Source organism: Cajanus cajan, chromosome 7, assembly GCF_000230855.2.
Source record: "Cajanus cajan strain Asha chromosome 7, NIPB_CcT2T_4, whole genome shotgun sequence".
Classification (NCBI taxonomy): domain Eukaryota; kingdom Viridiplantae; phylum Streptophyta; class Magnoliopsida; order Fabales; family Fabaceae; genus Cajanus; species Cajanus cajan.
Window position 1 is genome coordinate 58,503,264 of NC_138523.1, and position 60,707 is coordinate 58,563,970.

The 60,707-nt window shown below is 29.3% G+C and overlaps 2 protein-coding genes across 2 annotated transcripts; both read right to left on the reverse strand.

The window, feature by feature from the left end:
- Positions 1-9,299: 9,299 nt before the first annotated feature.
- LOC109816913 (3-ketoacyl-CoA synthase 6) lies at positions 9,300-11,206 on the reverse strand. The gene has a single exon (XM_020382070.3). The coding sequence runs from the start codon at positions 11,133-11,135 to the stop codon at positions 9,645-9,647; it is 1,491 nt and encodes a 496-aa protein (XP_020237659.1). The 5' UTR covers positions 11,136-11,206; the 3' UTR covers positions 9,300-9,644.
- Positions 11,207-20,710: 9,504 nt separating this feature from the next.
- Positions 20,711-47,302, reverse strand: LOC145950106 (uncharacterized). The gene is made up of 4 exons (XM_083061037.1): positions 45,082-47,302; positions 26,341-26,640; positions 21,952-26,220; positions 20,711-21,008 (listed from the first exon to the last, which is right to left on the reverse strand). The coding sequence occupies exons 1-3, from the start codon at positions 47,300-47,302 to the stop codon at positions 22,460-22,462; spliced, it is 6,282 nt and encodes a 2,093-aa protein (XP_082917163.1). The 3' UTR covers positions 20,711-21,008; positions 21,952-22,459.
- Positions 47,303-60,707: the final 13,405 nt, after the last annotated feature.

A 60,707-nucleotide genomic window follows, 5' to 3' on the forward strand; every position in this document is an offset into this window, starting at 1 on the left:
TTTAAATTTAAAATACTCAAAATAAATTTATTTTAAATTAAAAATATATTTAAACCTTCTAAATAAATATCATACTAAGTTAAAAGTCAAGCCAAGTTAGGCATGTTCAAAAGATAATTTATGCATATACTATCCTTAAAACACATTTCATCCGGATATTAACTTCAATATCTGATGTTACTCTCTCTCTTCTTTTCAGACGAATATCAGATGTTATTGGTTATATGTTTTTCTCCAAAGTTATTCATCCTTAACATTATTGTTTTATTACTTAAATAATTCATTACTTAATTTATCATCAATGATTATCAGGGGGAAAAGCTAAGAAAAGGGTTAGAATTATCCATTGCATTACAATCATTGGAATTCCGAGGAATGTCGTTCAGAAAGGCTGGATAAAGGAGTATCTTGGACCTTATTAAAACTAGACATTGGTATTGGATCTTGACAAAAATAGGTCGAATTTTCGTTTTTTAGATTTGTTGTACACGTCTTTTCGAATATATATTTTGACTTTATTTATATTTTAGTATATTTGAATCCGGAAGAATTGATTTTAAAAAAATAATTTGCAATATGATATTTTAAAAGTAACTTAAGAAAACAATGACTTTATCTGATTGAAAAAATATAATTATATTTAGAATGTTAATGAGATATAATTTGTGAATTAATTATGATTTTTTTAATCATCAAAATTTATGTTCAAAAACATAAAAGCCAATAAGATGCAACATCTAAATTAACCCATTTTATAAAATAAATTGATGATATTTTTTTTACTCACATGTATTCATCCTTTTTAGAAAGCAGTCTTATTTGAAACACACTCAAATATTAAATGTAGTTACATTTTTCAGAAGTTTTCAAACATCAATTTTTTTCTTCTTCTTAAAATCAATCCTAGATCCTTAAACCCTAATCAATTCACCAAGTTGTGAAAGGTCAATTTCTTTTTGTTAAACTCGACCCTTTTAATAATGGTAAATAAATAAACAAATGAATAAAATACTAAAAATAAGTGAAATTAAATAAACTTAAGATTAATAATTAATTATTATACGAATAGATTGCTTATCACTTACTTTAATTGATTATATTATCTATATTTTTTTCGTTTTTTTAATTATTACTACTGATATTTTATTATCACAAAACATGGCTCATGCAGGGTAAACAACTAAGCCCAAAAAATCCTTAGAATGAAAAAACGAGAAGCAAAACCGTGGGGCTCAACCTAGTTGTGGTCCAATATACTGCAATGACCCACAATTAAAACCTCGAGGGCATGAAGTGGCCCAACTTATTTATATCCGTTTTAATTAATGTAAAAGTAGTCCAGGCCCAAAATCATTCAAAATCAGGTGTTTCTTTTTGCATCATTTTTTTTCTAAATACACCCTTCCTATATTTTTTTTTTGTCAATTTTTATGCTTCTAAAAATACCACTCCATGTGGTCAAAAAAATAAATGCCCCACTATACATAGTTGGATGTTATTAACAGATGTCGCAACTTTCCGTAACATTAGGCCGAACTAAATTCCATGATGTTATGGCCTTATGGGTGTTCATTGCATTTTCATAAGATGGAGATAGTTTTTATTTATTTTTTTATTTTATTTCTTTACATCTTTCATAGGAATTTAAATGGTTAATATGAATAAAGTGAGAGGACCTAAGTCATGTCTAAAACTATTTTTTAGGGGATCTAAAGTTATTGGTGTTCTCATTCGCTGAATTTTGATTGGCTCATAGCCTTACACAATACAAATTCAAGCCAATTTGCATTATAGGTTCATGGAATACATATTATACAGAGTCAATACCATAATGGTATCATAAACTAAAAACTGTAACCATTTAGTGTGTGTTCAGATATTAATTTGAAATCACGTTTAATGAAAAAATACACGAGTGTAATTTTTTTTTTCAACTTCAGTTAAGTTGAACTCAAATGGTTCCTAAATACATTTTTAATGTGCAAACAATATTTATAAAAGATATATTAGCTTAACAACCATAAAAATTTGTGATGATGGAAAGCATTAACAGAGGATGGCATCTCTTAATGCCTTAGTTTTGGGCATTAGGTACTGATTCACTTTCCGAAACATAAACCGTGCTCTCTTTTTAAACAGAATTCCATTTTCTACAAAAAAAGAGTCTAAATTAAAGTTTAAAGCATCAGAATTACTTTAATTTGAATGATCACTGAAATAACTTTATCTCATTGTCAATCTATTTGCCATAAGCACATTGATGAAGTTCTAGATAAGATTATTAATATCATGATCATAACTTATTCAGTCATTAATCAAGCTTAAAACAAGCATATATATGAATATTTCAAGCTTAAAACATTTTTCTAGATGGGAAAATATCAAGGCATTTTTTGGGTCAAAGGATGCTGGATTTAACTATGGTTAAAATATAAATGGATCGTATAATTTAATCATACGATGCATTATACTTTATTGTGCTAATAAATTATTAGATCGACATTAGTAGCAAATTAAATATCATCTCAGCCTCACTAAATGGAAATTATAGAGACACAACTCTCACTTTAATTTCCTTGTCATTCTTAACATGTATTCTAAGTACCAAGGCAATCTTCACAGCAAAACGCACCATGGTTGAAAAAAAAAAAGGGTAAATAATTAAATATCATTTTGTAAGGTGATCCTAACTTCAACTTCAGCAACACACCATCTCTCACTTACAACAATTTAATCTAATTGTTTAGGGTAAGACTTTCCTCCGTGATATAATGGTAAAAGTTCCTCCCAGTATCTGATAATAAGATCATTTACAAATAAAGTAAATTGATAATTATTTTCCTCTTCTGCAGCCTTTGCTTTTCCTCTTATAGCTAGTAACTCTGGACGCTTTTTTTCTAACAAATTATTTGGACCATAGCAGTAATAATGATGAGTTGATGACAAAAAAGTTGATCACATATAGAACTCCTTAGTCCATTACTTTATTTTGACGTGATTATTAATCAACCATTAGTTGTGACTGTTAAACATTCTTTACCTATCTGTTAGTTTACACGAAAATCTATGCAACTTTCTAGCTTTGTGATCGAAGACCTTAAATAACTACACCAGCTTTCATTATATTAACATCTCAACCATATATTACTGCATTCTCTAATAAAAACGCCTATTGACCCTTATTAGGAGTACTTTATATATCTCAACCATTTAAGTATAAATGCGTGGTAAAGTTTCTTCTGCATGTCTTGTATAAAATAACTTTTTTAAGAAAATATTTTTTTAAGTCATATAATTTTATTCACTTTACTTTTTAATTTTGTAACTTTAAATATTTTTTTTAGTCCTCAAATTTATATAATTTAAGATAAATCCATATTGTTAATTAACGAAGATCTACTTTAAAAAATAATTTTAATAAAATAAATTTGACATCAAACATTTAAAGTTAAATTAAATTTCATGTTATAAATAAGAAAGAGATAATGTTACAAAAATACATAAACTAAAAGAATTAAAAAATAATAAGTATAAAAACTTGAAAGATTTATCTTAAAAATGATTAAAAAAGATAAACATAAAAATTATAATTAAAGATTTATTTCAAGTTATAAAAATTAAAAGATAAAATAAATAAAATGATAGGATTAAAAAAATTTAATCTGAAACTTTTATTTGACATGTACTCTCTGTGTGCACATAAATAATAAGGTGTGATATATTAAAGGCCCTCGCTGGCCTCTTTATGAATAACATTTACTTGGCTGAAAAAGACTTAAGGATGCAGTCTGCCATACTTTACAATAAGTGCAAAGCGAAGGGTTAGCCACAGGGAAAGTCCTGAGAAAATTATCTATGATTCACAAAATGCCATATCCGTTGGTTTAGAGTCCTGACAAAGGGTACGTCTAAATAATAACCCCTATAGAAGTAAAAGGTAGTATTGAATTTCAATTTCAACAACCAAATCTAACTTGCCTTAGAAAACCCAACTGGCGAATGGCGATGCACCCAGGAAATCACCATAAAATTAATGATCTGCTAGACCCACATGGCTTATTTAAAACATATATATTAATATGAGCTAGCTATCAGAGAGAGCCATGTCATTTCCATGCATCTGAAAGCCATATCAGTTATATATACTTTTATATTTCCTTTAACTCCTCTGCATGTTGCAAGCTCTATAACTGCGTTGGACCAGCACACTGCACAACGCTCATGAAAGAATGGTCAAACTACGTCTATCTAACCATCGATCCTTTATCTGATTTTGGTGCACAATAAACTTCTGCTCATGCTTTCATTGTGATTTTGGTGAACCACCTTGAATCATTGGTAGCTACTTCAGATGAACCAATTTGTACTTATGCAAGTTCATTTTCAAGATCTTATTAGTACACATCATTGAATCTGACATAGGTAAATTATTTTACTATTCAAGTTCTAGAATTTAAAACTATGGGATCTAGAAGTATTTGAGTATCCAAGAAGAAAGAACAATTCCCTCAAGGGTCCGATCGTCTTCATATATCAGTTCACTACAAGGAATTTCTGATTTATCAATTGTCTGTTGCTAAGCTTTTCCTGTATTTTATCGATGTTAAGTTTAAGAAAGAGTTGAAGAATGATAGTTTATAGTTTTTATTTTCCATCGGTTAATCGACATTAAGATTTACGTAAATCTTTTATTCTCGACAAAACATTTTATGAGAATAAATTTGAGCCTCGTTTCAAAATTTCATCCGTAAAGCAATTATCACTCACAAAATTTGTCTGAGGATTTTCATGCTCTCCGAATAAAATAAGCAAGTCACATTAATTTTATTTTTTTTAAGTGAGTCAATATATATCACCTCAATTTTAAATAATTTACTTAATTCTCACTCTTTTTATCTAAAAATTGCTTAAGTCACAAATATATTTGTTCCCTTTTCAATTTATGATATTTTTTCTCCTACATACACATACACAAGAGTTAAACAATTTACAAGGAATAATTAGTTATTTAGATAATTTCTTTTATTTTTTAAGTAACTTAAAATTACATGTAAAATATCAAATTAATATTATATTGTTAAACAATGCATAAGGAATTCTAATAGAAGATTTTATTGAGAAGAAACCAATAAATTTATGAATATGATTCACGTAATCTCAAACCTGACAATTAAAAATAAATATTTCATTTTAATATCTTAAAGTTAATAATTAGGGATAGATGTGATTTTTGTTGGTTAAATATTATTTTAATATAAATAAGAATTAAATTTAAAAGTATCATGTTAATCCCATATCATAGAACATTATTTATAACCATGAGATAAAAAAACTTGATTAGATGAATTTCACTTTAATATATGGATATCTATTTTCGGTTATTAATGAATTTTCGGTTCTCTTTGTGTTTGTATTATCTATATCTAATGCTTCTTGAAACATGGGTTATTAGATGTAATGTTGATTCCTCATGCATTATTGTCTCTTATATAATTTGGATCCGAACAAATAATTCTATCAAAATTGCGGACAGAATATAATAAGGATCAAGTTAAACATGTGTAAAAGGTTTTTCAAATTTAATTTTAGTCCCTATAAAAAATTAATAGGTTTTCAATTTATATATTTACTAAAAAAATATGATTTTAATTAGTCCCTCATCAACGACTTAGAAACATGCATTTCTTCTAAAACATAAGAACTAAATATGTATTGTTTTTTATATAAAAATTGGAAAAACATTTTATCCAAAAATTTATGTATATTACATCAACAATATTACATTAACCTAATTCTGTGCCATACATTATCAAATTTTAATTAAATTAAGTTAAATTTGAATCCAAACAAATAATTATATCAAAATTGTAGTATGTATAGAGTAAGGACTAGGTTAAACATGTCCTAACCTGTCCTACAAATAGTCCTAATTCGGAGGAATAACTATTTTAGTTTGGTTTATTCGTTACTATATAAAACAAATTAAAGGTACAGCTACTGGATTCCTTTGATTACGTACTAGTAGTTTTCATCGAAACGAAACCAACAGTGCGTGTAATTGGAAGATTTTGCATTATAAACATTAGCTAATGATGGAAACAAAACTCAAGTAATAAATAATACCGTAATTATATCCTTAGGATATGACAAAATTTCTAGGTAGTATATAAAATAGTGGAAGAAGAATTAATATATATTAAAAGAATGAAAGGGTACAATGTACCATGTAAACGTTAATTAGAGATTGATTAGACGAGTCTATACCAGCGATTGACATGCAAATATTTTTAACTTATAGAACCCAAAATTTTAATTACACTGTTCTTGTTTTTTTCTTATCAGAACAAAATATAATGACACTAACAAAATTCGAACAAATGTTGTATGTATCATCCTAATTAACCCTCCATACTGCTCTATTATGCCTAATCAGGTTAACAATATGCCCATCACAAAATCATTGTCATAAGTCATAACTCAATTAAATTTGTAAATTCTGTTTCACTTTTTACCTACTCCAACAAACACTTAATTTCAGATGAATGAACTGTCATTTATTTACATTCATGAATTCCCCAGAAAAAGAAAGAGAAAGAGGATAAAGGAAATTAAGAAGTGGCATAATAATTTGTGCTGATTGTACATTCCAGATCGATGTAACTCAAGTCGAGCTATAAATTAATTTGTCATGATGAATCAATAGACAATAGGGGAGTGTTTATGAATGTACGTAGCTGAATCTATACACAGCCATGGTTGAATTTATATGTGGTTGCAAAGTCATGTATTCCGTGAAAGGGAAAAAAAAATGCTAACCCACAAAAACGGCATTAATGGACAGGATCGAGCAATGATTTTGATGGGATGGCCTTTGGTTTGTATTGGCGATGCCCCTCAGAATAATGAGACCTGCCAGTTCATATCCATAATGGCGTCAGTCACATTCTAGAAGACTAGAACTAACAATGTTGTATTAATTTCAATCATGTTTGTTTTGCCTTTCTTCTATTTTTGTTAGCCGACTTGGTAGCCGTTTCCCATCTTTTATGAATCTTCAAAAGTTTGGTAGCTAGGTCGATCCATCTCGTTTAGTTCACTTTTCACCGTCTCTAATTTCTAAGCAATACGCAACTTACCCGGATTTCCTTATCTCCATGATAGTTAACTTCTTGCCCCCACAAAGAATAAATATAAGCCAGAACAGTCAAAGAGATGCCTACTTAATAAAAAAAAAAAAAAAAAAAAAAAAAAGATAACTGATCTAGGGGTCATTGAGTATTACAATAATGCAATGTCTTGCTTTTTAATTAATTTGTCCTTACAGAAAAATGATAAGATAATTAAATAGCTAATCCAATCGTGTCATTGATTTTAAATGTACGGTCATGTTAAGAATTAAAGAATAATCCAATGGATAAATGAATTATACTATTCAATAAATTCATATAACACTTTTCATGAAAATAATGCCATTTTATATCGGTTGCAAGCATGAAATGTCGCCGTAGAAAATATGAATCGGATAAATGAGATGTCACCATAACCAAACACAATAGGAGGAGAGCTAGTCGTTAAAAATGAGAGTCAAATGTCACAAATGATGGTCGAAGTTGTAGAGGAAAGCTCTTGATAATGTTAGAATGAAAAAGAAATGAAAAAAAAAGATATTAAGGTTAAATAAAAAATATTATTCTACATTGATTAAGTAGTAATCGATATAATAATATTCATTAAAATGCAAAAATATCACCTTATATTGTTTTACATTGATCGATAAAACTATTTAACAATTGATGTAAAATCTTATTTGAAATAATATGTATTTTTTACTCCTGATGTCATTTCAATCATCTTTATATTAAATACATCATAAAAAAATTTATTATTACCGATAATTATTTAATGATAATAAATAATTTTTTTTATTTTATTATTTAATAAACATATTAATGACTAATATATAAAGCTCACTAAAAACGTTTATACATCATACTAAAAATTTACTATTAGCAACAATTATTTATTAAGAAAAATTTTAGTCTCACATCGACTTGAAACAAGATAATTAAAAAATATATAAATAAATGATAACTCTCACTTTACAAGTTTGTTTTGTGGGGTTGAGTTAGACTCATAACTTACTATTCTAAGTTGGTATAAGATGTTCCTAAACTTGAGGGAACCGACTATTAATAAGATAATTAAAAAAATAAGAAAATTAAAATCTCACATCAACTAGAAATAAGAAAATAAAAAAGAATATATAAATAGAAGACAACACTCATTTTACAAGTTTCACATCGACTAAAAATAAGAGAATAAAAAAGAATATATAATTAAAATAAAAAAGAATATATATAAAGATTTAACAGTGACATGCGGTAAAAAATTTATATTAAATGTTACTAAAAATCTATTTTGTTGTAATCACTTAACTCTCTCCGCTTCTTATTTCTTTCTTTTGCAATATAATACTTTGAACAAAATTTACTTATACAAACAATTTCTGTTTGACGATCACAGTGATAGATGTCTAAATAATGTTCTCAAAATGCATTCGGTTTCTCTTCAATGTTAACTATTCACCGTCAAAATCTGCAGCCAAATAAGAATATAAAAGAGCTTTTTTTGTGAGAATTAGGTTGAAGTGGCTGTAGCAGCTGAGATTCTGTTGCTGCTTCCGCTAGCGTGTCCAGCGAAATAATAAAATATTCAACAGAAATACTTTCGATATTTGCCATTTTGTGCGGATTTATATTACTCATATATGTGCCACTGCTAGCTGGAGTCCCATCACTTGGATTTCATTTTCACGTAAACTCATAAAGAAATGTTTCGTGTGATTTTCCCCATCTTTACCTTCCTTCGGCCCAAAATACTCGTAATTGAAAAATAGTGTTCATATGATCATATCCTCCAATAACCAATGAATCATGGACCCCGTCAACAAACCCCAGTTACAAACAGTGACAAAAACCAGAGAGTAAAGCAAGGGAACCATCACAATTTAATGCATGCACACTACCAAACGCCAGAGCAATTGAAAACCACCACATCAAAGAAAAGGATAACCTGCCAACTGCACATCCGAATGATATAATTTTATGATTGGTAATGGTAGGTATCACTAATCAATAGCAGGCGCCAACCCATTATTTTAGCGCACAATCAGAAACCAATTATTATTATACGGTTTCTTTAATGTAAGTGTAAGTTAACATTCCTCAAACACAACCTGACAAACAATCTTACTGCTAAATGCATTTTGGCCATGCTAATGAAACTTTAATTCTCGCAGCTGACAACAAAGCAAACTACTTCTTACATTTCAAGTCCTAATTACAAGCTTCCAATAGTGTAAGCAAAATACAAACTTGAAACTGAAACTGTGTTTCCCTTACATGTTGCACATTCATAAATAAATACATAGAACACCGGTTGGCGATCTCTACGCAAATTCTCAACAGGCCCATGTAATTGTTTGGAAAATAAACAGAAAAAAAACAAAAATATATATGAAAAGTGGCATATAATATGATAACCAATATGACTGACAAATGAGAATTGTGGTAGGGGTACAGCATATTGAGAAGGATCATTACTGAAACCAATAATAATTTGTTTCCCTTTGTTCAATTCTCGTCCTAGAGCTTAACGATCTCAGGAATATGAACGGGGTAACGATCAATGCAATCAGTCCAAGGCCCATCAACCGGTGTCTTAATGCTTCTGTTGCACTTCCAGACAGCACTGTTGCATTTAAAGCCACTCCCAAACGCTATCTGCCACACCCTGTCCCCTCTCTTCATCCTCCCCTTGGACTCAATGTAGTTGAGCTCATACCAAAGAGAAGAAGAGGAAGTGTTCCCAAACCTGTGCAGGGTCATCCTCGAGGCCTCAACATGCTCCGCAGAAAGCTGAAGATTCTTCTGCAACTCGTCAATCACAGCACGGCCTCCAGCATGGATGCAGAAGTGCTCAAAGGCTTGTTTGAAGTCAGGAATATAAGGCTTCCATTTGGGGTTGAAGATTTTCCTACCAATAAGAGTGAGAAGGAACAGCAACTGCTCCGAAGCGGGAAGCACGAGAGGACCCATGGTAGTTATGTTGGACTTGAGAGCCTCACCTGCAATCGCCATGAGATCCTTCTGAAGCGAAATCCCTACTTTGCCTTCTTTGTCTTCTTCCTCAAACACGCAACGGTATGCTTTGTCGTCGCCTCCTTTGTGAGTTCGAACGACGTGGACCAACCTATACTTGGCTCTCCTACGTTCAGACCTACGGTTGGATAACAAAATAGCAGCACCCCCCATTCGGAACAAACAATTGGGAAGAAGCATGGCTCTCTCGTTTCCTTGGTAGTAGTTGGGAGTTATAATCTCGGTGCTGACAACGACGGCGTTTGAGTTAGGGTGGACTTGGAGAAGGTCACGTGCCAAGTCAATGGATATCAAGCCAGCGCTGCAACCCATGCCAGAGAGGTTAAAGCTCTTGATGTTGCTCCGCAGCTTGTACTTGTTAATCACCATAGCAGAGAGAGAAGGAGTGGGAGAGAAGAGGCTGCAATTGACAATAAGAATGTCTATGTCCTTAGGCTTGAGGCCGGTCTTGTCGAACAAGGAATCCATGGCGGAGAAGATGACGAGCTCAGCCTCTCCCCTGGCGGCTTCCATGGTGGGTTTGGGAGGGATGTAGTGAATGGCGGGGGGGAGACAGGTCTCTTCCCCGAGGCCAGAGCGTTCGAGAATCCTCATCTGAAACTCGACGCTCTTGGGGTTGTTCTTGAGGATGAGCCTGGAGTGTTCCATGAAGGTTGCGAAGGGGACGCGGCACGTGACGGGTGGCTTGAAGCAGGCGTAGTCGACGAGGTAGATGGTGCGAGGCTTTGACATGAAGTAGACGGTGGCTATGAAGATTATGAGGAAGGCTGAGCATAGGATTTGGAGGAGGTCAAAGTGGAGAGAGTTCCAGAGGTTGAGGATCTCGTCAGGGCCCAAGCGAAGAACCTCTATGAAGACACCTATCATGATGGGTATGAGAGTGAGGGTGAGAATGTGGTTCACTAGGTATTGGTAGCCAAGTTTGACATACTTGAGCTTGACGGAGTTGGAGAAATCCGGCAACATTGGAGGCATGTGTTTATGGATAGAGAAAGAGAAAGAGAAAGAGAAAGAAGAATTGGTGAGTGAGTGACAATAAGTGAGGGTAGGGGATGGTGAGATTATAAAGGCGAAGGGACCTAGAGTGTGAAGGGGGCAGATGAGAGGATTTAATGAAAGACTTCACGTCACTCAACGCTCACTTAACTTGCTATTAATTTCCATAACTCCACCCTTGGACATCTAACTAAACTATAACACCCTTACACCTGTAAATCCTTTTTCTCATTTGCTCATTCTCTTTACCCATTACTTTTTCCATCATTAAAATAGGGTTAGGGAGACACCCTGGTTTACATAACTCGTATTAAAACTGCACCTCCTCACTCCTCATGAGGGGAACAAAACTAACGAATAACCATGTGTACGTCCCAACGCCGAAAGTTTAATTAAACATCACTTTGGTTACATTTTAATAGGTTCACATGTAGTTACCACCAACCTTCAAATTACACTTTCCTTTTCACGGAAGCAAATATACACTTTTTTTTTTTTGGATAATGCTGTTTCAAAAATTTATATTCGTAAGAGATCGATGTCACATCCATCATAGATATATATAGAAATATATGTGAGGATAATCACCAACTTATATATTAATTTTCTAAAATTTAAGTAGATCTAAATTCATTCTTTTTAAGGTGATAATATTAAAATTTATCTTAATAATTGGTGTTGGGTTTATTATGTTACTTGTTATTGCATATCACATTCAAAATATTTTAATCCTCAAGAACAATTTTAATCTTCCACATATTATAATTATGTAATTTTGATCTTTTAAATTTTAATTGAATAATTTTAATTATTTAAGTATCATAATTATACAATTTTAGCATCTCTAATAAATTTTTTAATAATTTTAAAATTATAATATATATATAATATTTTTAAATTATACAATTCTTTACCTATATTATAATTTTTACTCATGTATCAAATGATACATATTTATTATTATGAAATAAATAAAATTTATATATATGATTAGTTTAATTTTAGATAATTTAATAAATATAAATTAGTAAATATCAATATATTTTTTAAAAAATAAAAATATATTAGAAAACATTTAATTAAAAATATTAAGACATTATATCACCCCATTAGCTTCACATCAATAAAACTTGTTAGATTTCCAATAGAAAAAAAATAAACTAAAATCATATAATTACGATATTTAAAAGACTAAAATTATTCAATTAAAAAATGAAAAATCAAAATCACATAATTACAATATTCAAAAAAATTTAAATTATTTGATTAAAATTTGAAAGACTAAAATCACTCCATTATAATATTTAATTGACTAAAAACGCATTTAATCATAGCATGAATGCCTTGAAGTAAAACAACAACATGATAACTAAATATTAAAAGTAATATAATGGATAAAATAAACATCGTAATATAAAAGTGACTAAAATTAATACCAAAAATAAATGAACCTCGTGTTAAGAAGAGAAAAAAGGGAAACATAGATAATAAAACTTTGCGGAAGTTAAAAAGAGGTAAAAAAAATTAATAAACATCTTAAGAATAAAAAGAAAATAAAATATAATAAACTAGAAGCTAGCATAAAAAAAAAACTATTTAAAGTAGTGTCTAAAAAATGCCACAAGTTACTAAAATAAACTCATTAAACAAACTTTCCAACTAGAAATAATAACTAAAAATCATTTGATCGAAAATATTTCTCAAATATACACAAAATAATATTGTTAATTTTTTTTAAATACTCTTTTATTATTGTTAGATATTTTTTTACATGAATCTTATATATATATATATATATATATATATATATATATATATATATATATATATATATATATAAAGGTTTAGGTTGATCTAACAATATTTACATAAAATTTAACTAATAGTACAAAGAGAGTATATTTATATTACAAGAAAAAAAAAATTATTTAGTGATTTATTTATAAATAATTTTAAATTTTACTATGATTAATTATTTTATATATTTGTATTAAAAAATTATATTGCATAAAAACAATTAAAAATATCTAGGTCAGTTGGTTGAATAAAGTGTGTGAATATTATAAACCTCCTTAGTATCATGTGTCATTTTCATAGGAAAAAAAAATTGCATACAAACGAAATATTATTAAAAGAAATTTACTCACAATATGCTTTTATTTTAAACATGAGTCATCTTTTAGTACAATAAAATGTGTTGTTATAATTTACTTTTACATCTTTATCCCTAACTCTCATTATTTATTGTAAAAAAAAATAAAGAAAAAAAAATCAACTACTGGCCCTAAAATAATCTTCGAGATTTTTTTAATTATAGCCTCTCTGTGGAATGATTGCCTTTGATTCATATATTATACATACTATTTTAAACATGCTATATATACGTTAAAGATTATATATTTAATTTCCACTCTCGATTAACATCAACATGTGGCTATAGTCCATTTCAAGGACAAAAGCATAGCATTGACTATTCAAAAGTTGTCAACAGTAAAGCATTGACTATTTGTTCATTTAATAATTATAACGTGTATTGTATTTTACCGATTTAATGCCCTTGTTTTTATTTTTTATTTTTAATTTGTGGAACATATGAATAGCAACCATGGCTTTGAGTCCAAAGAGAAAAAGGCGAGTTTGTGTTAAAAGATTTCACATGTTAATATTGATGAGGTTAAAACAGTGTATATAAATAAGGATAAATAACTTTTATAAGCTCGATTTGTGAAATTAAGTTAACCTCAAAATTCATATTATTCTAAGAGATATCTCCAAAGTGGAGAATATATATATATAAATATACTTTTATTAAATATTATCACCGCTCAATAATTTTATATTAAATGTGAATTTTGTAAATCTAACCGTTAGATTGAAAGTTCATATCTCTTAGATCATATATGCAAAATTTTATAAATTTTATATTAATTCAAGATGATTTGATACTTCATTTTTATAAAACAAAATTGACGTAATATATTTATTTTAAAATACACTAAAATATGAACACTTTGATTACCTTCAAGTTGTTGTTCAATTTTAACAAAATTTGATATACATGTATAAAGTGATATGAACTTTCAATCTAACGGTTAGATTTACAAAATTCACAATTAATATAAAGTTATTAAGCAGTGTAATACTTAGTAAAAATTACACCGGTATAATTACAACCCCTATATATATATAAGGTTAAAGTAAATCTTCTATTTTAATATGTATAATTTTTTCTTTTTTATTAAAGATTATAAGCATCTTTTACCAGAGATAGTCTTATTAAAGTAGAGTAAAATCATTAAAAATAATAAAATTCTATTATATTTAATATTTAACATAACTACATATCAATAACTTAAATTTGATTAAGAGTTTTAGGTTCATAGTTGATTTTGTTGCAAAGTTGAATGATATTTATAGTTGATTAAATTGTTTAATTGTTAGGTATGTAATGATGATATGTGTCTCAGTTGAGATACATAAATATCAGCAGAAAGTAAAGTTATTTTAAAAATTAAAATATCTCATTATGTAAATATAAGTTATGATGCTTTAAGAACTCAGGTTGAGAATCCATCAGTAAGTAAGTTGGGTTCTGAATGGTAGTTGTTTTAAGTTATCTCTTCTAGGTTTTATGTGAAATTTGCATGGGGATTAGGTCGAATCATACATGTATAAAGTGATCAAGTGAGTAAAGTATGAAGTCGAATGATAAAATCCTTAACTAACTGCTGGAAAGATGCATAGTATTTGGAGAGTAGTTGGCAGACTAATCTCACATAAGACTTATATATGTATGCTAAGATCATGGTAGGCTCACGGTCAAATTAGTTTACCTTAACAATTCTACTAAACTTTCCTAGTTTAAGTGACAAAATTTGATAAATTATATTAAGTTGTTTACCAAACATTGAGAGAGGCTTATTGTTGTATCTACTTGTTTGGTTTGTGATAGGTCAGTCATAGTGATTTAGTAAAGTTGAGCCACTTAAACAATTGATATCTGTTGTAGAGATCTCCATAAGTAAATATGTATGATGACACATTAATTGTTTAAAGTTACTAATGTTGAGCATGTTGTTGGTATTGTAAGTTGTTGTGTTGTTTTTATGTTATTGGTCAATTGATAAGTTAATGTTATGTCATGAACTAGCTCTAAAGTTGTCAAGTTGGCTACATGTATAAGTTGTATATTTATATTGTTATATTAATTTTTTCATAAGCTTATCCTTTCTTTCCATATTGCTGGATTGTGATGATCATATTTGGTATGATAGAATTAGTGTGACACCCTTACTACCCCAACACATATATCGTAATAATATAAATAAACTAAGGAAATAAAATTTTCCACATAGGTAAAAGGGTTCACATAAAAACTTTTAGAAACATTCTTCAATATCTAAAATAGTCTGAAAATGAAAGTTGAAAAATAAAACATAAGAAGTTACAAAATGTTTTCAAATTAATAGGTTCAACTCCATATACAAATACAATTCATGTCCTAGAAATCCTCTGCCCCGATGTCACAATATCAGAGCATACACATAAATTAACTGTTGACATTCTAGATGTCACTCATAGCCCGGATCTTCCTCACCTAAAACATCCACAAGTTATACGGTGAGAAAAGAAAACATCTATATATATAGCACATAAGAAAACACAACATATTACCTCATTATAGCTTAATATTCATAAATATTTCAACATGTCATATTTCAATCAATCATGCATCGTCATCACGTCATAATTCTCAATCACACCATTCATCACAAATCTTGCACTTCACATTATGTCAAGGTCACGCTACCCAAATAACAATCCAAGGCCGTGCCCACCCCTGATATAACACTGTGCCAAGGTCACGATTCCCCTGTAGCATATCTAGCCCAGGGTCGTGCTCACCCCCGACATGTTATTCAAGGTCACGATACCCACGTAACAATCCAGAGCCGTACTCACCCCAGATATAATACTGTGCCAAGGTCACGTTACCCCTAACCTAGGGTCGTGCTCACCCCTGACATGTTAACCAAGGTCACGATACTCATGTAACATACCCGGGTCGTGCTCACCCCTGATATAACACTGTGCCAAGGTCACGATACCCATGTAAAAATCTCGGGCCGTGCTCACCCCTGGTCATAGGTGTGAAGAACCACAATCACATCTCATTCACATTCCACACAACATCTCATAGTTCAATTCCATACACGCATCAGATAAGTCCAACATAATGAGTTTCATACATCTCAAGCAATTCCCATCTAAGTCATCAATTTCATCAAGTAATATAGCAATAACAATCATAAGTTAATATGATAATCAATGGAATTATCAATTTAATACAATCTTAACATAAATAGTAAAACCCCCAATTGTTCCAAAACCTAGCTCACAGACACTTTTCTACAATTTCGTTCTCTCTCCCAGATCATCATTCTTACAAATTATTGGCATATTTATAATCCTCGTCATATACAAAATCTGATGGGATCATCAATTCCTCAAACAGAAATCATCCAATTTTTCACAACCTAACTTACAGGCACTGTTCTATAATTTCGCTCTCTCTCCCAGAGCATCATTTTTACCAATTAATCATATATCCATATTCCTAAATAGATACAGAATCAAATAAGACTAATAATTCTTTAAACAGAAATAATTATAAAATTAATCATAATCTTAAGGGTTCTTCCTCTACCCAATTCCCTCATGTAACTCTACATATAAATAATTCTTTTTTCCCCCGTACTTGGATAAACAGCAGTTGAACTAAAACAGGAGTCTCTTGGTCTCCTCCTCTAAATGTCCCTTGGTCTTCATAGAGAAGAAGAGGAAAAGAAGAGAGAACAACAGAGAATAAGAAGAGAGAATGAGAAATGTGTGAAAATGAGAGGTGAAGGGCGCTATTTATAGGATTTCAGGCTCACCTACCGGAACGGCCCGTTCCAAAAGTGGGATGGCCTTTCTGGACCCTTCGAAACTACGCAAAATTCTCAACTGGAACGACCCGTTCCAAAACCAGAACGGCCCATTCTCAATCCCAGCAGAACGGCCCGTTCTCCCACCCGAACGGCCCGTTCTCCAAACCAGAACGGCCCGTTTTGCTTATCCAATTTTGGGCATTTTTCTTATTCCAGAACGGCCCGTTTCACTTTTGAAATGGCCCGTTCCGGGAAATCAATTGGGCCTCTGGCCCAGCAATTTTGGGCTGTTACAATTAGCTTGGTGCCTTGGGTGTTGGTGGATGGTCACGCTGAAGGTGACCTATTTTGCATACACCACTTTGATGCAGTAATGGTTGTGTATAAACGTTTGACTGATGATAGGGTTATATTTTCAATATTGTATATATTACATGTATTTTACATATATGTACAAGGTATGTATGTAACACCTTAAGGAGCTTTATGTTTTTAAATTTTTATGTACCATATACTTATATATGCTACATAAATGTATAGGTAATTGTCACATGATAACCTTAGTATAGATGAGTAGTTTATGTTTTTTGTTGTGCTAGTAACAAATTGAAGATCCTAAGTTAGTGGAGACAAATTTTTTTAAATAAAAATTAATAATAACCATCATCATATATGAAAAGAACAAAACATAAATGTCAAAAATAGTCATCAGCGAATTTAATAAATAAATTTAGGAGTGTAAAATATAATATTTTAAAAATACTAATAATATAGTGAGAGATGCATCTACCCACCCTCACTATAATTTAAGTTCATCACTATGTTGCATAGCACTATATTATATTAAGTATAAAGACTTGTCGGATTATGACAAAAAAATAATCTTCCTTGATATTTTAAGATGTATAGATAAAAGAAAATTAAAAATTTAAAAAAATAAATGATATAATAATAAGAAAATAAACTGATCAAAAAAGTTAAGTTTACTATTACAATTACTCAAGTATATATTATAGAAAGTGTGGAAATATTAATCGTTATATTTTTGTCAACAACTTTTGTTTTGATTGGTGCTAGAATGTTAAGCGAGCCAAGTAGGAATGTATAGGAAATGCATCATCCAAAAAAGATTAATCAACTAGTCTTAATCTCTTTATACTTGCATATACACTTAAAACTTGTTTGTATTTAATTTGCCAGACGTCAGATTTTAGTTCTCCTTCTCCAACATTAGGTGTTATGTATGATATTATGCATTAAATGATAAACCCTTTTTATGCCGTTTATTTTGGGACAAAGTCTCTAAATATTTTTAAAAGTAAAATATATAATAATATGAGTCATTATTTAAAGTTAATTAATGGTGATTATTAAAATTATTTATTATTTTTTAATAATTAAAGATATAATCATCACAAATTGTAAAGATGCAAAACAATTAAAAAGAAAATATTCCTCTCTCTCTATATATATATAAGTATAGATATACTATTGTAATATTGAAAATCTCATTTTCATAAATATTATACGTAAACATATTATTTTTATGAATACATTTGTTCAAAGTTATTAGTTTTTTTTTTTAAATTATTTACTTAAAAATTAGTTAAAAAAAAAGTGAAATGAAAAACTAAGGAAAAGTAGTTATTAGAAAAGGTAATTTTTATTTCCATGGAAATATAAAATATTTCATCTATCATGAAAATGAGAAGCATGTAAAACTTTACATCTTCTACAACCAATATGAAACTATTTTTTTTAATTGTTTTCTCTATTAAATTTGGATAATGCTCCATTTTTTCTCGATGATCTGTGGTCTATTTAGCACTGTCTCACCGTAGCATTGATTCTCTAATTAGAGTTAAATTTCTCAATCTTGCCCCATTCTCCATAGTTGCACTGATTAGTGTCTGATATACATCTCATTCATTCTATCGTTAACTCTTTAATTAAATTGAATTTTACCATGAAACAACATTATAAGCTTTTTGAGTTTCCTTCAAAAATTTAACTCCACTCACTTAATATTGTATTCTCTCGTTGTTCTTGATTTGTGAATATAAATTTTTTTAAAGAAAAAGTTTTACATCCTTAAAAATAAAATATACATGAGAATATTTTTTTAAAAACTTCTAACAAAAAAATGAGAATGAATATACTGATTTTCATATATCTGAGAATACCCACACAAAAAAATATTGAAACAAACTCCCCCCTTACTCTCCTTTTTCTCAACTTTTTCTCATTTGTGCTAGCTAGCATGTTGACATGCAGAGTTTCAAGGAAAATGATGGAATATTTGTTGGTCAAGTTGGTGTAGAACACAGCTGAATGCCTCTGTCTTATTCCACCAGGTTTTTTAACAACCGATCTATCTTAAACTAGCTAGACGCACGAAATAAAATAATTATTATTCAGCTTCTCATATATATGATAGCTAACGGTGGGTGAATCCTAAAAAGAATAAGGAAAAGTTATTAAATGATCTAAAAAATTTATATGTTAAGTAGATAGTCGCAAATTTTTCAACATTTGAGAACAACCATGAATATTTACAAACAAGATAAAAATTAGATTTAAAATATTTTTAAAAAAATACTATAACTCCCCTCAAAAAAAAAATACTATAACTATAATTTTTATTTATTCTGTCAAATATTTTAAAAATAATAGTTTCAAAGTCAAAATATAAATAATTATTAAGGTTAACTTAGCTATTATAAGGAATGGATTGGAATAGTTAAAAATGATAGGACATAGGTTTATCATCATTGTAATCATCTTTGTAATTTTCTCATCTTTATTAAAAAAAGTCAAAACATAAATTATTCAACAATTACTTTAATTACACAATTATACAAATTAAGATTCTTCAATTTAAAAATTAAATAAATATTAAACATTTTATCAAGTTTAAACAAAATTATATAAAACAAAGTAATTTAATCTCATAAGTCATAAGTCCAAAAAAAAAATCAAAATAAACTAATATTTCAATTTCTTATAAGTCTAATAAAACTATTAAAAGTCAATAACGAAAACTTAAACAAAACTACAAGAATTTAAATACAATTACAAAATTCAATTACTTAAATAAATACATTTAAGTAATTTCCCGCAAATAAAGGCAAATTGATATTTATCTTTATCTCTATTTAATAACGACTACAAATATATAATATTTAAATCAGTTATAAATAATAATTTAATTATTCATTTACTATTTACCATGAATTTAATCATCAACATTTTCGAATATGATTTTTTTTTTCATTCTTAATTATGCCTTATCACATTTCAGCTCTTTTTTTCTTTTAAAAAAAAGTTAATCATATCAAGACATAATATGCAAATAAATCTATAGAAAATTCATTGATTAAAATAATGCTTGATCAACATAAAATTTTTATAAATATAAATTAATTTTTAATTATCAGTTTTATAATACTATATAAATTACATGAACGAGAAAAAAAACCAATTCTTAGAATTAAAAGTCACCGCAACTTAATTTAAAATGTTTATCTAATCATAGTTAGAGCTGTCAAAGTGGGCCGGTGTGACACCCTCTACCCCAACATCCTCAATAAACATAAACTATATTTATAAAAGATTTTCTTAGAATGATATAAAATAATAAGTATCATAAGGTAGAAGATGCACATTCATAATTCATACACATAAATATTAAACTCAAGAAGTTATTATAAAACAAAGATTATAAATTAATCCCAGTAAAGGTGGCAGTGCCTCCTAGTTAGGAATCAATTTATAATTTATTAAATTACACAAGAAAAGAAAATATTTTTAGAACAAGAAAGACATAAGAGAAATCCTAGCTAAACCCGATGTCACATCCTATCAGAGCATGCCCCAAGAAGCCTTTAGGCCTCATCACCAACATCCTCATGATGATGATCACCTGCAACATAAATTTAAACATATACAAAAAAAATAACAAGGGAGTGAGAAACATCTCACTCAGTTGTAGATGAAGAAATAAAAGTTAAATAGCACACACACATAATCATTATCATATATAATAATTATTTATCATGCAATGATGTCATAGACTCAACTCATAAATATATGCATGTGGCGCCGTACGGAAGTTCACATATCATCATTGGTGACCCTAAGGCACACCTAGTTAGCATATCGTGGGTGACCCAAAGGAACACCTGGTTACATCATTGGTGACCCAGAGGCACACCTTGTTAGTCGTGGGTATGCGGCCTCAGCGGCACACCTGGAGTATATATGCATATGATGCATGTCATACAATCATAAACTTAACATTTCACATGTTACAGAATTTCCTATAATATACCATATCATAAGCATAATTCATACTTATATTATATTTTATTAATCCAATAGTCCAAAGGTCCAATAATTCAATAGTCCCATAGTCCAAAGGTTCAATAGTCCAATAGTCCATTGTCCAACAGTCCAACAGTTCAATAGTCCAAGGTCATTAAGTCAAGGGTCCAATAGTTCAAAGGTCTTTAGGGATCATATAATTTATATTTCCCGGTATAATTATATCCTTAAGTAAAATAGGAAGCTTAATGAAAATAAGGAGGCTCGGCCTTCCATTTAGATAATAAAGTCTAAATTTATAAGTTAATAGGAGACTTAGTCTTCCATTCAATGAATATTTTAGAATAGTAAAAGTGAAGTTATCCATTAATTATAATTATTAATTACCGCAACAAGAAAATCAAGTAGTACAAACAAAACACAGTAATAATATATATTCAAATAATCAAACAACAGACAAGGGATCGGGAGCCAATCCAACAAACAGACTATTTAACAATTATTTCTACACCCCCAAGCAAGGTTTCCCACTCCCCCCTTACCTGGATAAATAGGAATTTGGGCAGAATCTCCTCTCTTTCTCCTTAAACCGGAACCGGAACTAGAGCAGAACCTTCTCTATTCTCCTCCTCTTTTCACAACCTAGGCAGAACCTTCTCTCTTATTTTCTCTTTCTATCTCTCTAGAATTCCTTCTCTCTAAACTTTTCTTCTCTCTAGTTATGAATTTTCAAAATCCTTAGGTCCCTATTTATAGAAATTTTGAAGTTACTATGCACTATGCACTATTTATTAAAATAATAATATAATTACTATTCATGAATAGTAAAATACTATTCATCCAAATAATTTGAGTTTTGACGTAAGTGCTTACGTTTTTTTCAAAATTACTATTCATATGAATAGTAAAATACTATTCATAAATACGTATACATAAATAGTAAAATACGTATATGTAAATAGTAAAATACAGGAATAAAATACTTATTCACATAATAAATAACTCTTTTCATTTGAATAAAATTTTGGGATATTACATTTCTCCCCTCCTTTAAGAAATTTCGTCCCCGAAATTTTCCTGAAATAGAAAAGGATAATCTTCACGCATCTTGCTTTCTAACTCCCAAGTAGCACTTTCTTCAAAATGTCCTCCCCAAACGACCTTAACCAAAAGAATTTCCTTTCCTCTTAGTTGTTTCACCCTCGTATCATCAATTCTTAAAGGAACTGTTTCATAGGTGAGATTATCTTTCAATTGAACATTGTCAGACTCGATGATATGGGAAGGATCATGGACATATTTTCTGAGTTGGGAAACATGAAAGACATTATGAAGATTTGAAAGAGATGGGGGTAAGGCAATTTGATAGGCTACTTCACCAATTCTTTTAAGGATTTGATAAGGACCAATGAAACGTGGAGTAAGCTTACGCGATTTTAGTGCTCTGCCTACTCCTGTCCAAGGAGTAACTTTAAGGAATACATGATCACCTTCATTAAACTCAAGGTCCTTTCTCCTCTTATCACTGTAACTCTTCTGCCTACTCTGAGCTGCTCTCATTCTCTCCTGGATCATCTTAACTTGTTCAGTAGTTTGTTGAACTATCTCAGGTCCTAAGATAGCATTCTCTCCAGGTTCTACCCAACACAAAGGTGTTCTACATCTCCTACCATATAGAGCTTCATAGGGTGCCATCCCAATACTGGAATGGTAGCTATTGTTGTAGGTAAATTCTATCAAAGGTAGGAAACTATCCCAACTACCCCCATGTTCTAAGATGCAAGCTCTCAACAAGTCTTCCAAAGATTGAATAGTTCTTTCGGTTTGGCCATCTGTTTGGGGATGGTAGGCTGAACTCAATCTAAGCTTAGTGCCTAGAGCCTCATGTAAACTGTCCCAAAATCTAGAAGTAAACCTAGGATCTCTGTCAGAAACTATACTAGTAGGAACCCCATGTAATCTCACAATCTCACTTATGTACAACTTGGTTAGTCTCTCCAAAGAGTATCTAATGTTAATGGGAATAAAATGGGCAGACTTAGTCAATCTATCTACAATAACCCATATAGCATCTAAGTTTTTCGTAGTTTTAGGTAATCCAACTATGAAATCCATAGAGATGCTATCCCATTTCCATACAGGCACATCCAAAGGTTGCATCAAACCTGAAGGTTTTTGGTGTTCTACCTTAGCTTTTTGACATACTAGGCAGGCATACACAAATTCCTCCACTTCCTTCTTCATCTTAGGCCACCAAAACATCTTCTTAAGGTCTTGGTACATCTTAGTGGCTCCTGGATGAATACTAAGGCTACTCCTATGTCCTTCTTCAAGAATTGCTCTCTTAAGTTCAGGCACACTAGGAATACACAACCTATCTCTAAACCTCAATACTCCATCTATTCCAATTTTAAATTCACTTTCCACACCTTGATTTAACTTCTCAACTTGACTCAATAGGAAAGGATCTACCTTCTGACCTTTTCTAATTTCATCTATCAAGTTATTAGTCACCTTCAAGGTTCCCAACCTAATACTCTTAGAGGTTAGTTCACACCCTAAACTCATATCCCTAAATTCCTCAATCATGTGCAATTCCCTCATCATTAAAGAAGAAATTCTCAAGGATTTCCTACTCAAAGCGTCAGCTACCACATTAGCTTTGCCTGGGTGATAGTTCAACTGAAAGTCATAATCCTTAAGAAACTCTAACCATCTTCTCTGTCTCATATTTAATTCCTTTTGGTCAAACAAGTACTTAAGGCTTTTATGATCACTAAACACCTCAAATCTAGATCCAAACAAGTAGTGTCTCCACAACTTAAGCACAAATACTATTGCAGCTAACTCAAGATCATGGGTAGGATAGTTTTGCTCATGGGTTTTAAGTTGTCTAGACGCATAGGCTACTACCCTTCTCTCCTGCATAAGTACTCCACCTAAACCTGATTTGGAAGCATCACAAAATACCTCAAAAGTCTTGCTAGGGTCAGGTAATACTAACACAGGGGCACTAGTTAGTCTTCTCTTAAGTTCTTGAAAACTCTCTTCACACTTAGAGTCCCACACAAAAGGTTGGTTTTTCCTAGTCAATTTGGTCAAAGGTAAAGCTAATTTAGAAAAACCCTCTATAAATCTTCTATAATACCCAGCTAGTCCTAGAAAACTCCTAATCTCAAAAACTGACTTAGGTGTTTTCCATTCAAGAACCGCCTCTACCTTAGAAGGATCTACAGCTATCCCATCCTTGGATATCACATGCCCTAGAAAATTTACACTCTCCAACCAAAATTCACATTTTGCCAATTTAGCATACAACTGTTTCTCCTTAAGGGTTTGAAGAACAATCCTAAGGTGCTCAGCATGCTCCTCCCTATTCTTAGAATACACTAGGATATCATCTATGAAGACCACTACAAATCTATCCAAGTAAGGGTGAAAGATCCTATTCATGTAGTCCATGAAAACACTAGGTGCATTAGTCACACCAAAAGGCATCACTAAATACTCATAGTGCCCATAGCGGGTCCTAAAAGCAGTCTTTGGGATATCCTCGGATTTCACTCGGATTTGGTGATAACCTGATCTCAAATCTATCTTACTAAACACACAAGCCCCAACTAGCTGGTCCATAAGGTCATCTATTCTAGGCAATGGATACTTATTCTTAATGGTTACCTTATTCAATTGTCTATAATCTATGCACAATCTCATGCTCCCATCTTTCTTCTTGACCAATAGAACAGGCGCTCCCCAAGGTGAAACACTAGGCCTAATGAATTGTTTCTCTTGTAGTTCCTCTATCTGTTTCTTAAGCTCAACTAACTCTTTAGGAGACATCCTATAGGGTGCTATAGATATGGGTGCGGTACCTGGCACTAAGTCTATACTGAACTCAATCTCTCTCTCAGGTGGTAAACTAGACACATCCTTAGGAAATACTTCTGGAAATTCTCTCACTAAGGGAATCTCATCTAGCTTATTCTCAGTCTCAACTGTTAATGAAGATAAGATCATGTATACCCTTTCATTTTCCTTTAAACAAGTTTTAATGTTAGAAGCACTAAGAAATTCCGTACTCTTACATTCACAAAATGAAATGGATTTATCAAAGCAATTTAAAAGAACATGGTGAGAAGATAGCCAATCCATACCAAGGATTACATCTAATTGACTAAGAGGCAGACAGATTAAGTCAACTAGAAACTGTTTATCAGAAATTGTCAAAGGGCATTTTAAACACACTAGGGATGTAGTTACAGAACCATTAGTAGGGGTTTCAACAACTAAATCAAAATTTAACAAAGACACAGGCAATTTCAGTTTTTGGACACAAGAGATGGAAATAAAGGAATGAGTTGCACCAGAATCAAATAGTACAACAAAAGGAGTCTCAGCTATGAAACAAGTACCTTGTATCAAATTTTCTGACTGAGCAGCTTCAACACCACTAAGAGCAAATACTCTTCCTACAGTCTTTGGTCGTTCGGTTTGCGATCCTGATCCAACGACACGTGTTCTTGGTGGTTCAGAACATTGAGTGCTAATATGTCCTTTACCACTACAGTTGAAACAGGTAATCTCCTTGTCACGACATTCTGACTTGTTATGACCAACACGTCCACACTTCCCACATCTCCTTGAAAAAGTAGATCCTCCAACACTTCCAGTAGTATTTACAGTGGTTCCTCTAGTAAAGGAATTACTTCTATTATTAATAGTCATATTCCCTTGAAATCTTGTAGGGTTGGAATAAGGCTTACTTCTACTAGAAGTATTAGAATTCACTGTACGAGCAGGGCCTCCAGCTCCTTTATAGAAAGCAGCACGAGCACGGTTGTCACGATCATAAATACTGCACTTATTGACCAGAGTGGGAAAATGATATATCTCCTGATAATTGATTGCTGTTTTCACTTCAGGACGCAGACCATTTACAAACTTTATGCATTTGGCCCTTTCCCCACCTTCACCATGATAGTGTGTACAGTAGCGGACCAAAGCATCAAACTTTGCAGCATATACCTCTACTGTATCGTTTCCTTGTTTTAGTTCAAGAAATTCCATTTCCTTCCTACTCCTTACATCATCTGGAAAATATTTTTCAAGAAAGACCCTCTTGAAGTTCTCCCAATTCAAATGTACGCCTCCATCAATTATCCTCCGAAGTGCTCCTTCCCACCAAAAGTAAGCATCAGCTGTCAGCATGAAAGTGGCTAGCTTCACTCTCTCTGTAAGGGGACAATCCATAACATATAGCACACACACATAATCATTATCATATATAATAATTATTTATCATGCAATGATGTCATAGACTCAACTCATAAATATATGCATGTGGCGCCATACGGAAGTTCACATATCATCATTGGTGACCCTAAGGCACACCTAGTTAGCATATCGTGGGTGACCCAAAGGAACACCTGGTTACATCATTGGTGACCCAGAGGCACACCTTGAGCGGCACACCTGGAGTATATATGCATATGATGCATGTCATACAATCATAAACTTAACATTTCACATGTTACAGAATTTCCTATAATATACCATATCATAAGCATAATTCATACTTATATTATATTTTATTAATCCAATAGTCCAAAGGTCCAATAATTCAATAGTCCCATAGTCCAAAGGTTCAATAGTCCAATAGTCCATTGTCCAACAGTCCAACAGTTCAATAGTCCAAGGTCATTAAGTCAAGGGTCCAATAGTTCAAAGGTCTTTAGGGATCATATAATTTATATTTCCTGGTATAATTATATCCTTAAGTAAAATAGGAAGCTTAATGAAAATAAGGAGGCTCGGCCTTCCATTTAGATAATAAAGTCTAAATTTATAAGTTAATAGGAGACTTAGTCTTCCATTCAATGAATATTTTAGAATAGTAAAAGTGAAGTTATCCATTAATTATAATTATTAATTACCGCAACAAGAAAATCAAGTAGTACAAACAAAACACAGTAATAATATATATTCAAATAATCAAACAACAGACAAGGGATCGGGAGCCAATCCAACAAACAGACTATTTAACAATTATTTCTACACCCCCAAGCAAGGTTTCCCACTCCCCCCTTACCTGGATAAATAGGAATTTGGGCAGAATCTCCTCTCTTTCTCCTTAAACCGGAACCGGAACTAGAGCAGAACCTTCTCTATTCTCCTCCTCTTTTCACAACCTAGGCAGAACCTTCTCTCTTATTTTCTCTTTCTATCTCTCTAGAATTCCTTCTCTCTAAACTTTTCTTCTCTCTAGTTATGAATTTTCAGAATCCTTAGGTCCCTATTTATAGAAATTTTGAAGTTACTATGCACTATGCACTATTCATTAAAATAATAATATAATTACTATTCATGAATAGTAAAATACTATTCATCCAAATAATTTGAGTTTTGACGTAAGTGCTTACGTTTTTTCAAAATTACTATTCATATGAATAGTAAAATACTATTCATAAATACGTATACATAAATAGTAAAATACGTATATGTAAATAGTAAAATACAGGAATAAAATACTTATTCACATAATAAATAACTCTTTTCATTTGAATAAAATTTTGGGATATTACAGCCGGGACCCGTGGGCCAACCCGGCCCACCTTGAAAACGGGCCGGGCCGGGCAAAAAAAAATTGAAGTTTTATAGTAGGTGGGTATATTTCAACCCGGCCCACTTTGACCCGGCCCACCCGGGCTAAACCCGTGGTGGGCCGGGTGGCCCACCAACCCACCATTTTTTTTTTCAATAAAAATTTGAATATGATTTGTAGTTTATTTTGTATGATGATATATTGAAAATTTTTATTTTAAACTTTTATCATGATTTGTATTTAATTTTGTATGATGAATTATGACTTATAACTATTAATGATGTTAATTTTATGACTATTATGTTAATTTATAATTAATTTAAAATTTTGAATTTTATTAATAATTTTTTTTTAATTTTTGGTGGGCTGGTGGGTTGGCCCGTATAACCCACCAACCCGTGGTGGGCCGGGCCGGGCCAAATTTTTTTTGAAAAAATTACAAGTGGGCCGGGTTGGGTTGGCTCGTTTTTAAAGTGGGTCAAGGTGGGCCGGCCCACATGGGCCGGGTTGGCCCGTTTTGACAGCTCTAATCATAGTTAATCCAATAGTAAAAAAAAATTAGATCTATATTTATAATATAATCATTGTACTACGAAATAATTTTGTTGGTATAAAATATTGATATATTACTTTTAAAAATATATAAATGTTTGTGTTTATAGAATGACTAATATATTAAATTTATATAAAATTATTAAAAAAATAATTATTTATATATTTACATTAAAATAATTATATACACAGATAATATTATCCAATCATGATCCATCATACATGATAAGCTTGAACAATCACCCTAAAAGACATTGAAAGGAAGACTAATCTTTTATAGAAAATAAGTGTTTGATAAGTGCAGAAAAAAAAAATAATTATGCTTGAAAATCATGATTAGTTATAATCATAAATCCTAGACACTATTCTTGAGAATGATTAAAATTTTTAATTACAAATATTTTTAAAAATATTTATAAATATTATCTAGAATTAATGATTTTTATTATATTAAATAAATAAATAAAAATAAGATGATATTTTTATCGTATTAAAAAATTTTCTTTTATTTTTAAAATGTTAATTTCCCACCTTTAGTCATAAAATAATTTTGTGAGAAATTTATGTAAAAACATTAATGTTAAACAATATTTCCTGAAGATATTTTTTTTTAGTAAACTGCTTATTATTTTCTAATAAATAAGAGTATCACATTACTTTTTTTTATGTTAAAATATATAATAAACTATATATTTATCTCTTAAAGATAAGATTTTCTATATTATTACTCTCTTATTATATTAAAATATAATAATTTAATATTTAACTTAACATTGCTCGAGAATATATTTTATAAAATTTTAAAATATATTTTTAATTAAAATATATGTTAAAATATTTTCAGTTCATTATAAATCTCCAGAAAAGTTGAATTTCGATTTCAAGTCTAAACTAATAGAATTAAATAGACTTAATATGTCATGCCACTCCTGTAAAGTAGTTGGTAGTGTTTAATTTTTATGGTAAAACAATGTATATTCATTAAACTCTTTATATTATTTAGTAAAAAAATTATTTAACATGCAATTACCTAACTTTACATATGTTTTAAATTTGTATCCTATTTTCAATTTTTAATTATTATCTTCTAGCATGTAATTAAAAAAAATCTAATAAATCGTCAAATTGAACTTTAAAATAATTCAAGTAAATTTTTTTATAAAAAGACAAATGCAATTTAAACTTTTAGATTTAATTTTTCAAATAAATTCATTGATTAACTTTTAGAAAATTCATTGATTAAAATTGGCTACATAATATTCATGAGTTTGACTCATCTACACCACAATACAATTCCAAGAAACATAAAATGGCTTTTTGTAATATTTTTTTTTTTCATTAATACACTGCGTGTGTTGGAGGTTGCGATAATAACCATTTGATTTATTTCATTCAAATTATATATATATATATATATATATATATATATAGTCTTTTAAATTTAAAATAAATTAATTTTTATTTCTCAAATTTAAAATTATTATTTTTAATCTATAATTTTTTAAAAATTTAATATATATATGTGTGATAAATTAAAATAATTATATATTATTAATTAAATTTAATATGATCTTTTTTATTATAAAAATATTAGTAAATAAATTTTATATAATAATATTTTATAAATTTTTTAACAAAATTTGAGTATAAAAATAAATAAAAAAATAATTTTTAAAATTATAATAATTAAAAAAACCAGTTTTAGAAATGATTAATGTGATAACCAATTGAAAGGCATTATTCTGAATTCTGATACCGGACCCACCCACACTTACGCTTTCAGTTTGGCACTTGGCAGCTATATATAGGAGTTAGGAAGTTAGGAAGTGCCTTGAACTGATCTGTTTCAAGATATAAGTTATTAATATAAATAGAAGTCTCCAGCACTCTACAATATCTACATTAGTCATGACCAGATTTGGTGAGAGAAAAGGAAAAAACGAATAAATTAAAAGACATTATTTTTTAATATATAAATATGTTATTAATAATAAATATATTTATTTTTCTTTATCAAATAACGTACAATTTATTTATTTATTTTCTTCTTCTATTTCATTTTCTTAAAATCTTTCAACGTCTAAACAAAACACAATATTAATATTAGCCCTATCAACAAAAGATACATTTCATGAAATCAAATGTGTTTGGCTACGGATATATTATGTGGGTCAATTTTATGACAATGAGAGTCAATGATATAATAGAAAAGAATTATTTTAAAAATGAAAAGTAGCTTAACTTAAAGTAAAAAGTCTTATTTGTAAAAAAAAACTTATTTTTAAAAGTCAATAATCGAATGATCTAATTTTATTTAGTTTATTTATAATAATACTAATATTTCAGTATATATATATATATATATATTATGAATAAAATTTATTATAAATTATATTAATTTAAAATTTATAGAAATAAATGTTTTAAGCACATAAGTTATATTTTATATTTGTAAAAAACAATACTATTTTAAAAATATTATATTTAATTTTGAAAAATATGATAAATACAAATTGAACTATATAAAAATTTAAAAAAAAAATTCTAAAACCTCCCATTAAAAAAAACTTAAAACATTCTCTTTAAAAATAATTTTCTAAAAAATATTCTTGTACAAGATAATTATTTATATTTAATATATAAACTGAATTTAAATTTAATGTTTTGACCTTACAAAAATATAAATTATTACATTTACTATATAAATTCAAAATAACCATCAACTTATGAAAGATCTTATTATTTATAGTATAGGATAAACAATGTTAATGTTATGAAATTCTATAAGGGTCAAATCCATCTTCTCGATCACATTGGATTGAGATTTTAATGAATTTTTTAAAAAATTAATTATAAAAAATCTTGTAATATTTAATTAAGATTTTTTTAATATAAAAAATATGTGATATTCAATTAAAATAATTATAATTTTTAAGAGTTCATTAAAATTTAGTGATATTTAATTAAGACAAATAAAAAACATTTAGGAATCGATCAAAAATTAGTAGTATTTAATTAAGATTTTTTATTTATTTTAAAAAAATATTTTTGTATTTAAAAATATAAAGATTTTCAATGGATTATTTTGAATACAAAATTTTATAAGACTTTTTAATATAACTTATATGTAATTCACTCGTCAAATAATCTCACTAAAACTTTTGAGATTTTGCACGACTTTCTTCTCTTCTATTTCTACTCTTTCTTCTTTTTTTTCTTAAATATTTTCTATTATCTTTCTTGTTTTTTTTTTTGCTAGGCAAAAATGAATAATATTAAAAAGGGAATACAATGGGTACTCTAACTCATACAAAGCTAAAACATAACAGAGTACATTAGTAATAAATCACCAATTCACCAAACACAAACTACTAAAACAAACCATTATTCTGAATGAAAATTTAAGCTAATTACAAAGAAATTCACCAAAACTTCAACAATTAATAACTAACAATTCAATACTTGTGATACACCAAAACTAGATGCAACAAACTTGTAGTACATGGATGTGGAGATAATGACAATTAAAAAGGCACCAGCCACATACTTATTGTGACACCCTCTACCCCAACATTAATACGCAATAAATTTAAACAAAACATTTTTTTTCCTCTTTGAAGTAAATAAAATCTTTCATAGTTTGATAACATCTTTCATGATAAAATATTTGTCTCATATCATAAGGTAGAAGATTCACATTCGTAACTTATAAATCATAGAAAGTTATCATGTAAGTATCAAAATTCAAGATATCATATAAAATGAAAATATAGATTAATTCCAGCAAAGGTGGCAATGCCTCCTAGTTAGGAATTAATTTATAACTTTCAAATCATGTAATAAAAATAATATGACAAAGATATACATTTTAGTCTTTTCTCAAGAACGTTAAAAATTACAAAAGAAGAGAAAATTAAAGCTTATTAAAATATTAACATCCAAGATAAGCCTAACTATGCCCGATGTCACATCCTATCAGAACATGCCCAACTGAAGCCTTAAGCCTCACTACCAACATCCTCATGATGTTGATCACCTGCAACATAATTTAAACATATACAAAAATAACAAGGGAGTGAGAAACTTCTCACTCAGTTTTAGGTGAAGAAATAAAGGTTAGATAGCCAACAAATATAAATCACATATAAATAATACACATAAATAATCAATATCACATATATACTTATTTATCATGTTATGATGTCATGGACTCAACTCATAAATGCATGCATGTGGCGCCATAAGGAAGTTTCACATATCATCACTGGTGACCTTAAGATACACCTTGTTAGCATGTTACATCGTGAGTGACCCTAAGGTACACCTTGTTAGTCGTGGGTGACCATAAAGTACACCTTGTTAGTCGTGAATATGTGGCCTCAGCGGCACACCTGGAGTCATATATGCATATGATGCATGTCATACATTCATAATTTCATTGACTCAACATTTAACTTATTACATAATTTCATTTAGTACATCATGTCATCATTTTTCATGTTTTTATAATCACAGCTTGTCTCAATAGTCCATTCTTAGGTCTCATGTCATTTGTCCATATTTCACAAGGTCATGTCATAAATACTCCTCATAAGGTCCGCACAGGAATTCACAGAGAACATTCTTTTTCATATTAAAACTTATTTATTTTTAGCATTAATTCCATATTCATTTATTACTTTCAAGGAACAAAATAACAAAGAACAAAGTAACAAGGAACAAAGTAACAAGGAACAAAGTAGAGCAAACAGAAAAACAGAACAACAGGCAAGGGATTGGGGGCCAATCCAACAATCAAACTATCCAACAATTATCCCCACACCCCCGAGCGAGGCTTCCCACTCTCCCCCTTACCTGGATAAGCAGGAGTTGAAACTTGGGCAGGACCTCCTCCTCTGGATTCCCTCTTTCTTTCCCTCTCTTTCTTTCTCTTTCTCTTTCTCTCTCTTTCTCTCTCTCTCTCTCTTCCTCTTTCTCTTTCTCTCTCTAAGATTTTACCTTCTCACTCAGTATAATTTTTTCACCCCCTGCCTCTTATTTATAGGCATTCTGGGGTCCCCAGAATGACCTGTTTTGAATTCGGAACGGCCCGTTCCGGATCCTTCGAATATAGGCAAATTTTTTCACTGGAACAACCCGTTCTAAAATCGGAACAGCCCGTTTTCAAATAGCAGAACGGCCCGTTCTAAAATTAGAACGGCCCGTTCTGGGATTCCTTTTTACACAAATTAATCATAAGTGGAACGACCCGTTCTCACCACCAAAATGGCCCGTTCTTAAATCAAAACGTTCCGTTCTGGGGATGATTTTAACCCACGTTGACCATACTTGAAACGGCCCGTTTCCAACTAACAATTTTAGGCTATTTTATTACCCTGAAACGGCCCGTTCCACTTTCTAGAACGCCCGTTCCGCCTTTTGGGAACAGCCCGTTCCGCTTTTCGGAACAGGCCGTTCTGAACCTAAAAAAACCAGAATTAATTTTTTTTTATAAATAATTTAAATTATTACAAACCTTTAAAATATTCTATAAAGCCCCTTTTAATTAAGTAAAAGAATAATCTTCATAAATATAAAAATAAATAATAATTAATAGTCTATTAGTAGAAAATTTGGGGTGTTACACTTATGATGCCGAAACAAGGAGCTAAAGCTTGCAAATTATAACCAAAACAATGGGAACCCCTTCACAAAACATCAATCACAATAGATAGCAAGCTCATGTTAAAAAATTAAGACATGTACATGGTTATGCAGACCAAGAAGAGAATTGATAGCAAAAGTTGTATTATCTTTCTTGTTTCTTTCTCATATTCTTTTTTTTTATTTTAATAAAAAGACTTTACAAGTTATGATAATAATCCTCAAAATGAAAATGAAGTTTTTAATTTATGACATGTATTCTTAAAAAATGTGATTGAAAAGATATTTAATATTTTTAAATCACGCTTCACAATTTTTAAATAAAAGATTTTTATTTCTATTTAAGATACAAGCTCAACTTGTATTAACATCTAACATTACATAACTTTTTTTTTTTTTACAAAAAGTGTCATTCTAATAAATTTTTAACTGAATTAATAAATGAATCTTCATATTCAATATTATCAGTTAATAAAGGCCATAATTTTAAACATATTATTCACATTCAAGTGCATAAAAATGAATATGTCAATATATTTATGACTAGTATAACTTTAAATATATGAAAAAATATTAGTTAGAATGATATTAAAGTCAATTATTTATCAAATGATAGAGACAATTATTGTCAAAAGATGAAAAAATTGTATTGGTTTTACTTTTTTTTCTTCTTATTTATGTTGTATTTTTTTTATTAAATTTTATAGTATTGCAAATTCATATTTTTCCATGAAATTTATAAAATCATTTAAAATCTTATAATATAAATTCATTTAAATCTATTAAAACCCATTGGAATCTGAATTATAAAGTCTTAATTAAAATTTAATTTTTAAAAACCTTTTAAACAATTTAAAAATTATGACATTTTAACATAATCTTTTAAAATTTATTAACTATACTTTTTCATATTAATTCTTTGTTAGGACCATGCCTGATATATATAGCTTTAATTTTGAAATATTTTGATATGACTTTTATTATCAATCAAAAGAGAATAATTGGTTTTTTTAGTCATAAATGTAACAGAATTTCATATGGTCAAACTCAATTTAAATATTTTTATTAGATAATATATATATATATATATATATATATATATATATTACATGATACTATTATATAGTTAACATCATCATTGAATATATAAGATATTTTATGGTTAAAATATTTTTTCTAATAATTTACTTATTTTACTTTTTAGTCTTTATAATTTAAAATAATTATTTTTTACTTTTATACTTATTTTTTTTAATCTTTTTAGTCTCTATAGCTTAAGACAAAATATTTTAGTCTTTATACTTACAATTTTGTCCTTAATTTTTTATTTATAATATTGTCTATTTTTTGTTGCTTTTGTATAGATCTTCAATTTTGTGAGAGTAAAAAAACATCTCAATAATAATGAGTGTTGCAAGTGAAGATAAAAAAGATATAAAACATCAAAATATATAATTTAAAGTAATTTTAATAATAAAAAATTGATATTAGATACAAAGTTGAATTAATATATATATCTATCATATTAACATGAGACAACATCATAGTTAAAAAAAATAGCAACTAAGACTAAAAGAATCAGAAAACTGTGAATATATGCACTAAAAAATTGAAAAAGATAAATATAAAAATTAAAAATATTTATTTTAAATTATAAAAACTAAAAAATAAATAAGTGATATGAAAACCAAAAAAAATATTTTAACCTATTCTTATTAATTTATTTTTTTAATTTATAAAAATTCCAATAACAACAAGAACATTCAAAATTAAGATTCTCTTATGTTAAGTTACTGTTAGATTGGCTTTGATAGTTTATTTTTATTAGATATTTAGTTATAATTAAGAATATTAAGTAATGTCTATTTCATACTTCTATAAAAATGATGGGGGTATAAAATGTTTCATTGAGATCATGAATCATGAAGGCGTGAACTACGTTGATTGTAATCATATAACAATGAATAATCAAACGATAGTATTTTCTTAAAAAAAATTAAAATCAAATGACAGTATTTGTGAGTTTAATTTTTATATACTGTTAGTGTATAAAACATGCCAAGTAGCCAAAAAAAGGTTTGTTGATATAATTTAAAAAATTATTACCGTAAAAAAATTTAATAAATTAACTATATATAGTAACTTATATTAGACGACCTTGTAAAAATTATTTACATTGTCAGTTCATATATTATTTAGTATTTAGTCATATTTTTTATTTATTACAATTTATTAAAAGAAAATAATCATTTAACAAGTCATTAAAGATATCGATTTGGTCGGTAAATTACTTTTTTTAATAGTTAATGATTGCTTAAAAGCTTTTTACACAAATTAATGAATATAATATTTTTTTTTCTTTATAAAATAATTTTAATGTTTTCTAATCTACGTTTATTTTATTTTTACTCCATAATAAATACAATGTGTAAATTAATTAAAACAGGAGACATAAGTAATTTTGAGTGCATTGTGTAAATTATTGTTGGAAAGTCATAACCAAAAAAGATAAACAAACATACATAACAGTTGGAGGACTTTTGCCTGGGGAGCTCTTAAAGGGGTGATCAGTTTTTTTCAAAGGAGCTTCTACGAGGAAGTGTTACTCTGCTATATTCCATACCTTCACTATTCTACTCTGTCCCACCCAAATGTGCCTTTCCTCATGGCCATGAGAAATTTTACAAATTTAAAAAATTTAAAAAATTTTGTATTTAAATTATTTTAATTTCAATTTTTATCATTTTAAAATTATTTTATTTGGATAAGTCAATTTTAAATTTTAAAATTTTAAAATTTGATTCCATCATGATAAAATTGATTGTTAAAATATATTCATATATTGAGATTTTTAAATTAAATTTTATAAAAATAAATATTAACCAATTTTAAAATATTTAATAATTTTAAAAATTAATATTAGATAATATTTAATAATTTTAATAATACTTTTGAATATTCAATAATTAAAAGAATAAAAAGATAAAATAAAATATACAAGTGAAATAAGAAAAACAAATATGATAAATTTCAAATTCTTACTTTTTTGGAGAATTTAAAATTTTATTATTTTAAAAATTTTCACAAATACTTGAATTTCAAATTCTTTGTAAATTTCTCATTCAAATAATACATTTCACCTCAAAAAACTTGAATTCTTCGAACTAAATAAATTATCCTATTTAAATTTTCCATCCAAACATACTCTTAATTTATTTCGAAAATTTAGATCCAAACTTATCCAAAACCAACCCATATTTAGGCCTAATACATATCAATTAAAATGACATTTTACTTACTATATTATACATGTAAAGTAATTATTAACTTTACTAATTACTAGTTTTCATCAAAAAAAAAATTATAAGTAGTCATATTTAATAAATGCTTTATTTGAATAAACTTTTCATAAGAATTTGTAGGAGGAAAAAAAAAAGAAAAAAAATAAGTATTTTCACAAATTAAAATTAATTTATGTATAAGTTATTTTTTGTTAAATTTATGTATAAGTTAATTTATAAAATTTCTCTCATATAATTTCTCAAGAAAAACACATTTTCAACTTACACATAACCTATTGTATATGAAAGAAAATTATTTTATTTAATTTTTAAAAAAAATTTCCGTTTAAAAATGTTTACAGATAATAAACAAATCCTAGGTCTTCTCTCTCAATTATCAAACCAGGTCGGAGGATTTAAAATGAAAAAAAAAAAAAAAGTGAAGTAAAAATCTGCAAAAGAAAGATACTCCAATACGACGATGGGTTTAAGCGCATTTTGACTAATGTGTTTGTGTTATGTGATTTGGAATATGCAAAAAGGATTTGCAGAGTAGATGAGAAGGTGGGCGTTGGCAGAAACATGTCACTAGCAATAGGCATTTACTTTTAAATTTTTTCTATGTTCACACTTGATCCTTTATGTATGGATTGGTACAACTAGTTAGTGACCGTGTAGTTTAGGATCGTTCAATAATTTTTTTCAAACAATGATTATGATGTCTAGTTTCACGCATGATTTTTTTTTTAAATAACAATAAAAAAAAATGAAGAAAAATGAGAAGGAGAGAATTTTTTTTTTTGGATGAGTATAACTCTCCATGTGTTGTTTTCTTTGATAGTTATTGAAGGAAGATGCGTGTTGTTATGATGTTTTTGAGTTATTGTACAATATAATGATGAAAACTGATTCTGTTATAATGTTCTAAGGTGTTATCATGTGGATTGAAATTTTGTTTAAAGTTATACGATACTATGTTGTAAAGTTGGTTCATATACATGTTATATGATGTAAACTGGTGATTGATTCATATATATGATTGAGAATGATATATATGAATGTTTAAACATATATCCTAACATGATTTGACATGCATGTATGTTGATATGAAGATGATGATGATGAATAAGATGGTGAATTGACCATGTATGTGATACATTATTGCATGTGATGCCTTATGGCATGCTGTTCATGTTGTAAGTTATATATGAAAGTTGAAAGTTGTACTTGTTGATGATATGTAGGATGTTGTTTAAGTTGTTAGTGTAGTATAAGTTGTACACGCATATTGTTGCTATGTTGATTCTTTCATAAGTTTACTCCTTTTTTTTCTTTTTGTTGAACTGTAATGATCATACTTGACATGAGGGTGGTGCATGAATAATTTGTTGGCTTTAATGTTGGTGGATGGTCATGCTAAAGGTGACCTATTTTGTATATACTACCTGATGCAATATTTGTTGTATAGAGACGTTGATCAACGATAAAGTTGTGTTTGCTTACAGTATGTATATTACATGTATATTGTATATATGTACATGGTATATATATAACGTATTAGAATGAATTATTTTAAGTTTTATGCACCTTATATATATAATTGTTGTATGTATGTTCGGGTGACTATCGCAAGACAATCCTAATGTATGTAGTTGAGTAGTTTATATTTTTTGATACATAGTTATTGTGCTATATTAAATGTAGTGATCTGTCGGACCGTTACATTCGACGAACTGCTACACCAACCCACTCCAACATGCTATTTGGCCTAAGAGACTAGTGAACTAAGATACCAAACCCGATTGTCAATTTTTGATAAGTTAGTGAATCGTGACTCTTTTTGTCATCTCTATTTTAGTGTTAATGGAAGGAGGGAGCTCCATTTATTTTAATTGCTTAATTTCCCGATTATATTGAATAATATTTATTTGACATATAGATAGTTTACTATTAGCTCCTTTCTGTAAAATATTTTTTTAAGTAATTTATGCTCTTTAATAAAACTAGTGAATTCATTTAGTAACATTAAATTGATTACGCTGTTAAAAAAACAAACTGATTACAATTATCAATAATGTTACTCAGTCATTCACTTGATAGAGCATCACGATTCTATGCCAATCCCTATTCACCATGTTTTTTTTATTTATTATTCTAACCTTTATTAACTCTCTCATTATCAATGAAATGATATAAATCTCTTTGGTAAAAGAAACATTAAATTGACCTATAATTTGAATTTAATTTTCAAAACTGTCCTTAATATATTTTAAAGTATTTATTTATTTTTCACTTAAGTGTTCCTCGATTACCTTATTAAATCTTATCGAGAAGATATTAATCATCTAAAAACTAGATCTACTCACTCCGATTCTATAAAAAAAAATAGTTTATCTCGTTAATTTTCATCTTCTGTTACTTTTTCTAAAAATTATTAATTAATTAAAAGTATTATAAGGAAATAATTAACACAAAAGATAATTAGAAAATAATTTTATAAAAAGAAAAACAAACAATAAAGTGGAAAAATTATATAACGATAGAAGTAGCACATATGATAAAAAAAATAATTAGTTTCAAAATATTATATATATATATATATATATATATATATATATATATATATTAAATACATATTTTTAAATCGCAAAGTCACAAATTAGTGAAATTACGTAACTCCGTAACGACTTTCAACATGAGCTAATGGGGTGGCCGTCCATAACTCATTGTTGGAAAGATACAATGAAAATATTATTTAATCTATATAATATTAAAAAAATAATTAAATTATTAAAAATCTATTAGAGAAAATAAAATAATTCTGAAAAGATAATCAATAACCAATTTTTCACTACTCAACAAAAATCAATCAATAATTTAAAAAAAATAAATAAGTAATATTAGATATAAAAAAATATATATATTTGATGTGTTATTGATTTATTTCTCCTCTTTTTTCTTTCGTGGTGTGAACTTTTATAAGTATTATTGTAAAATCATAAATAAAAATTGTATTTCTTTTCTGTATTTATAACTAATATATATTTTTCATATTTTTTAAATCATAACTTCTTTTATTATTATAATAAAATCTCAAAATCATGAATCTTTATCTCTTTATCGATCATGAACTTTTTTTGTAACGTGTCATTATTATTGATTCAATTTTTTTTTGTCCCATAATAATCTTTAATGATAATTTAATGTCCGAATGTTCCATATTTTTAATTTTTTTTTATGTAACTTAGTATTTAAAAGCTTACATGTTTACAATTTTGGATTTAAAAATTGGAGTGAGAAATAATATTTAAATATTTATGAAGTTGGGCAAGATACCAAAAAAAAAGTCCCTGGTATACATAGCAAAAACACATTGACCTCACGCATATTTGTTCGAGCTTTTTAGGGCAAGACTCAAAAATTAGAATTTGGATCTCTCCATTTATTGGTGTCCATTTCTTGTCTAACATTTTTTGCTGCCAAACATTGTTTTTTCTCTCACTATATTTGTGTGTGGTTCGAACTTTCATGTATTCATATGCTAACCGGTGATCGTAAGTAGCTGATCATGACTGATCATAAACACCTTTCAGTACATGCCTGGTTTGTTCTTCTTTCTCTTTCATTCTCCCTAAGTTTTAATTTGCTTTTAAGGGAAAATTAATAGCATAATTTTTTATTGTATCATCAATGTATGCATTCAAGAAAGGAAAATTTGCAGTTGCAGTAGAGACGGATACAGGCACTTGACAAAGGGGGGCCTGAATTTTTCCTGCTATATAATTATTTAAATATTTAACTTCAAATAATATAATGTATTAATTAAAATTTATAAATATTGTTTTGGAAACTTTACAACATTCTTTATTATGTGTTTATCTGAAAATTTTCATATTTTTTCAATTAAATCTCTTTGAATTTTAATTAATACATTATATTATTTTTCATATCAGAAAATAATTTTATACTAAAATAGAATCTATTTATACTAATAATAAATAAATAAAACTTTTAAGGGAGGGGCCAAGCCCCTGCCATGCTGTCCTTTCTGGATTTGTCACTGAATTCCAGTGTTGTAATTAACATATCAAGCAAAAAGCTTGTGAATTAATCATCGATTTGCTTTTGTAACTACTTTTAAATTTTATTAAATCACTCTCTACCTCAGCAGAACTGTTTGACAAAATTTCTTAAAATATTAAAAATGAAACATAGATATGTTTTAGATTCTTTTTTCTTATGAATAAAGGATCTAATTGCTACAGGGAAGCCTCGTAAAATCCATTTGGCAACTTTCTCTCTATTTCCATATTTTAACAAATCTTAAATTTTTTTTGGTATAGAAGATTATCTTTGGAAAATACTAACTATATTTTATAATAAATATAAGACATTTAAAGAATAACATGTCAATTTTGATCATAAAAAAACTCGTTATATGAGATTATATAACTAGGTTGTAAGTTAACTGAAATATATATGTTAACCAAAAATTCATAAAAAGAAATTAAAAATAAATAAATCATAACGATTCATCATGTCACTACATTTTATAATTCAACTATTTTTAGCTAAAAAATATAATATAAGTATCTAAGGTTAACATGTAAACAATTATTGAAAAATACATGTCATATTATAAATATAGAGAGATAGAGGAAGGATTCACTTACTTTAATAGTAAGTTAATTTATACTTACTTCACTTAATAACTCATATTTTATATTAAATTTTAATAATTTATCCATTAAATTAAAAATTCTCAATGCATAGATTACATCTGTAAATTTTTAAAAATTTTGAATATTAATGAAAATATTTTTAAAAATACTACCAAAGTAATATTTTGCTACATTTTAATAATGTTTCAAGTTTTTATAAACTAATTAGTATTAATATAGATTATATTACCATTCATACTTTATAACTTCTACCTACAAATCCTTTAAGAATAAAGATATCCTAAGTTTTTTTTTTCTCAAGAAAATATATCTTAAGTTAGTCACCACCAAATCTAATCATATATAAAAAAAATTATCTTTTTTTAGACCAAAATTTATTTACCTTAAGTTTCACTCTATAATTATATATTTTCTTTATGTGTCATTCTTTTACTTTATGTAAAAATTTAATTTTATAAAATAATTAAAAATTAGTTAATATTTTTTTTGTCATTTTTTACTTGATATGATACTTAATCTAAAAAAATGATATTGAGATAAAAAAGAATATTACTATATCTATATTAAATTTTTGAAAAAAATATATTATCATAATCTATTAATTTAATTTATAATAAATTTTAATAAATATAAGTAAAGAAATGTTGCTTAAAAATGTTAAATATATTAGTGCATAATAATCATGTTAAAGAAAGGTAATTATTGTTTAAGAATGCTAAAAATTTGTAAAGATGTATGTAATAGAACAATAACATAAATATTATTAATATTGTTCTTTAGTGAAAATAAACATATTTTCAATGGTCACCGTTAATTTTAAGTGTTGAGATAAAAAGTCAATTTTAATTGAGTATACTCGCTCCAATCATGGTGGTGCAGATTCGCACGACCTTTGTCATCAACTTCACAAAGTGCTCCAAATCAAGATCATCTAACAAATTTGAGTCAAGATTTAAAACCATCGTTCTAGGGTTTGATAGCGAGGAGGAGTATTGTGTAGTCGTTAACATCAACATTGTAATTATTATCCGAGTCAAGATTTGTTATCGTTGCTGAAGTCAGCGTCACCGATAAGAGGTGCTAGGGGTTTAGGGCTAAAGGTTACGAGTAGTTTATTGCAGGAATATTGTCTTCACACAATATCTCAACACTTTGAACCCTCTTATATGTCATTGTCATTGTTGTTGTCGAGCTCCAAGTTTTGGAATTACATGCAATACTACATGGAAAAACCACCACCATAATTCGCATTTGACTATGCCAGTGTCTTCAAGAACGATGTAAACTTCTTCGAATCCTTCAAGATGCCTTTAAAGCAAAACCAACATGAGGTGCACAAAGTCCTTATCAGTGTTGAAATCTGCCAGAAGGCCCAGAACCTTACCTTTGCCATGTGACACAACAAATTGAATAGAATAAGCGAAAAATTAAATTTGGAGCGGAAGATCAAACAGTTTTTTTTTTTAACAAAATAGTCATTTATCATTAAAAATAAATTTTACATTACTAATTTTTTTTATCATCAAATAAATGTAAACCGTTTAATTTAATTTTCATATATTTAATAATATCTTTTACTTCTCTGTTGATAAATTATATAAAAATTATACTTTATTTTATAGATGCAGCCATGAAGCACATGGTATAAGAGTATACCGTAGATTTAGCCTTTTAATTGCAGTCAATATCAACTTACAGGGGCGTTTATAAGTTTTGTTTCTTGTCTGCTTGGTTGGCCTAATCATAAATTCCCGATATGGTAAGTTAAAGTTTGTTGATTCTTCCTCTGTGGTGGCAGTGGCACACTTGGCCACTCGGAATTTGTTCCGTTTCATCAAAGATAATCGTATAATAATTACCAAAAGATAATTGAATGATAATTATTACTATCTTCTTATGACATGATAGATAAGGCATGGTACTCTGAGCAGTACACGCATGTATGATAAAGAGAGAGTCAATTAATACTCCATATTTAAAAATTTTACACTTTCGTGTTTTCCCCGTGTCACGTTTCTCCATTAAAAATCAGACAACTGGTCTGTCTGCTCCATTATTTAATTTCTAGGTACGAAAATTAAACTACTCTTACACGATCGGATTTCAAATCACACTATTTTTATTTTATTTATTTGACGTCATCCCTTTTCATTATTATGTTAGGATTTCAATAACTAGTGTTTTTGGTGTCAATTACGAAAAAGATGTATTAAAATAACCAAGTTCGTAAAGACATTTGTTTGCATTTTCTTTATATATATACATTTTTTTATAAGAGTTAGGTTAGAATTATTCTTTCTACTATTTTTTTATGAATATTATATATAGTAAATGAGCCCTATTAATTTGGAGAAGTTGAACCAACCATCGGCCACCAACCTTAGCCATGAAAAGAAGGTAACACGTATTCCACCCATTTATGTGGCTATTTCTGCTGGGAAAATAGTAGTTGAGAACATCCAACATTCTTAACCCTATGGTATGGACCAAGCTACAAATGGAAAGAGAAGCAGCACAAAACAAACAAAGTTGAGTTTCTGTTAAGCAAAACTCGTACAATAACAATGGTGATAGATACTATTACTACTTTTTGAAGTTACACCAACCTTCAAATTTGATTTCGAGGCTTTATCAAACAAACGGACAACGTAACATTATATTGTCACCATCTATTGTTAATGTACGACTATTCAAAACCGATTTGTTTATGAACACTATGAGAGATAATGAAGATGAGGGAAAGAGAGAATGAGAGAAAACTAAACTGTATTATTGAATTGAATGAATACTAAAAAAATACATGCTCTAAGAGGTAGAAAGGAACCCCTTTATATACACAAAGAAATAGCCTATATTGCATAACTAAAATTCTACAGAACTAAAATTCTTATTATTTTTGGTTATCTCTTATACCCTCCCTCAAACTCAGGGTGGGATGTAGACGAACTCTGAGTTTGTTCTTGCAATGATTGAAGGCAGGAAATGATAAGGCTTTAGTGAGAATGTCTGTTGTTTGTTCTGATGAAGGAATATGTTGGACAGCCAATTGCTTCTTTTGAACTTGATCTCTAACAAAGTATAAGTCTATCTCAAAATGTTTAGTCTTGGAGTGTAAGATAGGATTGGTAGATAATAAAACTGCACTCAGGTTGTCACAATATATTATGGGTTTGCTTGTTGTAGGAATGTGAAGCTCATATAGAAGGTTCTTTAACCATGTCATTTCTGCAGTTATAGCAGCAATACTTCTGTATTCTGCTTCAGTTGTAGATCTGGAAACTGCTTGTTGTTTCTTAGAAGACCAGCTTATAGGATTAGCTCCAAGATATATTACATAACCAGTAGTTGATTTCCTATCTTCCAAATTTGATCCCCAATCTGCATCACAGAATCCTTTGATTGAGAAGTCAGGAGACTTGATGAGATGTAAACTTGTATTGAGAGTTCCACATAGGTACCTTAGGATTCTTTTGACAGCCATCCAGTGAGGATTCCTAGGAGCTTGCATGTATTGACAGACTTTGTTAACTGAGAAAGCAATTTCTGGTCTTGTAATTGTGATGTATTGTAAACTACCCACAATGGATCTGTATTGAGTTATTTCATAATGAGCTGTTCCTTCCAAAGGTTGGAGTTTCAAACCAGCAACCATTGGTGTTTTGATAGGTTTAGCCATGTGCATATTGGTCCTGTTTAAGAGATCATTGATATACTTTGTTTGAGTCAGCATTAGAGTTCTATTAGGAAGTTGATCCACTTGAATGCCAAGGAAGTAATTTGGAAAACCAAGGTCTCTAACAGGAAATTCACTTTGCAATTGTTCAACTACAGAGGAGATAGCAGATGTAGAGGACCCACATATGATTATATCATCCACATATACAAGAATAAAGGTGATATGATCCTTGTGAAATCTGATAAAGAGAGAAGAGTCCATTTTTGCATAATAGAAGCCAATTCTAGATAAGGATAAGTGCAGCCTTTCAAACCAAGCTCTTGGAGCTTGTTTAAGTCCATAAAGGGACTTTTGTAGTTTGCACACAAGGCTTTTGTCAGTTTGAATAAAACCTGGGGGTTGAGCCATGTATATATCTTCTTGAAGGTCTCCATTTAGAAAAGCATTAGCTATGTCAATCTGTCTCATATCCCAACTCCTTGATACAGCAATGCTTAAGATAATCCTAATTGTTGCAGGTTTAACAACAGGGCTGAATGTTTCAGAGAAGTCAAAACCATCTCTTTGATGGAATCCTTTTGCAACCAACCGTGCTTTATGTTTATTGATTGAGCCATCAGAGTTAGTTTTGACTTTAAAAATCCATCTGCATCCTATCAAGTTTCTACCAGCAGGAAGAGTAGTTAGTATCCAGGTGTTGTTCTTCATTAGGGCCTTGTATTCTTCCAACATAGTCTTCTTCCAATGTGGAATAGCCATAGCTTCTTTGATAGATCTAGGTTCATGAAAAGGGTTAAGATCGAGTTTAGGAGTGGTTGTGACAATGTTGTATGCTTTTGGTTTATGGATTCCAGCTTTAGCTCTAGTAATCATAGGGTGAATGTTTGGGATGTCAGTGGTGTTATTGGTTGATGATGGTTGAGTTTGTGTTTCAAAATTAGTTGGAGGTAAGGTAGAGGTGGTTGTAGGGGAATTTGGTGGGAAGATATTTTGTGTGTTAGAAGGATTTGCTGTAAGAGAAGGTTGAATAATTGGAATAGATGGAACAGCTAAAGGAACATCATTATCAAATTTATTTCTGCATGGACTAGAGAAAGCTGAATTAGTAGCAAAGGGGAATACATGTTCATTGAACAATACATGCCTACAAATAAATATTTTTCCTAAAGAAGATAAACACAAATAGCCTTTGTAGGAAGGTTTGTAACCAATAAATATGCATTCTTCAGACCTAAAATCAAATTTATGTTTGTTGTATGGTCTTAAGTAAGGGTAACAAGCACATCCAAACACCTTAAGATTGTTGTATTCTGGTTTTGAAGAAAATAGTTTCTCAATTGGTGAAATCAGTTGTAAAGTAGGTGTTGGAAGTCTGTTTATTATATAAACAACAGCTTGAAAGGCTTCTCCCCAAAACTTAAGTGGCATAGATGCATGAGCTAAAAGAGACAATCCCATATCAACTATATGTCTATGTTTTCTGATGGAAATGGTAAGGAGGAGTGATGAATGTTCTTCTCCTTAGCTCTCCTTATGCACGGATCTTCTTCAAGGAAATAGAAACCAACGTGATGAACACTAGATGGAGGATGATTCACGGATTGGAATAAGGCTTAAGCCTTGGATGGAAGCATCCAAGCTTAAGGTTCAAGGGAAAGTTCACTTCAAAGAGGAGGAAACCTAAAAGGGTTCCTAAAAGTGTAGCTCTCTAAATTCGGTGACTCTTAAAGAAATTTGGCTGAATAAGCTCTCAAATTTAATTATTCTCAAAAGTGAATACAAAAATGTGAAGGGAGGACTTAAGTATGCACGGAAATGAAGCACATAGGCACCTAAACCAAAGCTACACAAATTGGTGCCTAAAGTTTGAATTCAAATTTGAAATTTGAATTCAAACTTTGGTGCACATGTGTAAGTCCGAAAATTTAGGTACCAAGGTGCATTTAGGTCTGATTTGAGAGTCATTTAGGGTTAATTTGAGTGTCACATGTTCAGCCACCAATGGTGCAAAACATGTGACTCAAATGTAACTTAAATGGCTTCCAAATTAAACCTAGTTTAACCTAATTAGCATACTTTAGTATTCCTTGTATTTTCCTATTCTAATGACCTAATTACATTGGTCAAACAATTACAATGGAAAGGAAAAATTACAAGAATGAAAATGAGCCCAATATTGGGTACCAAAAGCCCAAAGGCCCATGAAGCCCAAAACTAGGCCCAACAAGCCTAAAACCTAAAATGCTACTCTATGTGGTCCAAAATACAAGACCAAAATATATCATACCTATACTAACATGATGTATACAAAACATATGAAAATAGCTATAACAAAATATGGCCCATGAAAAGTTCAACTTGGGCCTTCCCAGGCCCATCAGGCCCATTGGGCCCTGACTGGCCCAAACTTTCATGTCTAGCCAACTCCTCTTGGCTCCTTCAATATGTCACCTCTTGCCTTCCTAGACATGATTCCATCATCTCCTCCCTCTTGAAAAGGATTTGTCCTCAAATCACGAGGATGCATGGAATAAGAAACATCACCTACATACACAACAAACTATGTATAAGAGGTGACATGTTTATGATGAGAAAATGGATTATGGATCCTAAGAGGAGTCCTTATATCTAGCCTAAGAAAAAATAAACTATCAAAATTAGACTCCCTAAAAGTAGAAATAGGCTCCTCTCCTAAGCATAACCTAGAAGTAAAACCTAAGAATGTAATAACACTATGACTAAGACAATGAAAAGAATGATTTTTAAACACTACAATATCTTGCCTAAAATACCCTAAATGGTAGCCTAGGCTTTTCCTAAAATATAAAGAAAAGAATACTAGAAAACGTCCTAAACAATTTTGAATCATATTGTTTGGTAGATAAAATGTCTTGGAAAATCTTGAAAACTCATATAAACTATTTTTGTCTTGTAGGGAAGGGTGCAAATTAAGTTCAAATAAAGATGAACTTCCCATAAGATCAAAAATAGAATATGAAATATGACAAGATGTATCTATCAAACAATATATTCCAAAATTTGGGTGCTTTATTAGAACAACTATGGTAGAAGGATTCCTAAAGAGAGGAAGGCTATCTTCCTTGGGCACCTCCAAGGAAGTAGCACAAGAAGTGGAACTAAATGTAGTCCACTCCTTCTTCACTACATCTTGAAGTTGAGATTCATTTTTCTTTAGAATGATTTGTTCTTGAATCTCTACTTCATGACTAGTGGTAAAATTAGGGTAAGAGTTAAGGTCTTTATTTATGAAGAGAGTATTTTGTAAATGATTTTTAGTGGTAGAACAACTCTCTTCACTCACAAGTCCTTTAGAGGAATTATTTTCCTCCTTACTCTTCCCTAAGAGCAATGCCTTTTTTCTTTCTTTTTCTCTTATTTTTCTCAATTTTTCTTTTGCTAAAAGTTTTTCTCTCTTTTGTTTAATAATGTGAATTTCTTCCTCTAAAATTGCAATTTGTGCTTTTTTTTCAAGTTTTTCTTTTTCTTTTTTTAAAGCTTCTTGCTTTGTCCAAGGTGTTAGTGATTTAAGCCTTTGAGTAGAATGTGAAAAACCTTTTGGAGAGCTTAATTCACTACCACTTGAGAAATATTTTCTCATGATTAAACAAAAGAATTTTTTTGTATATGCTATGCAAAAATTTATAAAATGTTTTTGGTATTTTCTAGGAATGAAAATAACACATGGAAGTCTAAGTGTACAAGTTGCACTATCAAGGGAGGTGAGCTACAAAGAGCCACTTAATAACCAAGCCTTTTCAAGTGGAAATCACTAAACTCCTTTGTGGTATCTCCAATTCTCCAAAACTTTTCACAAAAATTTTGAATGCTTTTTCACAATTTGTTTGTTTTTTTTAGACTAAACTAAACGTGAGCAAGTAAATCTACACAAGTCTAGACGTTTCAAGGCAGCAAAATAAAGCAATTAAAAGACAAAGAACTTAAAGGAAACAATGTAAGCAACTAGTCGGATACCCTAAGTGGAAGCTTGAAACATATGAAATTTCCAAGCCATTTCCACTAGCACTACACGTGAGGATGCTAACAAGGAGTTAGATATACCTGACCAGCTTCTTAATACTCCCTCCAAGCTTTACAAATTGATTTTAAAATACAAGAGAGATTTCAAAATTTAAACTAGCCTAGAAAGCAATAAATGGCGGTTTTGGTGACCAATTTAGTGACGGTTTTTGTGTTCAACTTTTCTAACACTTGTTTAAGTGTCTTAATCCGCCACTAATCCTTCAAATTTGATGCTCCTGAACCTGCAAAGAATCACAACAAAAAAGGTTAATGGTGGCTGCCTCACAAGGTGAAAGGAATGGTCACTCAAGTGAAGGAAGTTTAGGAGAAGTTTTGGTCACTAAATTAGGTCAAATTTTTAGGTCTTAGTGTCCAAACTTTTCCTACTCTTTGTTGAGCAATGCTTGATCCTTGAGCAAGGATTTGAGGCCACTTCCAGCACAGGGAAATTATTGAAAGAAAAATAGACAAGCAATAGAAGCACAATTTGAAAGGCTTATACCAAAAGTTAAGAGTAATATGTATATATGACAAGACTCAAAGAGGTTCAACAAGTAAAACTGGAAAATAAGACTCCAAATAAAGCTAGCACTCAGTTAGGAATGTTCCTAGATAGGTACTAGAGTAGATGAACAAAACAAAAAAAATTTGAAAGCAATTGGATAAGTATAGCAAAAGTAGTAGTCAAAACAATAACAAGGAATCAAATGATTTTCTATCAATACACACCTCACGGCTTTTTCAATTTAAAATGTCTTATATATTTTTTTTTTAATTCTTTCTTTTTCTAGTCTCAAATTAAGACTCCAGAGAAGGTGTTTGCCTTTTGTTTCAAATTTTTCTATGATTCCAAGCTATAGAAACCAAGACTACAAGTTAGCCAAAAATTAGATCAAAATTCAAGTAAATTTGAGAAACTAGTGCACTAGTCTTTAGGTTTTGGTTTGGATTTCTTTTGAACTCTTTTTCTTTTGAACATTAGGTCTTTAGGCTCTGTTTTAAACTCTGTTTTTCAGCCTCTTAACTCACTTTTTTTTTTTAAATTTGAATCCACAAAATTAGTGCACTAGAAGTAGGATTACACTTGAAATTTTGAGTCAAAATTTTTTTATAAGATTTTCAATGGAATGTGATTTGAAAACTTAAGAACACAAAGGAAACCTAAATCTAAGGAAACTTGCTAGGACTAATAGCAAATCATGAACACAATAAGGTAAAAGAAAAATCACATATAGGTAGGCACATTAGAAGTATGACCGAATCAAAAAAAATGATGAACAATGTACTAAAAAACAATTAGGTCAACATGCTATTCAAGGAGTTTTTGAACATATAAGAACTAAACACAAACTCTAAGACAAAACATGGATTAAAAACCAAAATCTAATGCAAATGCATGAAGTCCAATCACGGACACATACAAGAATGGAGAGACTCAAATTAAATCAAAACAAGCACAAGCTAATAGGTCCTAAACATGTTGATTGTGGAAGAAAATTCAAAAACAATCAACCAATGGATCTATGGAACAAAATGTTATTCAAAACATATAGATCCGAAAATAAACTTAAACAAGACAAGAAGAACACAATGAACACACTAGAACACAAGAAGAAACGGACTCAAAAGTGAAACAACTTATCTCCTTGAAGAACCTGGCTCTGATACCAAAAATGATGGAAATGGTAAGGAGGAGTGATGAATGTTCTTCTCCTTAGCTCTCCTTATGCACGGATCTTCTTCAAGGAAATAGAAACCAACGTGATGAACACTAGATGGAGGATGATTCACGGATTGGAAGAAGGCTTAAGCCTTGGATGGAAGCATCCAAGCTTAAGGTTCAAGGGAAAGCTCACTTCAAAGAGGAGGAAACCTAAAAGGGTTCCTAAAAGTGTAGCTCTCTAAATTCGGTGACTCTTGAAGAAATTTGGCTGAATAAGCTCTCAAATTTCATTATTCTCAAAAGTGAATACAAAAATGTGAAGGGAGGACTTAAGTATGCACGGAAATGAAGCACATAGGCACCTAAACCAAAGCTACACAAATTGGCGCCTAAAGTTTGAATTCAAATTTGAAATTTGAATTCAAACTTTGGTGCACATGTGTAAGTCCGAAAATTTAGGTACCAAGGTGCATTTAGGTCTGATTTGAGAGTCATTTAGGGTTAATTTGAGTGTCACATGTTCAGCCACCAATGGTGCAAAACATGTGACTCAAATGTAACTTAAATGGCTTCCAAATTAAACCTAGTTTAACCTAATTAGCATACTTTAGTATTCCTTGTATTTTCCTATTCTAATGACCTAATTACATTGGTCAAACAATTACAATGGAAAGGAAAAATTACAAGAATGAAAATGAGCTCAATATTGGGTACCAAAAGCCCAAAGGCCCATGAAGCCCAAAACTAGGCCCAACAAGCCTAAAACCTAAAATGCTACTCTATGTGGTCCAAAATACAAGACCAAAATATATGATACCTATACTAACATGATGTATACAAAACATATGAAAATAGCTATAACAAAATATGACCCATGAAAAGTTCAACTTGGGCCTTCCCAGGCCCATCAGGCCCATTGGGCCCTGACTGGCCCAAACTTTCATGTATAGCCAACTCCTCTTGGCTCCTTCAATATGTCACCTCTTGCCTTCCTAGGCATGATTCCATCATCTTTCTGCACTTCCATTCTGCTCATGTGTATATGGGCAACTTATTCTATGCAAAATGCCATGATCATTTAAGTATTTGGAAAAAGCCAAGTATTCCTTTGCTCCATCAGTTTGTATGCACTTGATTTTGGAATTGAGTTGATTTTCAATCATGTTTTTAAAATGACTAAAGCATTGCAGTGCTTGGCTTTTATTAGAAATCAAGTAAATCCATGTAAATTTTGAAAAAGCATCAATAAATTCTATGTAATACTTGCTGCCAGATGAAGAAGGGATTGGTGCAGGCCCCCATATATCTGTGTATATAAGCTGTAAAGGACTAGTATAGACAGTATTTGAATAATAAAAAGGTTGCTTATGTAACTTTCCTAAACAGCATGATTTGCATAAAGAAAAGGTAGAATTTTTTGAAACAGAAACTCCACATTTATTCATAACATCATGTACAATTTTGTAATTTGCATGTCCTAGTTTTGCATGCCATATCCTATACAAATCACACTTATTGTTAGGCAATTCACGAATACTATTGGAGTTTTCTGTAGTAACAGAATTACAAACTGAAGGTCCTACAGAAATATTATGAAAAACATAGTCCTTTTGTGAAGTGTCCTTCCAGAAGTGTGTGCTTAGAATCCTGAGATTTGACACAACAATTATTAGCAGTAAATTCAAATTTCACATTGTTATCTCTACAAAATTGAGATACACTAATCAAGTTCTTAGATATTGAAGGAACATGTAGCAGATTTTTCAAGAAAAGAGGTTTATTTGAGTTAGAGGAATATAGATAGGAATGACCTATATGTTGAATGGATGTAGAATCTCCATTAGCCATTTTGAGTTTTGTCTCTCCTGTGTAAGTTGACTTTCCTGCCATGTTTGATGCATTAGCTGTGATGTGATTGGTAGCTCTTGTATCAGGGTACCAAGCTGGATCATAAAAGGTATCTGGCACTGCCATAAGGGCTGAGACATTGGATTGATAATCAAGATTTCCTTTTGTGACCATAGCTTTTTGTTGGGTTTTTGAAGAATTGGAGACTTGTTGAGCACTGCTGTCTTGATATTGGGGATTAAATCTGTGATAGCAGTTCAAGGCTGTATGACCTGGTTTATTGCATACTTGACAGATTGGTCTATTATAGTTGTTTTGCTTGTCATAGCCACGACTAGGTGCTCTTCCAAAACTTTTGCCACCTCTGAAGTTTTCTCTATTTCTTCCTCTATGATTTTGTTGACCTCGACCTCTAAAATATCCTTGTCCTCTTCCTTGAAAACCTCCTGGAAATTGAACATAATTTGCTTGCATATTCAAGGATTCTTGCTCTTCTTGTTTCTGCCTTTCTAGCCTATTCTCTATAGTAGTTAACAAGGTTTCTATTTCTGTCACAGAATATGGGTCAGTTCTTGAAATGATAGAGGTAACAAGAGGATTATACTCACTGGGCAGACCATCAAGGATAATTTGAATGTGTTCTGCAGGATCAACTGGTGAACCAACTGATGCCAAGGTGTCAGTGATCTTCTTGATGGCAAGAAGATATGAATTTAAAGAATCTTGTTTCTTAATACCTTTAAGCTGTGATCTTAATTGACAGACACGAGCTCTTGTTTGTGTTTCAAAATAAAGATGTAAAGAGTGCCAAATCTGGAATGCATGAACACAACCCACCATTCTTGAATGGAAATTTGGTGACATAGATGCTAAGAGCCACGTAAAAATTAGTTGATCTTGTTGCTCCCAATTTGAATATGTCTCTGAAACTGTATCTGATAATTTGTCTTCTGGATTGGAGTACTTTGGAGGCATACCACCATCTTTGTGATGATCTACATATTTTTGCAGCTTGAAGGATTTAATGACACCAGTTGCTTGCATTTTCCAGATTAGAAAATTGTCATCATCAAGCTTGATTGAGACTGGTACAAGAGGTTGAACAATTGAAGAAGTAGAAGCGGAAGATTGTGCTGCCATGGTTGGATCGTAGGCTGATACCATATGAGAGATAATGAAGATGAGGGAAAGAGAGAATGAGAGAAAACTAAACTGTATTATTGAATTGAATGAATACTGAAAAATACATGCTCAAAGAGGTAGAAAGGAACCCCTTTATATACACAAAGAAATAGCCTATATTGCATAACTAAAATTCTTATTATTTTTGGTTGTCTCTTATAAACACTAATGAATTTCATGAAAAGCATATATTGGCTGATATCTGCTAAATTTTCTACTTTTATTTTTATTTTTCCTAAATTAATATCTATTCCATAAATATGTGTGTGTAGTGAAACTCTTAAAAAAAATAGAAAATAAATAACAGTATATATTGCGTTTAAAAAAATATTTCTTTTTAAATTTTTATTATTTTTTTCTGAGAAAAACTTTAGGCTTATTCTTTTCCTCTATCCAATGAAAATGCTCGTTTTCTGATAAGATGACAATACTGTAGGTGGAGTTGAGTAATTTTATGGATAAAAAAAATGAGAGTATTTTTATGGATGGAAAATAAGATAAGTAATTTGATTCCATCTTTTCTTGAGTTTGCTCATTCGCCAGAGAAAGCTAACAGCGAGGCCCAAAAACAAATGTAGTCGTTAGACCAAAATAACATCATAATTCAGATGCTGAAAAGCAAATATAGAAAAGAAAACTAGTGAAGCCCAAATGTAATGTATAAGAAGACATGTAAGCTCATGTTTTCATAGCCCAGTTATGCACAAGTCCGCAAGCTCAGATGCTGAAAAGCTGCTTGATTTTTTTTTTTTTTTAATACAGTCTTTGTAACATACTTTTAAAATAATTTATTTGAAAAGTATAAGATTTAGAAGAGAGTGCATATATATACATGATATATATCTTATGAGAATAACCTTATAATATGAGAGAGAATGATCATTCTCAATTTTTAAATTAAAATAATTGATTTAGATAATTTTTTTACTTAAAATTACAAGTAAATTTATTATTATGTATATCTTAATTATTTTTGTCATCGTTATTTTTATTATCATCATTATTGTCATTATTTATTATTGTCTAAATCACTACCAATGGTGAATTGGTGATGATATCTGCAATGATAATAATGATGTTGGTAACGATGATAGTAACATAAATGATAACAATAATATGTTAGTAATTATGTTTATGATTTTAAATATGTTTTTTAATTTAAAAATTGAAACTAATATTTTTTTTTTACATCATATATATATATATATATATAATTTTAGGAATGAAGAAAAGTTAATTTTAAATTTTATACTTTAATCAAAGTACACGTAGTAAATATTTATTTTTATATAATTTTAATTCATGATAATTTTTTTTAATATATAATTATATGATAATTAAATTTTATAATAAATAAATATCCTTGAATAGATAAGTTTAATTGGTATGTATTGTTTTTACAGTGTCATGAAAATCAAGAAACACCTTCAAGTAGAAAAGAATGAGCTAAAATGAAGATCACCTCAACTAGGTTACATGGAATTAAGAGTTGGGCCAAAGTTAAGGTTGCCAAAGAGGCTTTGCATGAAAAGGTGAAAAATGCAAGGCTGATCATATATACACCTCCTTTTTTATTATAAGTATATCTCTTTTATTTTATTTTAAATTTATAAAATATTGTATTTTTTAAAAAAATTTCTAATTTTACACCTCCAACTTTCAATTTGTTACTTTCTTCTTTTTTTCACACTTTTTTTTATAGTTTTTATATGCTATCAAAATAGGTGTGATGAAGGAAAGGTAAGGAGGTGCATGTAAAAATTAAAAAAAGTAGGGAAGATGTGTGAAAAAAAAATACTAAATTAAATATTATAGATGTAAAATTAAAAATTAAAAAAAAATTAAAAATTTTAGAAATTTAATTATTTTTTTTAAAAAAAAGTGTACTTATAGACAAAAGGAGGTATATATATCATGAACCAAAATACAAATAACTTAAACCCAATGTGGAGGAAAAAGGCCCATGTTAAGAATAAGAAGCACTTGATTAAACGAGTTTGGGGAAAAGGAGTTCACAGTACATGAAATAACATGCTTTTTAGTATATTGTTGATTATTGATTCAAATTTTCTAAAATTACGCCAATCTCACGCTTTATTTAATAAAATTTAAAATTAATATCATGATTTAGTAAATTTTAATTAAAAATAAAAATATGTTAAAATAACTTCATAATTTGAATTTTTAAATATAAATTAAAGACAATAATAAATATATCACTTTTTATATGATTTTATTAAAATAACACTCTTATGTATTACTTTGAATTTTTTTCTAAATAATTTATAATAGGAAAAAATTTTAAAAAAAAGTAATTAATATCATATTAAAAAAGTAAAAATATTATTTATTTTGGAATATTTTTCAAATATTAAAAGTGCAATTAGTTAATGTGGAAAAATATTATTACTCCCTTTGTCTTTAAATGAATCATTTTAAGGTTTTAAGACAGATTAAAGATAACAATAAACATATTATTTTTTATAACTTAATTAAGCAAATTTTAATTAAATCAATATTATTCAATGCTCTTGCACCAAAAATACCTTTAAGACAATAAATGAAAACATTATTTATTAGAAGTGCAGTTAAGAATAGTTTAATAAATATAATATTTATTTTATGTTAATTCGTGAAAATTAAATATACTTAATTAACTTTTTAATTTGTGTAAAATTTATCTTTTGTACTAATATATAGGTTTAGAGAAAATACTATTTTACCGTACTACACAACCTATTCAATAATATAAAAGGAATAAACATTAACATACTTATTATTTATTATAGGTGTGGTTAAAAAGATTTTAAGAAATTTATTATATATTTAATATTTTATATGAAATTATAAAAAATAAACATATTTAAGTATTACCTTTTCTAATTTGTGTAAAATTAATTTTTTATATATAAATTCAGGGGAGTAATATTTTACCGTACTACATGATCTATTCAATAAGATAAAAGAAATAAATATTAACATTTATTAAAAGATTACTTTGTTGTATTGACCTATTGTCATATTCTAGGGTAATCTTATGAATTATTGGGCCGAATAAAATTTTCAATTGGTGAAGTATATGAGTGTATTGTCGAGATAGCATGCACGAAACATTAATTTATTGCATGTAATTATTTTATTTTTTTAATCATGTTTGATCAAGTTCCTCTTTCATTCTCTATATATATATTTTTAAGTATAACACTATATCTTTATTCCATTCCAAAAGTTTTATTATTCTAACAAAGAGGTCAAATCGATCTTGAGTGGAAAATTTATAAAAAAAACCTTGTAATATAATTCTTCCTTCTCCATTAACATAGCTTATGAATTCTCAAGGACCCACTAAACCTAACATCTGATTCTTCTTTCACGCAGTCTTGACAGGAAATTAATATTGACAAAGGCTCCACTTCATGAAAAGTCCTCACAAACATTGTTGACACTTTCCAAAATAAGAACTATAATTAAACTCAATACTGATCTTATAAGTTAAGCTTGTTTCTGTTATGATTAATGTGTAATATTATTCTTTTTAATTTTTATTTGAATTTAATTTCTCAGTATTTTAAAACGTTATAATCAATTTCAGTTTTTATTTATAGAAAAATGTTAAATATTTATTTTCTTCTCAAGTAATTTAAATTTTAGGAAACACTCCTATTTTGGATAATAAATTATTTAAAAGTTTAAAAGTCATAAATTTAAAGAAAGTTTAATAAAATTGTGGCATGTGACGGGACTAAAGTTTAATTATTATTTTTGAAAAGTGATAAATTTAAAATTTTAATCAACTTAAATATATTTTATAGTCAGTGTAAAATGGGCGAGTATATATTTTTATCTTTATAATAATAAAAAATTGTTTTCACCCCCTCTAAATTATGAAATCATTATTTCTAATTTATATAAAATGATTAAACTTTACTTTTAGTCTCTTAATTCATACATTTCTTTAGAAGTGTTACATACCAACACAATTTTACCGACACAATTTTATAAATAATTGTAAGTGCTAATTGAATGATCACTTTATTTTTTAATAAATAACTAAGTAGTTAAAAATAATGATATAACAGTAATGATTAAAAATAATAATTTTAAATTTTAAAAGAATGAAAAGTAAAGATAATGTAAAAAAACTTATTCATTTTGTAGGTACTAAAAATATATCAAAATATTTGTACCTTTTGATAAAATATGAAGTAAAAAAAAGAATATATTGATTTATTTTATTAAAAATGTGTTTGAGTGGGAAATTTAAATGGAGTAATTCATTTTTTTTTGGAGAATTTCAAATGTCTTAAGATAAAATGTTTTGCTTGAATGGAGAATTTATAAAGAATTAATATAAAACCTAAAAATCCATTAAATTTCTTTAAAAGTAGTATTTCAAATTCTGTATTAAAAAAAAGAAAAAAAAATTGAAATTATTTATATTTTTCCTTTCTTATCTCGCCTGTGACACTCTTTACTCCGTATACCACAACATATGAATAATATAAAACTAAATAACCTCAATATAATAAATGAATCAAAATCCATATAGGTAGAAAACATCACATTATTAATGCAAACTAAACATGATGAAAATAATAAAATTGTAAAGGAATTAAAATTGAACTACTCAAATCAAATAACATGAATCAAATATTAGTTTGTCCTAACTAATCTTCGGTGTTACATATTCTATCATAGCAAAATCTAACATTGAGGTCTAAGCTTTGTCACCAACATCCCCATCACTATGTTAATGATCACCTAAGAAAATTACAAGAAAATAACACAAAAGGAAAAAAAAGAAGTTAGAAACATCTCACTCTGACTCACAATGTAGGAAAGCAAACCCGGCAGCCAAAGACAAAATAACACATATACTAAGATATAACATACATAATTACACATCATCATATTTAACTCATTCATGGTATGATAAGCAACAATAAATAAGATTATAATGTATATGCAATGAACACGGATTACATGTTATTATGCATGTGGTGCCAGTAAAAATATCACATATCACACTTGTGTATTGCCGCTAGTAACACATTAGAATAGTTTAGGAGTACATGCACGGTCACACCCTCTACACATTCTCACTAGAAGGAAATACTAACAGGGTCTGATCAGAATAGTTAAGACACGTAAGATACATTTCATGCTCACAAAGGCAGAACTTAGACTTCCAAATCGAGCTATCTTCAAGGTTAGCTCCCAAACTTTTACACAGGGGACCTTCCTTGGTGGTATATTTTATATTGTACCCTTCAAAAAACACTTTTATGCACTTGATGCATGTCAAATAGACTCTATACATAATATTTCACATGATTTCGTTAATTCACTGTCAATTGATCCTATGTCATAAAATCATCAATCATTTTCAATATAACAATTAACAATTCAACAATATCAATTAAATATTAGCAATCAGTGGTACAAGGAATCACCTCACTACAACTTAAACATACCTCACAAGCATATCAATAGCAAACTCACATATTAATGTTCTACAATATTGCGTGGTCTAAACACCTTATCTAGAGTTATATATATGCTATTAAGTTGATCTTAATTTTACTAGAAATATAAGACAATTATCTCCAACTTCTATGTTGATCTCAAGAGCTAATTATGTCATCTACTATTTTTAATAAATACAAAATCGCAATGTTTCAACCTAAATCTGACAGCTTAATACTCGCTCACTAATTTGATTATAATTTGAGTTCTAGACCTCATTTTTAGGTGATTTCAATGGAATTTTAAAACTAAAATCCAGAGCTACAACCTTAATGAAGACCATAAAAGCTAAGTCAACCATCTAATTGCTTAAGTGAGCCAATCTTTTGCTTAAGCGAGATCAGTTCGCTGAAGTGAGATAAAACTCGCTAAAAGCAAGCACCACCCGAAACTCTCTGTCAAGCCTCGCTTGAGTGAGCTTGAATTCTCTTGAAGCAAAATAAAGTCACTTAGAGCGAGACTATGGTTGCTTGAAGCAAAATACGACAGTATCAAACGCAAAATTACACTATTTACGAATTTCTACCTTAACTACACCCTTCCTTAACACCTCCAACCCAAATCTAATCCATAAGAACTCTCGATAGGTTATGTTACACTTCG

What these genes read in the sequence shown, in the direction of transcription:
- LOC109816913 (XM_020382070.3), bottom strand. Translation starts at nt 11,135, where the DNA reads ATGCCTCCAATGTTGCCGGATTTCTCCAACTCCGTCAAGCTCAAGTAT.
- LOC145950106 (XM_083061037.1), bottom strand. Translation starts at nt 47,302, where the DNA reads ATGGGATTGTCTCTTTTAGCTCATGCATCTATGCCACTTAAGTTTTGG. An exon ending in CACCCTGAGTTTGAGGGAGG is followed by an intron (nt 26,641 to 45,081) that starts GTATAAGAGATA and finishes GTCCCCTTACAG; the next exon opens with AGAGAGTGAAGCTAGCCACT. An exon ending in ATGCATAAAGTTTGTAAATG is followed by an intron (nt 26,221 to 26,340) that starts GTCTGCGTCCTG and finishes CTTTCTATAAAG; the next exon opens with GAGCTGGAGGCCCTGCTCGT.